The sequence below is a fragment of the Stigmatopora argus genome, chromosome 21, assembly GCF_051989625.1.
Source record: "Stigmatopora argus isolate UIUO_Sarg chromosome 21, RoL_Sarg_1.0, whole genome shotgun sequence".
In the NCBI taxonomy this organism is placed as follows: domain Eukaryota; kingdom Metazoa; phylum Chordata; class Actinopteri; order Syngnathiformes; family Syngnathidae; genus Stigmatopora; species Stigmatopora argus.
The window spans coordinates 10993729-11053602 of record NC_135407.1 but is presented as its reverse complement, the minus strand read 5'-3'; the positions used below and the strand labels follow the sequence as shown (position 1 = coordinate 11053602).

The window sequence follows — 59874 nt, the reverse complement described above, 5'->3', positions numbered from 1 at the left end:
TTTTGAAACGTATAGATCTATTTCCAGTCATAAACATTGCTTCAATGGCGTCTGACATCAACAGGGGGGGCATCCAATCCAGCGACCCTTGTCAGACTGCGAATTTACCGAACTTCTACTCATTGGTTAAGTCAGCGTCACGTGATTTGCGGAGGCCATGTTTTTTTCTGTTCCTTTCATTGCGTCACGTTAACAACTGACAGTTTTTCGGGCCTCTTTGTGAATAAATGGCTATTTTAGGCAAAATTGTTAGCTTTGTGGGTTATGGATGGTTAATTTATTGTGGACAAGCAATATTCCTTCACGTATTTTTTCTTCAATCCAATTTCCATTAATTTGTCTAACAAATATTTATTACAAATATATATAAAAATATATATTTGTAATAAATATTTGAAATAAATAATAATAAACAATAATTTAAAAATAATAATAAATGAATAATAATAATAAATCATAATTTAAATAAATAAAAAAATGAATAATAATAATAAATAAATATTTAATCTATGCCAGAGACATTAGCCAGAACAAGATCATCATTTCATTATTCATATTTTTCGATACATTTTTGTGTAGTCATGTGCCATGAGATGGCATGTGGCTGCCTTGTTGTTTGGCAAACAATGTTCAAGTTTCCTCAGAAACAAATTGTGTCATCATTACCACAAATGTTGACATTCACGTGAGACTTGCACCTGTTTGAAGTTCCAACAATTTTAAGACACATTCATTTGATATTTCAAATACGTATCAGTGTTCGTGGATTCCCAAGCTGTGTGACATGAAAAAAAAGATTAAATTTCAACTTTTTTTTCAACACAAATTGCCTGCAAATGGCACACATTAGTACCGTATTTTCTCTCATATAAGCCGCCCCCGCGTATAAGCCACACCCTTAAAATTGACAGTAAATTGTTGAATTTTACAATTTCTCACGTATAAGCCGCCCCTGATTCACAATTTTCACCTCCATATTCATAGTTTTAAGAGGGAGTACAAATGTGTTACTTTGAAGGGAAAATCTTTTTAAAAAATCATCGCACGTGGTATTTCTGAGATACTGTATGAATCAAACCAAACATAACCAACAAATAGTAAATGTTATTTTGCCAACATCTACTGGTGAAAAAGAGTATAGCAACGCTGTAAGTCTTGTGCGCATACAAGCCATACCCTTTGATTCAGTCATCATTTTTTGAGTTACAAATTATATGCGAGAAAACAGTGCATTTTCAACTACCTCTGCCACATTTAATGACATAACGGACAGTGAAAAACTGTTCCACGAGATGGCAGAATATAGGTAATTAACTCGTGACCCCACGTAAGTGTATGTATGTTTACCAATAAAGAATCAACACTGACACATTTGTGTTGAGTTGAGTCTGACAACTATAACTATCTTTGGGCTGTAGAGAAATTTTAAAAACTGTGTTCGTTTTTTTTCTTTTGCGCCAACTTATTGAATTGTTTGATCCCTGTTATCTTAGTGACATTACTTAACAAATGTGGATGTAATGTTAAAAACAAGATTGACATATTAAAAAATAAAAAGTAAAAGGCATGGCTGCAAGGTTTGTTTCAAATTGTTGTTGTTTTTCCCCCACAATGTATATAGTTACTGTAATTGTAATTTTGAGCAAATGTAGTAACAAGTAGTAAAACCGAGGGGTCAGGGGTAGTGATATCAAAATATTCCAGTGGCGGGCCGTCAGGGCCTTCAAGGCCTTCTCTGCTGGCCTAAGAAATATCTGAATCATATATGATATTTTGCCCATCAATACTTATTAAATAATTCCAAATTGTCTGTTAGCTTCCTTTCCCCCTGGTTACACTGCTTCCAGATGTGTGTTTTCATATTGAAGCATTTAACCAATCACATTTCAGCCATTATTTGTTGCCAGGGTCAGAAATCTGCCTCAAAGCCTTCACAATCAGTTCTGCGGGCTCTGCCGCTTTAAACAAGCGTCGATAAGACTGTTGCTCTGACCAATCAGATTTCGAGTCGGCAACACCACAATGTATTGTCGCGGGCGTAGGGATACGTCATTGCCTTGTCGCTGGCGGAGGGATACGTCATTGCTTTCACCAACTATGAGGCTAGTCATTAGCCAGAGCTACCAAACTGTATTTGGAGCGGGCTGCACAAGCAAATATATTGTTGTGTTGATTTAAAGCCATTTTCAAGACAGACTATGCCAGAAATACAACAAAAATGATTTTTGGTGAGTAAAATATGGCTATATTCCTAAATATTTCAATTGTGGGCCAAGTTCTGATATCTGAAAAGCTCTAGTGTTTGTATTTAATGACTAAATGCTGCTAGGAAGTGGATTTTACCCCATTTTAGTGAAATTTTTGCCCTTTCGCCATTGACGTCCATCGCTGTCTTTTCCCGAGGAAATCACCTCCCTGGCCCGGTTGTAATGTCTGAAAAGCTCCAGTATTTGTATTTAATCAATAAATGCTGCTAAGAAGTGGATTTTACCCCATTTTAGTGCAATTTTTGCCGTTTTGCGTATGGACGTATCGACCTTCATCGCTGTCGTTTTCCCGGGGAAATGTTACTCCGGGCCTGGTTCTGATGTCTAAAAAGCTCCAGTATTTGTATTTAATCAATAAATGCTGTTTTCGGCTGGATTTTACCCAATTTTCGGGCAAAAAGTGGGAACTAAGATAACAGGGATCAAACAATTCAATAAGTTGCCGCAAAAGAAAAAAAAACGAACACAGTTTTTAAAATTTCTCTATAGCCAAAAGATAGTTATAGTTGTCAGACCCAACTCAACACAAATGTGTCCGGTTAAATCACCCCCCTGGCCCGGTTGTAATGTCTGAAAAGCTCCAGTATTTGTATTTAATCATTAAATCCTGCTAGGAAGTGGATTTTACCCCATTTTTGTGCATTGATTTATTGATTATTTTTATGTGTCGCAGCTGTAGCTGCAGTTGAGGTTTTATAGCCATAAAATAGTTTTTGAGGGTTGGATTGATTCGTTGAAGGCGCTACGAGAAAATGCACGGACCGCCACTGAAATATTCTGATGCTTTCTCTACATTAAATATACAAGTGGCTATAGTATATATCATTTCACATGATGACAAATAGCACAGTTAAAAAAAAACGAATACATATTCCACAGTCATAATGACTAATGTAAGTGGACAGTTAAACAAGGTCCCTAAACAAACAGCAATGGAAAATATATAAAGCATTATAAAGACAGACTCATGTGTAATTATAACCTAAATAAAATTTGTACCGAACGTTTTCTATTCATCAGTAAATGATTTATTGTAATTTGTCCGAGACGAAATAAGGATAGAAAATAGGCACAACTTTGCTAGAAAACATGTCTAAATGGAAGAGACCACTTTTCAAATTCAGCACATGCACATGAGCTTTGTGTGTCTTGCTTTCATGTTTAATGTATCGTCATTCAGTATTTACTACATATGTATTTATACAGAGCAAATTACAAGATATGAGTTACCAATTAAAATGACAGCATATATGGCTATGCCTCCCTCTTTGTTTGCTAGTGGTATGATCCAAGAATGGCTCATCCTTCTCAAGTATTTGCCGCACTTCATCAGTCCTTTTGAGAACACTTCCAATTAGATTTTGTTCACATTGACTAAAGAGAGCACAAATAATATCTGACCAGAACAAAGAATGGCTGTGCCAATCAAGGGAGATCTTACAGCATCAGAAAGGAAACTTTTGGAATTAGTTGAGACAGGTGAGTTGAACTTGTACAAATTCTCTGATTGATTCCTTATTTTAGATTTAATCTCTGTTTTAATATTATTATCGTGATCTCAGACCTGGAGTGGCAACTTTACTATTGTTACTGTGCTTTATGGTACATTTTGTAAAGTACATATAGTGTATAATTGGGGTAAAAATCATCAATGTCATGATGATATAATGCCATATCAATTATATGAATAACAACACAATATTTGCCAATATTACAACTTCAGCCATGTTTTTGCAATTCAATTCGATTCGAGCGTCTTTGATCTATTATTTATAGATTTAACGCGTTCAATTCCATTTCACCCAAAGTAATCAAAAAGTACTAAACAATTATCATGCCTTTGACATTTTTGTTGCCGAAATATTTGGGGCATTTTAATTCTTTAAAAAATAGCATATCTAAAGGATGACAATATTTAACAATATTTTTTTTATTGTTTTTAGCTATTTAGATTCAATTGTGCTTTGCATATTGACATATTGATCCAATTTGATTTATTATTAAACTCCTAGTGCACAGTCATGTACTTAATATATTAATGGTTTACACATTGGATGAATTGAATAGTTTTTTTTCTTTAGGTGATGTGCAAGAGGCAACCCAGCTGCTTACAAGTGAAGATGTACGAGTCAACTGTTTGGACGAGGTATGAAATAGGTGGTAATAGATAAACTGCTTTTGCCACATAGTATTTATGTACATACATACAGTACATTAATCACTATACATACTGATTTTTTATAGTTATATCTCTCAGTCTCTCCCCCTAAACCCCTTGCCCCCACCCTACCTCCCTCTCACTCTCAACCCGGGAGGGTCTACCCCAGGGTTGGGCAAACTTTTCGGCCCGGGGGCCACATTGACTTTAAAAATTTGACAGGTGGGCCGGGTCAGCACAAGATACGATACATATAAAAACTGAATCCGTTAACAGTACATATGAAACATAAACAGAAAAAAAGGACTAAAGTATGAACATACTCATCACTCATCTGGGATTTATGGGGTGCTTTCTTGGTTTTCATCAGACTAAAAGCTCTGTTCACACATATGTAGAGCCAAATAACACAAGAATCCTCTGTGCCATCTTCTGGATGTTTGGAAATTTGGCTGCACTTAATGAAGCCTAAAACTCAAGAGACTTTCAGGGAGTTGAACTTGTCACATTGGAGATCAATCAGTTCCAACTGCAACTCCTGTGGAACCGTTTCCGGGTCTTGTGAGAAAGGAAATGACACCAGCTGTCAATTTTTCCAAAATCACAAAACCGACGGCAGAATTGCTCATGCAGGTCATCCAATGATTTCCTGTATTTTGACCGCATTAAAAAAAAAAAAAAAAATATTATTATTATTTGGACAACGTCGGCGGGCCGGATTAAAAGGCCTAACGGGCCGCATATGGCCCGTGGGCCGTAGTTTGCCCATGTCTGGTCTACCCCCTCGTGTGTGTGTTTGTGTATATGTATTAACTCTTGTGACCAAACCAAATAATTACTTTTAAAAAGTCACATGATAACTGTTTACAAAACTGAATCAAATCTAATTTCTGAGTTTGTGGTTTTAAAAAACTATAAATTAAACTCAGCACAGTTATGACAAGCAACTGCTTCAGATATGCGAGTTCAATAAAATTTCAAAAATTAAATTTGTTGGCGGGTGGCCCGGAGGCTTAGTGGTTATCGCGTCGGCCTCATGTTGGGGGACCTGGGTTTAAATCCAGGTCGGTCCACCTGTGTGGAGTTTGCATGTTCTCCCCGGGCCTGCGTGGGTTTTCTCCAGGTACTCCGGTTTACTCCCACATTCCAAAGACATGCATGGTAGGCTGATTGGACACTCAAAATTGGCCCTAGGTATGGGTGTCTCTCTCATCATTATGCACCTTTTTGTAAGTGGGTAAGGTGCTTGCTCACCTTTAAGTAGAACAACTGACATCAAAGTTAGAACACTGTCAAAATGACTCGTTTTAAAGTAAAACTAAAACAAACAAAACACTTACTTTTACAAAAACATCACATTCTTGTGATAAAATTGATAGCCATGGAGATATTAATAGGATGTATCTTGTATCTCTATGAATCTCATTCTAGTTTTATATTTATCCAATTTATGTAAATCAGTGGTCCTCAACCACCGATACCGGTCCGCGAGCTACCTAGTGCCGGTCCGTCAGAGTAAAAAATATTAACGCTTTCAATCTCGCCCTCCTACTTGAAATGAGAAAAGTTGTTATAATAATAATAATGATAATAAATAATTGCTGGCCCGGTGGAGCGAGTGGTTAGTGCGTCGGCCTCACAGCTCTGGAGTCCTGAGTTCAAATCCAGGTCATGTCAATCTGTCTGGAGTTTGCATGTTCGCCCCGGGCCTGCGTGGGTTTCCTCCAGGTACTCCGGTTTCCTCCCACATTCCAAAGACATGCATGGTAGGCTGATTGGACACTCTAAATTGCCCTTAGGTATGAGTGTGAGCATGAATGGTCGTTTGTTTCCTTGTGCCCTGCGATTGGCTGGCCACCAATTCAGGGTGTCCCCTGCCTCTGGCCCCAAGTCAGCTGGGATAGGCTCCAGCACCCCCGTGACCCTAGTGAGGATAAAGTGGTTCAGAAAATGAGACGAGAGATGAAAATTTAGTCAATATAAAATAACTTTTACTTGATGTTCTAATAGTGTGTGTGGTAACCTCAAACTGTTTTCAACACCTGCCAGATATTGCTCTTTTTGCGGAATATTGGGGGAACTGATTTTCTCAGGGGCACTACCACTCTGAGGAGCTGTTTTATATACCATGTTGCCAGTGGACCTACTTGGTAGTACAAATGATTTTTCAGCTGTTTTCTGTATATGCAATTGACTTCTCTAGCCTTTTATTGTTACCTGTCTCAACTTTTTGTAGATTTGTTGACGCCTTGAAATTTTAATTCATTATATTTTACATCAGGGGTGGCCAAGTCCGGTCCTCGAGAGCCCCTATCCGCGCTGGGTCAGGGTCAGGTCTAGGGTTAGATTTAGGGTTAGGTTTAGCTTCATATCGATCCCGATGATTTGATTGAGGTGTGTTGGTGGAGGGAAACATGGAAAACAGACTGGATTAGGAGCTGTCGAGGACCGGACTTGGCCACCCCTGTTTTACATTACCTTAGTTTTATATTTTACTCTTTCATCCATGTTCTATTCATTCATTCTTTTTCTGTACCGCTTATCCTCACAAGGGTTATGTTTCATGTTGCATATTGAATAAAATACGGGATAAAATAAATTCATCTAATATATCAGAAATCTATGATAATATGACAGTATATACTATATAGGCCTTATATATTTTGGCAGTGGCGGGCCGTCAGGGCCTTCAAGGCCTTCTCTGCTGGCCTAAGAAATATCTGAATCATATATTATATTTTGTCCATCAATACTTATTAAATAATTCCAAATTGTCTGTTAGCTTCCTTTCATTACTTTTCCCCCTGGTTGCACTGCTTCCAGATGTGTGTCTTCATATTGAAGCATTGAACCAATCACATTTCAGCCATTATTTGTTGCCAGGGTCAGAAATCTGCCTCAAGGCCTTCACAATCAGTTCTGCAGGCTCTGCTGCATTAAACAACCGTCGATAAGACTTTGCTTTACCAATCAGATTTCGAGTTGGCAACACCACAATGCCTTGTCGCAGGCGTAGGGATACGTCATCGCTTTCACCAACTATGATTGGCTAGTGATTAGCCAGAGCTACCAAACTGTATCTGTAGCGAGCTGCACAAGCAAATATATTGTTGTGTTGATTTAAAGCCATTTTCAAGATCATTAAATGCTGTTAGGAAGTGGATTTTACCCGTTGAAGGCGCTACGAGAAAATGTACGGACCGCCACTGCAGTATATACAATATAGGCCTTACATATTTTGGTAATCCAATTTTTTTAAAGAAGAAAAGCATTGGTGTAAAATAAATTGCAACCTAAAAATCTTACCAACCTCAAATAGGAAGCAATTGTTAAATCTTAATATTCTCACATAATACATTTGGCTGTCTATAAATAATAAATAATAATAATTTCTTTACAAAACAGTTACGGCAGTCTAACATTCATTCATTCATTTTATGTACCGCTTATCCTCACAAGGGTCTCAGGGGGTGCTGGAGCATATCCCAGCTAAGTACAGGCACTAGGCGGGGGACACTGAATTGGTGGCCCACCAATCGCAGGGCACGAAGAGACAGCCAACCATTTGTGCTCACACTCATAATTAGGGAGAATTCAGAGTGTTCAACCAAACTACCAAGCATGTTTTTGGGACTGTAGTAAACCCACGCAAGCCCAACATGCAAACTCCCTACAGGAAGGGCAGTCTAACATATGCTACCTATTGTGATAGAAACATATGGCGATGACTCATGAGAGGCAGCCCTCTGAGTTTGTTTATAATAGAAGGGCACCACTACACAAGCTTCTTCAAAGCGCTTGTCCGTCATAATCAGGTGACAGTGCTTCATAGCAACTTCCACAAAGACAAAAAAGTAATATTAGTTCAAGTAACCAAAAAGGAAATGGTTTGGATAGTGCCATGTTATTTGAGTCCGATTAAATAAACAATGTGTTCCACTATTTTTGTTTTGTGTCATTAAGTGTGGGATGACTCCACTGATGCATGCGGCCTACAAGGGCAAAGCCGATATGTGCCGCTTGTTGCTACAGCATGGGGCTGATGTCAACTGCAACCAACATGAGTATGGCTACACTGCTCTCATGTTCGCGGGCTTGTCAGGTAAAATATATAAACATCTCTTACTTGTTACTATGTTTTTAGAGTGTCAATTGCAGTGGCGGGCCGTCAGGGCCTTCAAGGCCTTCTCTGCTGGCCTAAGAAATATCTGAATCATATATTATATTTTGTCCATCAATACTTATTATTCCAAATGGTCTGTTAGCTTCCTTTCATTGCTTTTCCCCCTGGTTGCACTGCTTCCAGATGTGTGTTTTCATATTGAAGCATTTAACCAATCACATTTCAGTCATTATTTGTTGCCAGGATCAGAAATCTGCCTCAAAGCCTTCACAATCAGTTCTGCGGGCTCTGCTGCATTAAACAAGACTGTTTTGCTTTTAACCAATCAGATTTCGAGTTGGCAACCCCACAATGCTTTTTTGGAGGCATTGCCATTTTGCTGGCTGGGATACGTCATTGCTTTCACCAACTATGATTGGCTAGCTATAGAGAGTAGGTGGGCCAAAGCCATAGTGAGGCAGCCAGAGATTGCAAACTCCACCCACAATGGCCGACAGAGGCAAAAACAAATGGATTTGGTTGCAGATTTGCTCACAAAGCTATTTTTCAGACGGACTTTTCCAGAAAAAATTGACATCATTAAGAAAGGGCGGTCAACTCTGAAGCTCGCAAGCCTGTTACAGCCGGGAAAAGGGTGTGTGCGCCAGTTTCAGTGCGCTAACTACAAAGAGCTACCAAACTGTATTTGGAGCAAGCTGCACAAGCAAATATATTGTTGTGTTGATTTAAAGCCATTTTCAAGACGGACTATGTCCTGAAACACGACAGGACAGGCTCGACTTTCAGCATTAGCTTTGATACCGATAGAAAAGAAGGAGGAAAGAAAGGAGGATGGATATTGTGTACAGTTAAAAAGGATTTTTGGTGAGTAAAATATGGCTATATTCCTAAATAATATTTCAATTGTATGAGGTTATTATTGATGATTTTTTATGTGTAGCAGCTGTAGCTGCTGTAGAGGTTTTATAGCCATAAAATAGTTTTTGAAGGTTGGATTGATTCCGATAGCAGAAGGCGCTACCCCAAAATGCACGGACCGCCACTGGTCAATTGCAGGAAACCTCATGCCAAGTATCACTTGAAAAAAAAACACAATACTGCGATGTACTGACTACTATCTAACAACATAAAAAAAATTCTACTTTAAGTGAACCTAAATATTCCTGAAAAAAACACTGAGGTTTAATACATAAGGTTTTAATTGGTTAAAACTGAAAAAGAAAATGCTCCATTCATAGGTGAATAAAATCGAAATACTAATACCATGTATTTGGAGGGAGTGAGTTTATAGGGATGAAGTAAAATATTAAATATTACAAAACTTAGGTTGGAACATTACCAAGAATAATTAGAGTGAAAAACAATAAAGTCATGATCTTGCATGTCAAGCATTTCTAACTTGTGAGAATAATGTCAAAAGATTATCAGCAAAAGAAAAGATATTTTTCTATGAGAAGCCACTGTATTCACTGTACGTATCTTTGTACAGTTACAAATCTACCACAAAGTGGAAAGACACTCAAAGCAACAAACCAAATACTCTAAACGAAGTAGTTCCACAGTATTTCTCCAACTATAATTCGTTGTTTTATCTACCCGCTTTTAGCCCTTCCTCTTTTACTCCACTGTGATCTATAAAAATTACACAGAAACATTTTTTTCTAATGTACATAATCAATAGTTTTTTTAAAAGTGTTATTAAATGCAAACGTACTGACTAGTTAACTTGTCTTAACCCGGCAGGAAAGACAGGCATCACGTCAATGATGCTGGACGCTGGGGCCGAAACAGATCTAGTGAATTCTGTGGGTCGCACCGCTGCTCAAATGGCAGCTTTTGTTGGTAAGACAAGCACAATTCTGCAATGTCAAGTGTAAAACAGAAATCAACTGTCTCATTGTTTATATCTTTTGGCAGGCCAGCATGACTGTGTGACAGTAATCAACAACTTTTTTTCACGGGCAAGCTTGGAGTACTACACGAGACCTCAGGGGCTGGAGAGAGAGCCCAAGCTTCCTCCGTGCTTAGTAGGACCCCTACACAAGATTATCATGACAACCAACCTCAACCCAGTCAAGGTTAGGACCATAAATCCAATAACACAAATACAGTCGTACCTGTATTTATGTAATTAATTGGTAACAGACCTTGTTTCGTAACTTGGATTTTTTGTAAGTAGAGCAGTACTTTATATGCAAATTCTCTAATTCGTTGGACAGTCCTCAAAAAACTACCAACTACATACCGTATTTTCACGACTATAAGGCGCACATAAAAGTCTTAAATTTTCTCAAAAATAGACAGGGCGCCTTATAATCCAGTGCGCTTTATATATGGACCAATACTAAAATTGTTATCATGATAAAATAAAATAAGTCAGTCGATAGGGTACACCGTCCTCTACAGCTCTCACAACTACGGCAAGCAGCCCCCGACTCTACTATTTTCCCCGTAGAAAAAGTACTGTGCAGTGACTGCTGGGATATGTAGTTCTTTTGTCAATACACCCAATGGATTGTGGCCTGTATACATCAACATAAACAGCTTGACGAAGTATGGAAAGCAGCGTTGAAAAAGTTACGCTAGCTACTAGCTAGCTACTATTTGCGAATGGATTGTTGCCTGTATACATCGACATCAAGACAGCTTGACGAAGCATGGAAAGCAGCCTTGGAAAAGTTACGCTAGCTACTATTTGCGAATGGATTGTGGCCTGTATACATCGACATCAACACAGCTTGACGAAGCATGGAAAGCAGCCTTGGAAAAGTTACGCCTGCTACTAGCTAGCTACTATTTGTGAATGGATTGTGGCCTGTATACATTGACATCAACACACCTTGACGAAGCATGGAAAGCAGCCTTGGAAAAGTTACGCTTGCTACTAGCTAGCTACTATTTGCGAATGGATTGTGGCCGCCTGGACGAACGTATAAAACTCAGAAAATGAGGACTTTGATGTATTTGTGGGTGATGATGACGTGAGTACATTGTAAAATGGCAAAATAAAGTACAACCGAACTCACTTTTGCTTCCGTTGCCTTTTTAAAAATGTGTTTTTAGCGTGTGGGTGTAGCGTGTATGTTTAAGCTGGTGTATGTTTTGCCATGCCTGGCTGCGTCTATAAAAACGGTGCGTCCTTTGTGTGTGTAAAATACTGAAATAGCACTCGTTATTGACACTGCGGCTAAAAATATGATGCGCCGTATAGGCGTGAAAATACGGTACTTTAAAAATGATCAAAATGTCACAATTTTGTATGAAAGATGTGAGTGTTAGTCATGGGTGGAGGACCCAAAAGCAGGCAAATGAAGCAATCTGGATGTGGAACTTTCTATTTATTGAAAGCATTCCAAAGACGGGCGAATGCACAAAAGGAGCCATTGACTTCTGCCATTTTTTTTTTCTCCCTGTTTTCCGCTTGGGAGTTTCAGCGTGGATTTTGACATTTCTTATGAACTTTTTTATATACTTAAGATTAAAAAAACTGCAATGTACTGAAGCCGTGAATGTTGAAGCCGCGAAATGGTGAAAGATCACAGTACAGTCATACCTCTACTAACGAATGCCTCTAGGTGCGAAAGTTTCAGGTTACGAAATCTTTGTATGCAAATGAGTGACTCGAGATACGAAAAAGATCTAAGTTACGAAATCCCCCAAAAGTAAATGCATTTCCTTATCCATTATTTTTGTTTGAATTCCCCTTATTAAGCGATTAAAAACTACAAATGCAACGTGCCACATATTTTCACACACACATTTTCATATGCTTTATTTATTTGAAGACATTAATAAATAATTTCCTTAAAATTTTTTCTCATTTTGTGTGTTTCCTCACACCTCATACAAAATTGGGACACTGACCAATTTTAAAGGGTTTAGTTGGTAGTTGTGTGAGGACCGTGGAACGAATTAGAGAATTTACATATAAAGTACACTTCTACTTACGAAATTTTCAAGTTACGAAAAAAGTCTTGGAACCAATTAATTTCGTAATTAGAGGTACGACTGTATATATTACATATATTCAACATATATATTCATTTCATTCACACCAATAATTTTAAATAAAGAACTCTGTGACGACAAGCAGCGATCAAAAGAGAATTGCTGTTCTGAGGCTCCAATAGGAAGCCAGGGGAGTGTCAGGCAGGACAAATTAAAACAAAATAATGGATACAAGAAATGTATTTATGTCTTGGAGAATTTTCTAACTATCAAAGTGTTTTGTAACCTGAAAAATTCATATTTGGAGGCATTCATAAGTAGAGGTAGCACTGCATATCTCCCACACTGGTATGGCTAAAGTTATTGGGTTTGTGTTTGGTCCTTTCAAGTTTGTTCCATAGTGTCTCTTGTCTTTGTGACTGCCTATTGAGTCCACCTGTTGTAGCCTTATCCTTGTGTCTCTACCCATCGGCTTCCTCTTGTGTCACCAACCTCTTCCTAATTTTCTGGGAATCCTCAGTCTGTCTATGTAAACCCTTAGTTTTTCTTTGTCAGATCGTCATCCATGTTTCGTCGTGTCATTGTCAGATTTGTCTACCTGTCCGTTCAAGCCTTGTTGCTGGTAAAATGGCTACTATAAAGACAGTAAGTTTCTTATTTTACCCAGTCTTTTGTCTGCCTCCTGAGTTTTTAGCTGTATGTACAGTGTTACCTCTACTTACGGGCAATGTTCCCTCTAAGCTGCGCGCGTGCGCAATTGCGCACTACTCTCGTCTTCTCTGCGCACAGCAAATCATACGGAGCGCACAAAATAAAATACCTTTTTTTAGCTGTGAGGCCGACGCGCGAACAACTCATCCGCCGGGCCGCCCATTCATAGTTATTAATCCTTAAATTTTATTATTACTAAATCATTTATGTGTAGTAGACATGCACCTGCTTATGGCAGGTGTGATACTGGTGTGTCCCCATAGCGAGCAATGATGATGTTGCTCACACCTGTAGTCAGTGTGCTCAGGGAGGTTGTCATTCTGCCCAGACAAACAAAAAATTTGAGGGAACATTGCTTACGAGTGACTCTACTTACAAAATATTCAGGTTATGATAAGCCGCAATTGCTGAAGATACGTAAGAAATGTAAGTTACAAAACGCAAATTATGAAAAATAAAATCAAACATCCCTGAAACGTAAATACACTTCCTGTATTTTAGTTTTGAATTTGCATGACAGAGTTGCTATCCCAACTCCCATTAGCGGTCTCCAAACACCACGCTGGCCTCCTTCCTTGTATCATTGTTTAATTAGTTTTTGAAGTTACTTAAAGTACCGTTATTCTTTATTTTTCGTTTTGGCCACCATGAAAGGTGAGTTCACGGAATTGATAATTTTAAGTTGTGTGTTCACATGTTTGCGTTCATAAGTTTTGTCAGTTGCCAAACGTTTGCCTTTTCTTCTCTTACCTACATGCCCCTGTAAAAACAATTGAAAATGTTTTTGCACGTGTTTATTAATAATTTTAATGGATTCATAAATAATGTTTTTGTCTCTTTTTGTGGTCCTCACTTCTTTAATACAAAATTTTAACTCTGACTCATTTCTGAAGGGTTTAATTGATAAATTTGAAGACTGTGGAATGAAGTAGAACATTTATACATGTAAATTGTGTCTCTGCTTACGGAAAATCTAAATTACAAACAATGTTCCCTCTAAGATGCGCACGTGCACAATTGCGCACTACTCTCGTCTTCTCTGCGCACAGCAAATCATATGGAGCGCACAAAATAAAATCCCATTTAAAAAAAAAAAATTCTAGCTGTGAGGCCGACGCGCGAACCACTCATCCGCAGCGCCGCCCATTCATAGATATTAATCATTACATTTTATTATTACTAAATCATTTATGTGTAGTAGACATGCACCTGCTTATGGCAGGTGTGATACTGGTGTGTGCCCATAGCGAGCAATGATGATGTTGCTCACACCAGTAGTCAGTGTGCTCAGGGAGGTTGTCATTCTGCCCAGACAAACAAAAAATTAGAGCGAACATTGGTTACAAAACCACTTCCGTAAAGAATTAATTTCCTAAATAGATATATATCACTATACTTTTTTTAGGACTTTCAACATAAAAACATTCTTAGTCATTCAATACTTTGCCTGACTTCCCTGCTTTTTCTAGCAATTGGGTCCCCCGCTCATCCACAAATGTAACAAAGTTGTCCCATTACTGTTCTGCCAGATTGTTATGTTGGTGAGAGAGAACCCTGTTTTGGTGGATGCGGTAGCCCTGAAGAAGTGTTACCAGGTGATGGACCTGCTGTGTGAACAGTGCGTGAAGCAGCAAGACATGAATGAGGTTCTGGCCATGAAGATGCATTACATCAGCTGCATCCTGCAGAAATGTGTGATCTTCCTACAGAAACAAGATGACAAGTTGGATGCTTTAGTGAAGAGGTAAGGCAAAGTATCTACAAACACCTCTGATTAAATTTAGTTTTAGGCATTCCAAACTTGGAGAAATTTGGGCTTCACAGTTCTTGAAAAATAAGCTTTCACATCTGTTTTTTTCTGCTACATAATCATAAAACATAGATGACAAAATGATAGGTTTATTAATAGGTATACTTTAATATAATATAAACAATACAAGGTGGGCATCGGGTACATCTCTGGCGTTAAACTTGCAAGTGAGAATCGTCCTGGCTCGTCCTCGCCACCGTGACATTCTGAAGAAACGGCATCCTCCTCTGTCCATTTAGTCGCGCATTATCAAAACACTTAAGGTAATCTGATTCAAACAATTGCATAAGCTAACCGAATAACACCATTAAGGTAAAAAAAACAACTGCCACAACAATTGCATATCAGGTCGGAAACCAAAAACACCTGCGTAAGAATTTGCACAAGTAAGCATAATAATTCCATATAAGGTAAAACCGAGCAACAGTGTTTTTATACAATATGCGAGTATTTTCGGAAGTTGATTCGATTATCGCCATCTGCCGGAATCCAAGTCAAAGCAATTTAAGAGTCCTTCACAGATCTTCATTGCGAACTCTGATCAACAGTCCTCGGACTGGAACATGGTGACCTGTCCGGTCAATAGTCCTGAAAACAATTAAATGTACTGGAAGCCAGCTGTGGGGGGGAAGTGTCCTTGTTATATCGAGCTTTCGTCGGCTTCGTAAGAATGATTTAATAATATGCACATATTCCATATGTGCCCCAATATGCACTTATATAATAACATCCCAGAATAACCCCAACACAATCTTTGAAAGCCTTCATTCATTTGGCATACAAAGCAATGGTAACATTTTTATTAGACCATCCAAAGGGAGGACTCAACTTCTCACCTTTGTTTTTTTCTTCTTGGTGAGGATACTATAATTAAAATTCCTATTACTCTGACATCTCATCTAATCTCATTTTCTGAACCGTTTTATCCTCATTATGGTCGCGGGGGGTGGCCACCAATTCAGGATGTCCCCTGCCTCTGGCCCGGAGACAGCTAGGATTGGCTCCAGCACCCCCCGCGACCGTAATGATGATAAAGCGGTTCAGAAAATGAATGAATGTACAAATTGGCTTTCAACCTGTGATTGGCATACAAGCTCATCAGACAACGTGTACTACAGAAATATTTTTACAATAAATGTGATGTTTGTGCTTTTTCTTAATTATCATATTGGTGGCCCCCAGTCTTCTAAGGGGGAGAGACAGTGATGGCTTCCCACAGTACCAAGAGAAATTCATTCGAGAGTGCATCAGAAAGTTCCCGTATTGCGAGACTACACTGCTTCAGCAGCTGGTGAGGAGCATTGCGCCGGTAGAGATAGTAAGTGAAGAATTTAACAGAGAATTAAACTATAGCACACAAAACTGTACTTGTATTTTATTTCATTCACTCCCATTACTGGCAATGATCATTTTCTGCCAGCCCTTGTAATAAAAATGCATTGAGATTATGTTTTGTCATCTGTAGCACTAAATGAGTTAATAAACAAAACAAGATATTAGAGCTATTGTTAAATAGTAGAATTGTTTTTATGTAGTTAACTGTAGATTTTTCCTATTTTCAGGGCAACAACCCAACTGCCTACTCAGTCTTAACTCAGGCTCTCACAGGTCAGATGGCTTTTGTGGATGATAACTATTGTGCCACATGTGGAGAACGGGGAGCTGACAAACGGTGCTCCCTCTGCAAATCTGTAAGTATTCCATGAAAAGTACTAAGAAATATTACAGCAAGTGCCTTTTTTCAACGAAAGCAAACATTATACAGTAATACCTCGACATACGAGGGCCCCAACATACGAGCAATTTGAGATATGAGTAAAATTTCGAGCAAATATTTATTTTGAGATACGAGACAAATTTTGACACAGCCGACGCTAGAGGCTGCTCATAAGAACATCATGGGAACTGTCCTTCTGGTCGCAACTCCCTCGTGTAATGTCTTGATAGGTTTATTAATTAGTCTTTAATAAAACAGAGAGACATCATTTGGCATACTCTAGCTACCAACTTGCAAGGAAAATCACTCCCGACTCGTCCTCGTCCAAGATGATTCTGAAGAGCGGCATCCTCCTCTGTCCATTTAGTAGCGGATAATTCAAAACATCTAAGGTAATCTGATTCAAACAATTGCATAAGATAACTGAATAACACCATCGAGGTCAAAAACAACTGCAACAATAATCGCATATCAGGTATTCATTGATAACAATTAAGGTCCGAACTCAAAACCAACTCCATTGGAAATTAAACAAACGAGCCTCCATTCGGCAAAACAATTCCATATCAAGCGAACCGAGCGTCATAATTTGAGAAACATATGCGAGTAATCCCGGAGGTTGATTGATAGCCATCCGCTGAATCAACAACAATTTAAGCGTCCTTCACAGATCTTCATTGCGAACTTGTATCTGGGGAAAGGGTCGAGGCGTATCTTCCAGTAATCAGTCCTGGAGCGAGGACTCGGTGAAATGTTAAGTCTCTAGCTGGAGCCAGCTGTCTGGGAGGGTGACCTCGAGTTTGCCCCAGTCTCAAATTAAAGACACTCTTATACAATAATAATTAATATGCATAGATCTATAATAGTATCCCAGAATAACCCCAACATGTCTCTACGAGGATTGGGCGGAGCGTTGCATTTTTTCAGTGTTTTTTTCCCGTTAGTCAGTGCGAATGGGGGAGCGATCGCTAATACGAGAGGAGTATATATTACTTCTCGTTGGCAAGTGGTCGTGCGTTATCCTATTGTGAGGACTTTTGTGTGCATCATTTTCGGAATATTTTGAAGGGAAGACAAAAGCAAACAACCCTCGATGGGTTGCATCTGAAAGTCAGGGTGGAGGCGGGGAAAATAGAGCCAACCCCAGAGAAGAAAGGTATAAAAATTTAAAACAAAATTAGAATTAAGTTTAGTGCAAGGTTAGATTAAACTTATTTTTGAGTGTGTCTGCATCGTAATCCAAGTTCATTTAAATTTGTTTATGTTATGTTACTAGCACGTTGTCTTGCAATAATTCCCCATCTCTCTCTCTGGCCCTCTCTCTCCACTCCGCGAAATCTGTCATTTTAGTACTATTAAACACATTTTAGTACTATTAAACCACTAGTTATTTGTTACTTTATTAATAGATGGCAAATTACAACAAATAAAAAAGTTTTTCCAATCCAATATCCAGTTTTGGGTGTTTTTTCAGAGGGTTGGAACTAATTAATTTGTTTTTAGTTCATTTCTATGGGAAACATTCGTTTGAGTTACGAGAAAATTGACATACGAGGTCAGTCCCGGAACGCAGTAAGCTCGTATCTTTAGGTACCACTGTAAACGCAAGTCCATGCAAAAAAACTGACAGAAAACGCTTAAGAATAAGTTAGATCCTAATTCATCTTTCTTTCTTAGATGCCATGGCCCCGCCTACTGAAAAATCTCCAACAGTAGATAGTCACACCCTGAATGAGCTGCAGATTTGTGCAGTCAGCTAGCATGCTTTTCATAGGCTTTCTACTGTCATGTTGCATGTTCTGTAAACATGTACTGGCTAACGTAGAGCTAGAAAGCTAGACATGAGATGCATTGTGTTGTAATAATTAAACAATCGTAAAAACTAAGAGCGATTTGACTGCCAAATTCCTATTCTGCATGTAAAATTACTTGTAAAGTAATTACAGTGTAGTCAATTTCAGAATTTTATAGCACATTTAGTTATAAGAAAATGCTATAGAAGGAAAGCTCTCATGTTATGTCATTTACTGTTAATTCTGGGTCTGTTCGTTTTGATTAGTAGGCAATTATGAGTCACTTTTAAATTGATATTGGATATATGTGTACGTATTCATATATATGTATGTATGTATGTATATATATATACACATATACATATATATATACATATACATATATACATATATACATATATATATATTATATATATATATATATATATATATATATATATATATATATATATATATATATATATATATATATATATATATACACACATATATACATATATATATATATATATATATATATATACACATATATATATAAATATATATACACACATATATACATATATATACACATATATAAATATATATACAGACGCTCCCCTACTTACGAACAACGGTACATACGAACATGTCTGCAAATTGCGTTTAAGTCCAAAAATGTTCGCAAGTCCAATTTTGTATTTCGCGTCTTTTTCGGAGTAGTACCGTAATTACTCGAATATAACACGCATATTTTTGCTATATAATTAATTCCAATAGTTGGGGGTGCGTGTTATAATCAATAACTAAAATAAATTACAAATTTTCGATCGAAAAAAGCATTGTCAAACTCACTTTGACGCACGGACATTGTGCAATTTCCAACTTTGAATTCAAAATACACGCATATTAAAGATCGTCAAGCCTCACAAACATCACAATCCTGCATTAATAAGCTGGAAAGTAGAATACTACATTGTAGTGTAGTACGTACTTGTATTTAGAAATATGTCCAGCGGGGGGCAGTACATTCCCTTGTTACATGTGATAGTCTTTTCCATTGTGCATATCTTCAAATCATTTATTTATTCAATTTGTATGTTCCTTTTCTTGTTTGAGAATGACAATAGATATTTGAATTAAAACATGTTATTGTCAATTGAAATGTAGTCAATGTTCAAGGAAGTCTAAAAGGTATTGCAACATAACATGTCTACATGATATGTTTGTCCACTCTGTGTATCATCTATTGCCCTAAAATTCAAACGCATAACTCCACCAACTGCACGACACTAGACACGCTCGTACCTGAAGATTTCTCTATCCGGTTTTGAACAAAACAATCGTGAAACGAAGGAAAAAAAGGTAAGATTTCTGATTTTCGTCAGCGGGAAATTTTAGGTGCGCACTATATTCGAGTACTGCGTTTTTCCAGATTTTTTGGGCCCAAAATTACCTGCGTGTTATTTTCGAGTGCGCGTTATATTCGAGTAATTACGGTACTTCTTTCCGCCGCTAATACCGACGCCTGGCGCTGTGAGAGCTCAGCTCACCCAGCATCTACCTTCTTCTTCGTTGCAATGCGGAAGTGCGTGAATGTATCTCCAGTGTGCAAAGAACCTTTTTCATTTGTATCATTAAATATCTCATGCATCCAATATTGAATATGGTTGGTAAAAAGCTAAAGGCTTCTATTGAGGGAGTTGCAAGGAAGAGGCAAGCCATTTCATTTGAAACGAGTGGCAATAATAACGAAGCTTGATGCGCGTGAGAGTGGTGAGCGTTTCACGGGCATTGAATCGTTCGACCGTCAGTACCATTTATAAACAGAAAGATCGAGCAGCAGGACCCAAATATTGAACGTTGCACAAAGTTTGCAAATCAATTGAATGATGCCATACAGTGCTACCGCATCATTTATGATGAAAAAAAGAAGAAAACTGTGCAATTGTCATTATGTCGCTTCTTTTGGCCAGTTTCTAATACATAAATCTCTCTCTCTCTCTACAGTACTGTACATATTCTCTCCATTTTATTAAATGTTTTTTTTTTCAGTACAAACCAATGCGTGTTACTTATACAAGCCTTAAACATACAAATGCGCTTATATAAACCTTCAATATACTTATATCGGCCTTAAACATAAATTATAATACAAAATATAGCACTGAATCAACTTACAAACAAATTCAACTTATGAACAATCACTCGGAACCAATTGCGTTCGTAAGTAGGGGAGCGTCTGTATATATACACACACACATATATATTTATATATATATATATATATATATATATATATATATTGTGTCACATATTTTACTCTCACGAGCTGAAGGTCGGTCTCTACTATCCTTAGTTCTCGCTCATTTCCCCCATTTATTAATTCCTCAAAATAAATCTTTCATATGTCTAGCTTCTGTTAACACCTTAACATCTCTACGCTTCATCACTCTACACTCTGCCATACACAGAGCTGCCAACCTCCGTCGACCCCATTTCAGGAGTACCCTTCTCCCATTTCCGGAGTTTTTCCAGAGTGAATGCGATTCACGCAAAATCTATATAAAACGTTAAAAAAAACAATGTAGGACAATTTAAGTCAAACTGTTATTATCATGTTTTTACATTAATTTAAATATTGTGTTTTTGCAAACTATTGAAAAAGTACAGCATAATGAAAATAAGTTTATCTTTGTTTTTGGGTCATTCTACGTGCGTTTTACAGTCAGTAATTCCACCATGTGTCACGCTGAAGTCGCACTTGCATGTTGTGCAATGTGCAAATCTCTGTGCTTTTGGAGACGGCTTCAAAATGGGATATTTTGTCGAATACGAACCAATAAACTCCTTCGAGTGTCTGGGTTTCTTATTAGATGTTGCATCCAAATTGCCATGGATTTTGCACCAGCAAGCATATTGATAAGACCTACCAGTGCTGTGTACTCCTACTTCCTTTAGAACAATCCCGGAGATGGTGTGAATTTCGCGGCATTTAAATTGGAAATTTGGTACTTTTCTGAATTGGTTGCTTCAAAAATAATTTACGGGACAATTTTTTTAGGATTTCCGTAGTTTAGGGATGTTGTCAGGAGTCCCGGAGTTTGCTTAAACTCCGGAAATTCCGGAGAAGTTGGTAGCTCTGCATACAGATCATCATATGCTTCCTGTATGGTATTTGCCTGTCCTCTCAATATCCCACTCTTACCTAATCTCTTTTCCTGAATACTATTCTGCACTTTCTGGTTACACCACCAGGTCTTGCTATCTCCTTTCCCAATGAAGACACCCCCAGTACTATAAGGTGGACATGCTACCCAGTACCTCACTGCACTCCCTAATAGTGGAACAGCTAATGCTAAAAATGCAGTGGCGGGCTGTGAATTTCAAATCGACACCTTCAATGCTATGTATGAATCAATCCAAGCTGTGACACATATTTAAAAAAGCATCAATAATAATCTCATACGATTGAAATATTATTTAGGAATATAGCCATATTCTACTTACTAAAAATCATTTTTATTTGTACACAAAATCCACCCTCCTTTCTTTCCTCCTTATTTGGCTCTAGCTCGCTCACTCTGGTTTGGTGTCGCTAACTCGAAATCTGATTGGTTAAAGCAACAGTTTTATCGACGCTTGTTTTATGCAGCAGAGCCTGCAGAACAGATTGTGAAGGCCGCAAAGCAGATTTCTGACCCTGGCAACAAATAATGGCTGAAATGTGATTGGTTAGATGCTTAAATATGAAAACACATTTGGAAGCAGCGCAACCAGGGGAAAAGCAATGGAAGGAAGCTGACAGACAATTTGGAATTATTTAATAAGTATTCATGGTCAAAACATAATTAACATCAGTCTGTGATTCAGATATTTTTTAGGCCAGCAGAGAAGGCCTTGCAGCCCCCGACTGTCCACCACTGTAAAAATGTGTATTGTAATGAGCTTTTTTATATTTTTTATTGTATTGTAGGTCACTTATTGCAGTTTGACATGCCAAAAGATCCATTGGTTTACCCACAAAAAGATGTGCAGGGTCATGCAGGAGCAGAATGCCGACCTGGAAAGGGATGCCCCAAAGCTGAAAAAGCTGAAAGGTGCTCACTTCTTTTTGTTTTAGCTCAAGGAAATCAGTCATTGGTTATGTGGAAATTGTTTCTTATAAAGTCACACATAGAGTTGCTTCTCATAAAAATCGAATATTATGCAAAAAGGCAAGCTTTCGTCAATCATTTAAAAAGTGAATCTCATACCACATTATTTATTACATATAGCTTAAAATATCTCAAAGCTTTGTTTTTTTTCATAATCAAGAGAATTATAGTTTACAGATCAATAAAACCCAAAATTGCCTAAGAAGCAAATATTAGAACGTGCGCTGTCACATTCTTATCTTGTTTATATAATAATCCAATCAGGCCTTTAGGATTTTTTTTTCCAACCATGGTTCACTGTTTGGTAGTTGTCTGACAGCTTGTGTTCTGTCAATTCACCAAGGTTCAGTTTTAGGCTCTATAAGTTCAGAAAATGTCAAAAAAAAATAATATAAAGAGTAGTGGAACCAGCTGTTTAATGCCTCTGTATCTGCATGATCGCATTTGCTTAGCATTGCGTCAACCAGCAGGGTAATTCTCTAACATTTCATACTTCTCTATGCTGAATGACTATATTGAGACGATTTTATATTTAATGGCCATAGTGGTACTGACTATGGTAGTGTATTTTATTAGCTTGGAATCTCCCCTGACTTTAATTTCACAGAAAATCTATGAGTTATCGTACATAGAAAATTGAGAGAGACCAATCTCAACATTGTAGCTGACCTGAAGAAACACCATCAGAGCACCTTGAGCTCGTGACCGGATGATTCGCCGAAAGACGTTTCGCCGACGGACGTTTGACAGACGGACAGGTCGCCGAATGAACGTTTCGCCGAACGTTCATTCGGCCAAATGAATGTTTGGCCGAACGGAGGTTTTGCCGAAACGCGATTCACGCGCTCGCCCCGCCCCCGGATCGTGTGTGTACAAGATTTTCAACCTCAGCCCGCGGGCCATATACGGCCTGTTAGGATTTTTATCCCGCCCCCCCCCGGTGTTGTCCAAATTATAGTAAAAATCAATGATTCATTTCCCTTTGCCGCTCATCACTCTCAATTTATTAGTCTACCTTCAATGGCAGCCCGGGAATAAGCTCTCTTGGGCCGGCATTGCTGGGCATGTCATTTTACGGCTCAATTCTGCTACATCTGCCCGCCCAAGAGTGCTTATTCCCGGGTGAGATGCCCGCCCAAGAGTGCTTATCCCCAGGCTGCCATTGACGGTAGACTAATAAATTGAGAGTGATGAGCGGCAAAGGAAAATGAATCATTGATTTTTACTATAATTTGGACAGCGCCGGCGGCGGGCCGGATTAAAAATCCTAACGGGCCGTAAATGGCCCGCGGGCCGAGATTGAAAAACTTGTACACACACGATCCGGGGGCGGGACGAGCGCGCAAATCCCGTTTCGGCGAAACCTCCGTTCGGGCAAACGTTCATTCGGCCGAACAGCCGTTCGGCCGAAAGAACGTTCGGCGAAACGTCCATTCGGTGACCTGTCCGTCTGTCAAACGTCCGTCGGCGAAACGTCTTTCGGTGAATCATCCGAGTACCCCTTGAGCTTCCATTGCATGTTGTATTTTATGCAAAAGTAGGCACAACCGACTGTTGAGTGGTTAGATATATACATATTTATCCTGACATTTGTGCTTCAAATGTCTTTTGCAGATTGGTCTCATGTAAAATTTAAATTTTCTAAGGCAGCAAATTTTAGCTTTTGATGATTTTTAAGCGATAGTCACCAAAATTACAAGAAAAACAAGCTATACATGTTTGGAAAAATGCTCTTTCTCTCATTTTCTGAACCGCTTTGTTCTCATTAGGGTCGCGGGGGGTGCTGGAGCCAATCCCAGCTGTCTCCGGGCCAGTGGTGGGGGACACCCTAAATTGGTGGCCAGCCGATTGCAGGGCACAAGAAGATGGACAACCATGCACGCTCAAACCCAATTTAGAGTGTCCAATCAGCCTACCATGCATGTTTTTGGAATGTGGGAGGAAACCGGAGTACCCAGAGAAAACCCACGCAGGCCCAGGGAGAACATGCAAACTCCACACAGGTGGGACGCGACCTGGATTTGAACCCAGGACCCCAGAGCTGTGAGGCCAACACGCTAACCACTCGTGCCACTGGGCCACCGACTAAATGCTTTTAATCTATATCAAATAACATAGGGTTACCTGGTGGCTGAGTGGTTAGCGTGTCACCCTCAAATTCAGGTCGGTCCACCTGTGTGGAGTTTGCATGTTCTACCCGGGCGTACGTGGGTTTTCTTTGGGTACTCCGGTTTCCTGCCACATTCCAAAGACATACATGGTAGGCTGATTGGAGACTCTAAATTGCCCCTAGGTATGAGTGTGAGCGTGAATGGTTGTTTTTCTCCTTGTGCCCTGCGATTGGCTGGCCACCAATTTAGGGTGTCCACCGCATCTGGTCCGAAGTCAGCAGGGATAGGCTCCAGCACCCCCCGCGACCCTAGTGAGGATAAAGTAGTTCAGAAAATGAGTTGAGATGAGAAAATAACATTTTGATATTTTGAAATGGCTGAATTATTGCATTCAACAACAATTGAGTGTATGAGATATGAAGATGAAATTTAGTTTGAATAGTTGTTTTCCTTTTTGTACTTTTACGTACAAGTAATCAATTATGTTTACGCCCTGTTAGATGATGAGAGTGACTTGGAAATGGAGACGGCCAACTTCCTTCAGGAGTTGTGCCTGCGGGCTGAAGAGACGGTGGCTGCTGCTGGCGGGTGCCCTGCCGAGCTGCTTGGCTGCCCTTCTGCCTCATCACAGGAACCATCTACTATCCAAGAATGAAAAGGACCCATCAGAGATATTGAAAATACTCTTCATATGATTTTCTTAATAATAATATTTCCAGTGCTTTGACTGAAAGAAAATCTGACACATGAAGCTACTTTTTAAGACATGGACCAGATTGTGAAATATACAGTGGTACCTCGTCACACGACCGCTCGTCATACAATATTCTCGTCTTACGACGGATATTTCGATCGAATAATTCGCCCGTCATGCGATCAAAATTTCGTGATGCGACCAAGCCTTTTTTGCATATCTTTCATGTATAACAATATCTACGAGCACTGAACGATTAATTCAGACGAGTTTCTCCTACACATCAACCAGGAAACGCACAACGCGCATGCCCGGGCAAAAAGAGGGCTTTCTGGGTAATGAAGTATACTCGTGCACACAACGCTGATAGGCAATGGCACTCTTTCTCAGAATGAAACTTCATTACCCACAATCAATACGTGGGTAAGCTCAGCTGTTGCATTTCCTGTTATTTTTATTATCTAATACGAGGAGTATTATATTACTTCTCGTTCGCTGCTCCTAAGAACATCAGCGGCACTGGCTCGCAATTCCCTCTTTGTAATATTTCTGGTCGCAACTCTCTCTCATAGGCGCCGTTCAAAGCGGTTGCAACCAGAGCCATTACAACGAGGGAGTTGCGAGCTGGTCTTTATGAGCAGCGGAGCGATCGCTAAAATGTACTACAAGACTTCTCGTTGGCAAGTGGTGGTGGGTTATCCTATTGTGAGGAGATTTGTGTGAATCATTTTCAGAATATTTTGAAGGGAATACGTAGTACAACAGCAAACAGCCCATCGATAGCGAACGTGAGGGTGGAGGCGTGGCAAACCGCCAACCCGGAAAACGAAGGTAACAAAAGATTACAACAAAATTAGAATTCAGTTTTGTGTAAAGTTACATTAAACGTATGTTTGAGTGTCTGTATATATTAATCCAAGTTAATTTAAATTCGTTTGTTCCGTTTACAAGTGCGTTGTCGTGGAAAAAAAAACCCCACCCCCCCAAACGTCTCTGTCTCCCGTCGGCGAAATCTGCCCAATTTTAGTTAGATTAAACACATTTTATTACTATTAAACCACTGGTTATGTGGTACTTTGTTAATAGATGGCGAATTATAAGAAATAAAACATTTGTTCCAATCCAATATCCTGTTTTTGGTGTTTTTTCAGAGAGTTGGAACAAATTAATTTGTTTTCCATTCATTTCAATGGGAAACGTCCGCTCAAGTTACGAGAATCTCGTGATACGATCTCAGTCTCGGAACGGATTACGATCGTATGTCGAGGTACCACTGTAGAATGTATTTCTCATGTATTCATTTATATATATTATGTAGTCACTAGAATAGAATTTTACTGACACCTACAGGTCAAAGCCTGTCATCACTTTGTATATAACACACCTCCCCTTTTGTATTCCCGCCTAAAGTTTGTCTCCGCCTACCTCTATTAAAAGCTTTCCCGACCGATGGCACGGCGTATTTGGGCGGGAGATGTTTCCATTGAATGGGATTTCTGCCCCCCCTGCTAGGAAGGGTGGGGGCTAGAGAAGAGAACAAAGAAAGCGAGCAGGCAGCAGCCATTTTGAGAAGCGTTCAGAGGCGTCTATCCCCAGATAACCTCCATCGGCCGGGAGTCAAAAAATATTCCGTGCTTGATGCTCCCTCTGTATGAAGATTATTGTTGAGGATCCAGCCTTAACACAGATCATATACAGTGGTACCTTGAGATACAAGCTTAATGTGTTCCGGGACTGAGCTCGTATGTCGATTTTCTCGGAACTCAAACAAACGTTTCCAATAGAAATGAACTAAAAACAAATTAATTTGTTCCAACCCTCTGAAAAAAACACCAAAAACAGGATATTGGATTGGAAAACCTTTTTTATTTGTTCTAATTCGCCATCTATTAACAAAGTAACAAATAACTAGTGGTTTAATAGTACTAAAATGTGTTTAATAGTACTAAAATTAGACGGATTTCGCGGAAGTGAGAGAGAGAGAGTGACAGAGAAAGAGGGGGGGAGACGTTTTGCACGGCAACGCGCTCATAACATAACAAACAAATTTAAATGAACTTGGATTACGATGTAGACACACTCAAAAATAACTTTAATCTAACCTCACACTAAACTTTAAAGTTTTAAATTTTGATACCTTTCTTCTCCCGGGTTGGCTCTATTTGCCCCGCCTCTACCCTGACTTTCAGATTCAACCTATCGAGGGTTGTTTGCTTTTGTATTCCCTTCAAAATATTCCGAAAATGATGCACACAAATGTCCTCACAATAGGATAACGCATGACCACTTGCCAACGAGAAGTAGTATATACTCCTCTCGTATTAGCGATCGCTCCCCCATTCGCACTGACTAACGGGAAAAAAACACTGAAAAAATGCAACGCTCTGCCCAGTCCTCGTAGAGACATTACACGAGGGAGTTGCGACCAGAAGGATAGTGCCCATGATGTTCTTATGAGCAGCCTCTCGTGTTCGCTGTCTGCTCGTATATCAAAATTTGTCTCGTATCTCAAGATAAATATTTGCTCAAAATTTTACTCGTATCTCAAATTGCTCGTTTGTCGGGGCACTCGTATGTCGAGGTACCACTGTAGTTAGTTAGTCATATAGATTACGACCATTACCGAGCTAAATGATCCCCAAACTATAAATCCAAGGCAGCTGTTAAAGATATTTACCAAGAGTGTACTCAGGTTTCCAGTTGTAGAGATCAAAAACTCCCCAGACTTCACTCCTGAGGGTCCTAGTGAGCTAAAAGTCAGTCATTTGCATAAACCTATAGCATTAGGAACCAAAGAAAAAGGATTGTGATAGCCCACTGAACATTAGAATATACTACATTAACATTCTGACCTGGCTTGTTGTTTCTTAACAGCAGGTGTACAGTTCTACAGTACTTATGTTAGCCCTGCATTGCAAAGTTTTCATTCAATTGTGAGTTAGAATACAATCTGACTTCTCAGATCAATCTACAGACTGTGGGTTTTTAAATGATATTACTCAAAAAACATATAAACCTACTGTTGTAACATGCTTGGGTAATTTAATTCTTACTACCTCACGTTTTTCCCACAGTCATACTGTATTTGAACAAGTAGATAATTGAAACTAGTATCATTAAAGTCCTTGACCTAGTGAGTTTGTTTTTTACAGTGTGTTAGAAAACTCTCACAATGTCTTTTTATCAATGTTGACATTAATTAAGGTGGTGCGAGTGGTTAGTGCGTTGGCCTCACAGCTCTGGGGTCTGGGGTTCAAATCCAGGTCATGTCCATCTGTGTGGAGTTTGCATGTGTGGGTTTCCTCTGGGTACTCCGGTTCAATGTTCCCTCTAATTTTTTGTTTGTCTGGGTAGAAAGACAACCTCCCTGAGCACACTGAGTACCGGTGTGAGCAACATCATCATTGCTCGCTATGGGCACACACCAGTATCACACCTGCCATAAGCAGGTGTATGTCTACTACATATAAATTATTTAGTAATAATAAAATTTAATGATTAATATCTATGAATGGGCGGCCCGGCGGATGAGTGGTTCGCACGTCGGCCTCACAGCTAAAAAATAAATAAATAAATAAACATTTAAAAAAAAAAAAAAAAGATTTTATTTTGTGCGCTCCATATGATTTGCTGTGCGCAGAGAAGAGGAGAGTAGTGCGCAATGGCGCACGCTCGCAGCTTAGAGGGAACATTGCTCCGGTTACCTCCCACATTCCAAAAACATGCATGGTAGGCTGATTGGACACTCTAAATTACCCCTAGCTATGGGTGTGAGAATGCATGGTTGTTTGTCTCATTCTGCCCTGTGATTGGCTGGCCACTGATTTGTCCCCCGCCTCTGGCCCGGAGACAGCTGGGACAGCACCCCCTGCGACCCTATTGATGATTAGCGGTTCAGAAAATGAGATGAGATGAGATGAGACATTAATTAAAGAACTGGAATTTGTAAAGATTTTCCTTATCCTCAACTAACATTGTCTTTACTACATAACAAAAGCTGTTTAAAATTAGATGAACTGAACAGTTTTCCATCTGTGGATTTTTAAGATTCTATCAAATGAAAGTCAGCAACAATAAATAATTTGAAGCCCGAAAAAAGTGTTGTTAACGGGCCAGCCATTTAGAGATTTTGATTACAAAAATGTTAAACTATTCATTCATTCATTTTCCATACCGCTCATCCTCACAAGGGTGTTGGAGGCCAACCCATCCAACTATGGGCACCAGGCGGGAGACATACAACCTAATTCGTAGCCAGCTAATCGCAGGGCACAAGGAGACAACCATTCGCACTCATACCTAGGAGCAATTTAGAGCAGGGGTGCTCTACCTTTTTTCAAGGAGCCAACCTCCCGTGATCTATACTTTGTTCAAGGATGCTAACCTGGTGAGGGTGGGGCAGATTCGGAGGAGGCCCACTCAGATGCGTCTCATTACCCACAAAGAGCACCGAAATGAAGCTGTTCAACATCAGAGGAAAGACTTAACAAGCAGTCGTGATAGGTCGTTCATATTAGCTGAAACTGTCGGCACCATACTTTGATCCTGATGAGTCAGATATGCAAAAATAGTGTGAGTATGTATTGCGGTGGACACATTGCAATGTCGCGGTACAAATGAAACATTGTTGCCACCGGGCCGCTCTGAATTCATTTTTGGGGTTGTTTTTTGAACTATTTTTTTCTTCTTCTTCGTTTTTAAAATTAATTATTTTTTAGCATTGTTTTTTGAATAATTATTTTTCAAATTAATAAATTTTGGGGTTTGATTTTTGAATTATTTGTTGGAAAAAACGGCCAGGGCTTTTCTTTTAAAGGTGAATGCAATAAGTTTCCGTAATACTACTATAACATTCCAGAAATGATCACATATTGTCACGTTATTACCTTTTAATTTTCTGTACGCGTAACAACCAAAAGGTGACAGCAGCGCCAAAGAGTGTAGCCCTTTCCGACCTCCAGAAAAGCCATGAACATGAAAGCCGTCCGTCGTCCTCGTTGATCATTCATCAATTCTCTTGCGTTTTTTCTTCCATGGCAACCAGAAGGTGGCAGTAGCGCCACGAAATGTAGCCCTTTCCCACACCCAGAAAAGCCACGAACAAGAAATCGGCCCTCGTCCTCGCTGGTCATTCATCAATTCTCTTGCGTATTTCTTCCCTGGCAACCAGAGGGTGGCAGTAGCGCCACGGAATGTAGCCCTTCCCCACATCCGGGAAACCCACGAACAAGATAGCCACGAACAAGAAAGCCGACCGTCGTCCTGCTAATCATTCATCAATTCTCTTGCGTTTTTCTTCCATTTAATTGTCAAAACGTCTTATGCAATGAGGTAAGAAATGTGCATTGTATTGTAACATTATGTTTTGCTTGATTGTTTGTAATTTGAGTTGGAGATGTTGTTTTAATAGTCTACTGTTCTCTTTGCTATTAAGTAATGCAGTCGTTAGCCTTGTGCTAAAACTATCATATTTCCAGGACGGATCTTTATTGTAAGTAAAATGCATTAAATCTAGATAAAAATATTTAAAATTCGAACTGATTCAATTTAAAAGAGAGCCTCCTGATGTGTTAACATGTGTTTTTTGTACTCACTGGTCGCTATGCGAGTGAATGAATTGATAGCTCTTTGGTCCTTAAATCCACATTTTCAAACAACCCTGCCTTCGACGAACATTTCCAACATTTTCTTATGTTTTTGTTCAGAGGGGAACGCGGCAGGGGTCGAGGAGGCCGCTTTGGGTCCCGTGGAGGACTCGTTCAGGGGTGAGTTACACTTCTTGTTCACATTTTCCCAAGAAATTGGGTGATTATATTCTATTTTCTCTGCCATTTTATTGGATAGTACGCAAAGGTAGATTTTAGATTGGTTTTGTCCAATCAGTCTTCAGAATTAATTGAGCCAAGTCAGAGTAGACTAAACTACAGGAGGGTATGTTTTTTATTTTAATTTACCGTATTGCCCCGAATATAAGACGATACCGATTATGTCACGGACCCCTCTTTTTCAAGATTCAGGTTTGAAAGACTTTTTGAACACCAAATTCAATTTTTATACAGAAAATAATTACAGTACATCTGAAACAAATGATTATAACAAAATATTCGAGAGAAAAGGCATGTTATTTTGCCTCACTTCATTAACATGAATATAACAAAAGTTAGTTCAGCTAGTTATGCACAATTTTAAATGCACAACCATGATTAATGTGCAGATTGTTCGCCCTCGTTGAAAAATATGTCCATTGCAACTGCATTAACCATCAAAGCGTTCAGCATTTACTTTAAAGATATCTGGCGTTAATCTCGAAACAGTGCCCCATTCTCGGTGGTGATCGGGTTGCGTAACTACAGTTTAAAATTATCAATTTTTTATCGAAAGTTTTTATTTTTATAGTTGACAAATTATTTCACAATAATTATCGGTATCGTTTTATCGCCCAGCTCTATACGAGGGTAAGGACAAGTATCTGTACTTTTGTTCTAATTGCGTTTATATTGGCGATATGGCTTTGCTAACTATGTCAGCATCCAGAGGGCAAACAATCTGCACATTAATCATGGTTGGGCATATAAAATTGTGCATAACTAGCTGAACTAACTTTTGTCAGCAATCAACATATGGGCTTTGCTCCTTAACTGAAAACTTTTCTGAGGGTATCAAAAAGCTTGTGCAATGATGGACAAAGTGCATTGAGCAGATTGGCTTAAAATAAATGATGTGAATTTATCCAGTGTGTTGTTGTTTTAAATAATAATAATGGAGTGCATATATTTATTGACTGCCATATATTTACAATTGCTTAGATGAGATTTACCTTTACACTAATGACTAACTATTTTATGTTATTTTTTATTCCTGTAGGTATCGTCCGTTTGTTCCACACATTCCATTTGATTTTTATGTGGTGAGTATGTGGTGTTGCAGGGTTCTACATTAACTTTTTAAGCCACCTGCCCATTGGGCAGATAACCGATCTATCTTACTTGCGCGAAATGGCAATCCACCAACCCTAATTTATAACGTAATACCAAACACAGATATTGTAAAATATTTTATGAGTACTGGTAAAAAGACGATGAGCAGACGAAATCCCAAACAGAACATGATTGAAATGTACCGGCCTGTATAAAAAAACTAATATTCGTTGCAAAATGGCTGGTGTACTTTTTCGAAAATTTGCAAAACACAATATTTCTATTAATGCAAAAACGCCCCTATACAGATATACAAATACACTAGTACAATTATCAAAGTGTATATTTATTAAATATTAAAGCAATAAGCATGTCAAAAGACTGGAATGTATTAATATCTAAATATAATGTATATATTTAAGTATAGTTCCTTGATATACATTTAAATAAAAACAGGTAAATGGGAGTTTTAGTCCAAGTATTTTGTCTTCCTGTGGCCATGGGTCCATTGTCCGTGATATTCACAGGATTACTGTACTCGCCTGACTAAACATGTCTTGTAACAAAACGACTTAAAAAACACCATTGTCTGTTATAAACAACTCTGTCAGGACAGAAACTTTGTTCGTGTTTTTTAAACCATGAGGATGGTCGAACTTGTTGATTAAGGCTGGCTTTTCCATGAAGCCAGCCAGCAGCATCTCCACACATGCGATCCAAATGAAACCTGGCATTTTCAGTACGTTTTTGAAGTATAATGTCCAGCATCCTCTTTCAAAAAGCTTGTCACTCCCTGTTCTGGTGGAGACCTCGCTCGCCGCCGGATCACAGGACGCCGCCGCCGGAAGGGACCGCCGACGTCGCGGAAATGAGGCGTCAAACCGTTGGTCGGGAAATTAAACTTCCACCGTAACGTCGCCTGGAGCTCGCATTTCTCACAAAAATCCACCCTCACAGCAGCTCCCGGTCCCTCAAAAAGCTCTATTTTCGGATAAAAATGATAGCCACCGCCCGCTGCCCACAAAAAAATGCAATGTGGTGAATCCGCGAAAGTTGAAGCCCCGATTTTTGAGGGATTACTGTATATTTGTATCCCTTTTCATTATGCGTTTTTATTTTTGCTCGTGCGACTTAAAGTCAATAAAATACAGTAATTTATGACTTGGTGTGAAAACCTAATTCAGAAACTATTGTTCCGGTAACGGAATTGTTCTTCTCCTCAGTGTGAGATGGCCTTCCCCAGAGTGAAGCCTGCACCTGATGAGAGTGCATTTAGCGAGTGTCTGCTAAAGAGAAATCAAGACCTGAGCCCGACATCCACAGAGCAGGTCAGTAACATTCATGAGATTGTAATAAAGTGTTTTAATGGCCTGTTTGTATTTGCAGTCCTCCATCTTGTCTCTGGTCACAAAGATCAACAATGTCATCGATAACCTGATTGTTGCTCCTGGTAATTTTGAGGTGGTGAGTAATATTGGTTTCTGACCTTCCTCTATGAATTTTGAATGTTCTCCCTGTGGCTGCGTGGGTTATCTCCCGGTATTCCAGTTTCCTCCCACATTCCAAAAACGTGTTAAAAACTAAATTGTTAAGCGTAATCAAATCTGTTAAGGTAAATTTGTTAGTGACTTATAGTACCATTCATAAAAAAAATAACTGTTTTAGCTAAGGCAATCTTATTTACCTTGCTCTGTGTTTAAGCAGCTAAACAAGACAAGGTAAATAAAAATAAAGGTAAGGAAAAGTTTTGTGAAGTGGTTAATATGAGTAATATGTGCAATTTCTTATAGCAAATTGAGGAGGTGCGTCAGGTGGGCTCTTACAAGAAGGGTACCATGACAACTGGCCACAATGTTGCCGACCTTGTTGTGATGCTCAAGATTCTTCCAACTTGTGAGTTTTTGTGCTGGCCATGTTGTATGTGTATGAATTTTTGTAGTCACAATTTAAATGTATTATGTATTTGTGCCACATTCCACTGTCTTAACATATGGGAGACATTGGGAAGGGTTCTTTTTTTGGTCCATATAATGATCAGGCTTGATGTTTGTGTTTAAGTGGAGGCTGTTGCAGCTCTTGGCAACAAAGTAGTGGAGACTCTTCGTACCCAGGATCCCACAGAAGGTACGACCGAGTAGCTTCAGCACAATATTCAAAGCTCAATGAAATTCAATACAGTGTTGAAGTTGATGTAAGTGATGGCACAGTAAGCACTACATAATTTTTGGAGCATAGGGACCGACCCATGTCTCAAGTTAAACTTCAAACTATGATCCATGTTTATTTAGTGAGTTAAATTAATTGCTCAACCATTTAAGCATCTATATTTCTTGTATTTTCGGTTGCACTTATGTTCAGAAATTGGTTGGGCCTGCGACTTATACTAGCTCGAGGATTTGGTAAACAACTTATGCAGTTTAGGTTACCGTATTTACTCGCTTATAAGTTGCACCCTTAAAATTGCCTTAATGTTCAAATTTTAAAATTTCTCGCATATATACGTTTTATGCAAGATACATGCGTTTTTTTTCTTGAATTTCATTCATAGACGTCAAAATAAATGTTGTTTAGCGTTTTAACTGTTTATCTTTTCTCTATTTTCAAATAAATGACCGTATCGGCCGCATTCGCTTGCCTCATGACGTCACGGGGCTGTGGCGTCATGACGTCACGGGGCTGTGGCGTCATGACGTCACGGGGCTGTGGCGTCATGACGTCACGGCGCGGTGGCGTCATGACGTCACGGCGCGATTGTGTCGTGACGTCATCGTGTCATGCTGTCGTCAACTTGCGGTTTCGTGCATGTCGTGTTTTTATGCGCATATAATCGATTCAGTCATTTTTCTGCCCGACAAAAGTGGCTTATATGCGAGTAATTAGGGCAGTTGTCTGAATTATCGATAATGTTAACAGATGCCTGTTTAGCCCTTTGGTTTTAGGTCTCTGATAAAATAGTTTTTTTAAAAATCACAATGAAAACGAGTTCAGGGCGGTGGGGCGAGTGGTTAGCGCTTCGGCTTCACAGCTCTGGGGTCCTGGGTTCAAATCCAGGTCACGTCCACCTCTGGGGAGTTTGCATGTTCTCCCCGGACCTGCGTGGGTTTCCTCCGGGTACTCCGGTTTCCTCCCACATTCCAAAAACATGCATGGTAGGCTGATTGGACACTCTAAATTGCCCCTAGGTATGGGTGTGAGTCTGCATGGTTGTCCGTCTCCCTTGTGCTCTGCGATTGATTGGCCACCGATTCAGGGTGTCCCCCGCCTCTGGCCCGGAGTCAGCTGGGATAGGCTCCAGCACCCCACACGACCCTAATGAGGATAAAGCAGTTCAGAAAATGGGATGAGAGAAAACACATTCGATGGAAGATATTTGAAGTAAAAAGGAATTATTAATAAATGAAATTTAGTTAAAAAGTCCATAATTTAAACATTTTTTATTGCAATTTCTTATGTACTTGTTTTTAATTTTCAGATGTTCTATTTTTTGCTTTCTTTTTTTCAATTCTATATTTAGTTTTGAACATGCTATGTTGTCTAGTATAATCCTCTATAGTTTTGCTACTGGTGTGCATACGGATCACTTTATTCGATGCATGTTTTAGCGGTCGTTTTATTGTTCTAATCATGCGTGACGCTCGTTCCGAACATAGCTGAATAGTGGGAAAAATGTTAAAATAGGTGTTTTCAGTAAATCACGGTTCTTAACAAATATGAAGAGCCAATGACAAATGTGAGGGGTTTAGCTTAATAGTTGTGGATATAACTGGAATAAATGTTTGTGTTTATGTTAGTGCTGTCCATGCTGACCAATGAGACTGGCTTTGAGATCAGCTCAGCGGATGCGACTGTCAAGATCCTCATCACCACTGTGCCTCCCAACTTGCGCAAACTGGACCCTGAGCTACATTGTAATAGCCTAACATACGTACACACACGCACACATTTCTCACACAGTCACAATTATATGAATTTGTGGGTATGACAGCACATGCACTTTGACCGATTCTAGCATTCCAACTTCAAAACCTCCCAAAATTTCACCTACGTTGCACAATTCACATAGCCGAAAAAACACATTATTATTTTTTTAAAGCTCCATTCATTTCCAATGGCATAAACATCAGAATTTTCAAATTTAAAATGTATCTTGTCCTCCATTTTTTTTAAAAATCCAATTCACATGGTTTACAACTAAAAGGAAATCAAGGCGCACAAAAATTCTAAGCAATTTTTTACCAAAAATGTACTGTTCCAGCTAATCTGACCCAGATAATATCTCTTTATTTTTAATAGACTCATTTCCAATAGAAAAAAATATAAATAAAATGTTCACATTTGAAAATGTATGTAGTCTTTTTTTCATCCAATTCACGTAATGTACATTGAAGAAATACAGAAAATTACGGCACACACAAATTTTATAAAAAAAAATTGCCAATAACATAATTTCACCAAATTTGACAAAAAACAAAATCTCCATTTATTTCAATGGGCAAAAACCTTTAAAAATGTCCAATTTAAAAATGTATGTTGTGCTACATTCTTTTTTGTTTCAATCTGCACAGTAAAAACTTAAAGAAATCAAGGCGTACAAAGTTGTTTACAATATCTGATGTACGGTTCTGAAAAAAAATCCCTCTATGTACAATGGACCGATTCATTTCCAATAGTAATAGTATTGACATTATCCCATTTCCCCAAAAATTATTGTTACTTTTTTTAAATCACATTCACACAGGAAAAAATGGACACTAAAGGTTTATGCAGTTTATGCCAGAACTGCATGATTCTACCAAAATTTCCCTAAAACTACAGCATTTATGTCTAACGTGGGAAAAAGGTATCCAATATCGAAAAGAGACCCAAAAATAGCACTAAAATCTGCAGGTAGTGACCCAAAAATACAATAAAATCAATAGTAAATGATTGAAAATCTACTGCAAATGACCTGTAATTACCCTAAAATTGACAAGAAAGTCAACCAAAAACTCGTCACACCATTAACAAATACCTACATTAAACTCATTTAAACTGGGAGGACTACCCGTTAATGTTCATCTTTAATGCCATTGACTGCAGGAGAGTCCAATCCATGGCACTGATACACGATTTAACAATAAAGTGATCAAAAAATACCCCAATAGGAAGTGACAAAAATGTGCTACTTTTATCTACAGTGGACATCAAGGTACTACAGAGCGCCCTGGCTGCCATTCGCCACGCACGCTGGTTTGAGGAAAATGCTTCTCAATCCACGTGAGGAAAAAAAGTTGCTTTTGCATTATGCAATACTAACAATTTTTCCTAACGTTTGATTAAATGTGATGAGATTTCATGATTTTCAGGGTCAAAGTGTTGATCCGGCTTCTGAAGGACATCAGGCTGCGTTTTGCTGGCTTTGACCCTCTCACTCCTTGGATTTTGGATTTATTGGTAAGATCGCAAACCTCCATATTTGACGATTTTGTGACAGTGAATGCACCTTGAAATTTGGGAAGACCTTTGGTATTAGGATCATTATTCAATTGTGTGGCAGACGTGTCAAACTCAGTCATTTAGAGTGGTACCTCCTATGAATGCCTCTAAATATCAACTTTTCTGGTTACAAAACACTGATATGCCAATGACCGTTCCAATATATGAAAACAAGATCTTAGTTACGAAACCCTCCAAAATTAAAATCAATTTCCTGTATCTGTTCATTTATTCCGCTTTGATTCTTTTTTCCCCTTATTGTTCAAAAGTGACAACTATTGCACAAAAAGAGATTTTTCGACATTAGAAGTAATTTTGGCCACCACAAAATTGTAATTTCTGTCATTAAAAAGCATGAAGTTCTCATCAAGATAGACTTATTTCTTTTTTCAAATTGAATAATTTGATATTTTGCATTTACAAAGACAGGCATATTAACTTCCTTATGATATTGACCCTAATAATGTGCTTGTGATTCATACAGCATCTCAGAAAAACCACATGCGATGATTTTTCTTAAGATTTTCCCTCCAAAGTAACACATTTGTACTCTCTATTAAAACCATCAATATGGAGGTGAAAATTGTGAATCAGGGGGTGGCTTACATGCGAGTAAATACGGTCGGTAATGTTTTGCACCAATGCCATTTTTTTTACCAGCGCAATCAAAATTGGTAACAAAAATACCGTATTTTCACGACTATATGGCGCATGGTATTTTTAGCCGCAGTGTCAGTAACGAGTGCTATTTCTGTATTTTAAACACACAAAGGACGCACCGTTTTTTTAGACTCATATATATTATATATGAATATCGAACCGCAATAGCGCTGGCTACCGGAAGCAGCCCCAGACTCTATTTCCGGTTTCCTGTGCGCAGTGACTGCTGGGATATATAGTTCTTGCACGCTACACCCACACGCTAAAAACACGTTTTCAAAAAGGCAACGGAAGCAAAACTGAGTTCGGTTGTACTGTATTTAGCCATTTTACAACTTACTCACGTCGTCATCACCCACAAATCCATCAAAGTCCTAATTTTCTGTGTCCGAATTGAACAATTGTCCAAATTAGTCATCAAACGCTGAGTTTTATACGTTCGTCCAGGCGGCCACAATCCATTCGCAAATAGTAGCTAGCTAGTAGGTAGCGTAACTATTTCGGAGCTGTGTTCCATGCTTCGCAAGGCTGTATTGATGCCGATCGCCAGGCTACAATCCATTCGCAAATAGTAGCTAGCTAGTAGCTAGCGTAACTAGCCCGGCGCTGCCTGCCACCCTTCGTCAAGCTGTGCTGATGTCAATGTATACAGGCCACAATCCATTGGTATCGACTGATTTTATTTTATCGTGATAACAATTTTAGTATTGGTCCATATATAAAGCACACTGGATTATAAGGCGCCCTGGCTATTTTGGAGAAAATTTAAGACTTTAATGTGCGCCTTATAGTCGTGAAAATATGGTAGTTGCTGGTTAATGAATTCATCGTGACAGCTCGAGCTAGTAGAAATTGGCCCTCTGAAGGAATCCATAACTAAAATGACAAAGATGAGTTTGACATAGTGTGTAGCATAATCGCTTGCATGTGTTCCAGGGACACTCTGCTGTGATGAACAATCCATCCAGGCAGCCACTGTCCCTAAATGTGGCATACAGGTTTGTTCACCTTTTCAAAACAGTTGGCACATCGATTTGCGAACCTGCCTACGTTTCATTTTAAAGGCGCTGCCTTCAGATGTTGGCGGCCGGTCTCTTCCTTCCCGGCTCGGTGGGCATCACCGACCCGTGTGAGAGTGGAAATTTCCGAGTGCACACAGTCATGACTCTAGAACAGCAGGTAGGTTTTTTTTTAGTTTTAGTTGTCTACTGGGCCGGGCCGGTGGATGAGTGGTTAGTGCGTCGGACTCACAGTGGGGCACCTGGGTTCAAATCCAGGTCGGTCCAACTGTGTGGAGTTTGCATGTTCTCCGGGCCTGTGTGGGTTTTCTCTGGGTACTCCGGTTTCCTCCCACATTAAAAAAAAGCATGCATGGCAAGCTGATTGGACACTTTAAATTACCCCTAGGTATGAGTGTGAGTGTAAATGGTTGTCCATCTCCTTGTGCGCTGTGATTGGCTGGTCACCGATTCAGGTCAATTCAGAAAATGAATGAATGAATTTGCTCAATTAAAAATACAAGCATTATTGAAATCATGGAGAAAAATGAATGATGATCCTCTTTTTGTATTTGCTTTTGAGACCTCAGAAAGTATCTTGTATGGAAGGCAAAATATTTGACAGCACAAAAAAGGTATCAGCCTATTTCAGACATTCTTTCAATTCTTCAAATTATTATTTTATTCTATTATTACCAGTAAGGCATTACGCAAAACCTCTGTATAAATAAAATTATCATTCGATTTAAACACAAGCAATTGTGTCTCATAAAATCTAAATGTATCAATGCTGTGGGATATGCAATACTTTATATTACCATATTGATATGCCATGATATACATTTTTAATTACTATTCATTTATCATACATCCCGCTTATCCTCATAAGGGTCATGGGGGGTGCTGGAGCCTATCCCAACCAACTATGCTATATATAGGCAGGGGACACTGAATTTGTTGCCAGCCAACCGCAGGGCACACACAGGACATGCATGGTAGGCTTATTGGACACTCTAAATTGCCCCTAGGTGGTTGTTTGTCTCCATGTCCCCTGCGATTGGCTGGCCACCAATTCAGGGTGTCCCCCGCCTCTGGCCTGAAGTCAGCTGGGATAGGCTCCAGCACCCCCGCGACCCTAGTGAGGATAAAGCGGTTCAGAAAATGAGATGAGTTGGCTACTGGTACCTCGATTCACTATTTAACATTTCTGTTACACGCAGGACATGGTGTGCTTCACTGCTCAGACACTGGTGAGGGTCTTGTCACATGGAGGTTTCAGAAAAATCCTCGGACTGGATGGAGATGCTAGTTGTAAGATATCGTTTTGAGTTGGCGTCATCCCAAACTTTATGTAAGGGTTTTTAACCAATGACACACTTTTGTTTGAAGATCTGGCTACAGAGATGTCCACTTGGGACGGTGTGATCGTCACCCCTTCAGATAAGGCCTATGAGAAGCCCCCTGAAAAGAAGGAGGAAGAGGATGAGGCTCTGGAGGAGGGAGCTGATGGTGGAGAGGGAGAGGATGACAGCATGGAGACCCAGGAATGATCTTGATGTCAGGCTTGCTATTTTGGGGGGTATTTCCATCATTTTCAGAGAATACTGAGAAGCCTCATTGATTTATTTTTCTGCACAGATTAGTTACATATTGACGGGAGCTGTGAACTGCAGGTGGTCACCTAGGCAGAAACACCAGCAGGATTCCACTTTTTGATTGTTGTTTGGTTAAAAAGGATTGGCTCTGGTTGTGATTTTTTTTTTTTAAAGTTTTTATTTGAAGCTTTTTATTCGGAAATAAACCTTTTTTTACTGTCTTTGAGTGATGTCATAAGGAAGCAAACCCTTAAAATGGTCCAGTTAATTTTGAGAACAATTTTGCTGGTTAAACTATTATTCAAACATATCAAATGATAGAATAACTGAGTATCTTTTGTCAATTTCATGCAAATGCTTTGTGTCAAGTTGGAAAAACAATGAGAATTCTTTGTAGACCTATATTGGGGGACAATATCAGAACCAGTTAAAAGATTTTACAAAGACGTAATATGAACTACCAAAGGAGTGCAATAAAACATGGACTGGTATGACATAACATGACATAAACATTTTCCAATCAACGGTTCATGATCATAGTGCAAATCAAATGGCATTTCATTATCATATGCTCTGGTTCAACTATCACTTAGCCCAAAGAAAACCCAAGTTTTTACAATACCACAAAAAAGGGAAAATATGGTCCACAAATTGATCAAGTGAACTATATTTTGACAGGTGGGTAGAATAGCTATAAACTTGTTACTCAAGTCAAACTTCACAATACTCCTAAACCAAAAGTAGTCATTTTTTAGTATTTTATATATATATATGTATATATATATATATATATGTGTATATATATGTATATATATGTGTATATATATGCATATATATATGTATATATATATATATATGTATATATATATATGTAGATGTATATATATATATATACACACACACACATACACACACACATCACATGCGGGGGCAGTACATGCCCTTGTTATTCCTAAATGAATGTTATCTGTAACGGGCTCTATATGGCCCGCGGGCCAAGGTCAAAAAACATGTACACACACAATCCGGGGGCGGGGCGAGCGCGCGAATCCCATTTCGGCGAAACGTCCGTTCGGCAAACTGTCTATCGGCCAAACGTCCGTCGGCCAAACGTCTTTCGGCGAATCGTCTGAGTACCAAAACGCATGCAGAAATGCTCGCAATGTGAGTGCAAGCGTGCAGGTGAGCGTCTTGGATGGTTTTCTACGCACAAGAATGATTATGAAATTTCCTGCAAATTTTGGTTGGGCGACCAATAATTGATCATTTTTCAGCATGAAAATAATTATATTTATATCGTAAAATCTGAACTGAAAATATATTTATAGAAATGTACTGCAATCATTTTCTACTAGTTATTTATTGCCGACCTCTGGCGCTGACTATCGGTGCCATGCTGGAATCCGGCCTTTTTATTCATGCTAATTTATTTCAAATATAGTTTAATTTTTATTAGACTTTTCTGCAAAACTAATCAATTGACGTTACGAGTTATGCAATTAGGAAAATAAGTATATTATTTTTTTAAAGTATCAAATATTTGGCCAGCCACCAATTCAGTTTCTCAGATGCATTGATAGTTAAAGATAAAGTTTTCAATTGGATCGTAAAGTTATATGGGCAATGCTTGTATATAACTTGGGCTATTCGTTACAGCAAAAAAGTAGTTTCGTTATGTAACGGTGTTAGTTCCAACACTGATTATTACACACCTCTGTTAATTTTGAAATGTGCTGACAAAAGCAAAAACAAACAAAAAAACATCAAAATCTTAAACCTCCAAATGGTTCGTAGAAACCAACGTTGTCTCTAATTTTTTTCTGTCTGGGCATACAGACAACCTCCCTGATAACAATGAGGACCCCTGTGAGCAACACCACAAGTGCTCGCTATGGCCACACACCAGTATCACACCTGCCATCAGCAGGTGCATTTCTACTACCTATAAATGATCTAGTCATCATAAAATTCAATGATTAATATCCATAAAGAAAACATTTTAATAAACGTCACTAGACTACACACAATTTTGACTTATTTTTCCACATCTGTCCTCACTTCTCATTTTCATTCAAACGACTTTTCTGCTGAATGTGTCACTTGAGGTAGTCTAGCTTCCATTTAGTTCATATTTTTCCATCGGAATACTCACAACTTTAGCTGCGCTGCATGTTTTGCAAACAGACCTTCTCACTCGAAAAGAAAATTTCAAACCCAGTGTCATCACTTGTTTTTCTATTTGCATATACTCCAACCGTCATTTTAACTTAGAAAAACCACAGTTCTTTTTTTACTTTGGTTTGGGTAGTCGACACATCACGTTCACTTTATCAGTGTTAGCATTACTGTCGCTTAACTCCGTCGCTCTTCTACATGCACAAGTACTGTCAATGCCGTGATTGGCTGCGTTGCATAATTCAGAGCTGCCAACCTCCGTCGACCCCATTTCAGGAGTACCCTTGTCCAATTTCCGGAGCTTTTCCAGATTGAATGCGATTTGCACAAAATCGATACAAAACGTAAAAAAAAAAAATGTAGGACAATTTAAGTCAAACTGTTATTTTAGTTACGCTGTGCTTTTTCAATAGTTTGCAAAAACACTTTCAATTAGTGTAAAAACATGATAATAAGTTTATCTTTGTGTTTGGGTCCTTCCACCTGCGTTTTACAGTCAGTAATTCCACCATGTGTCATGGTGAAGTCGCACTTGCAGACTTCGGTCCTTTTGGAGACGGCTCCAACATGGGATATTTTGTCGAATACGAACCAATAAAATTCTGCAAGTGTCTGGGTTTCTTATTAGAAGTTTTATCCAAATTGCCATCCATTATCTGTGTATCCCGAGGAGGCATATTGATAAGAATTACAAGTGCTGTGTACGCCTACTTCCTTTAGAACAACCTCGGAAATGATAGGATTTGTTTCAAAACAAAACACTGGTGGTTTAGTTGGGCTTAGTAATACTTACTTCCCCTGTGAAAAAAACGAAAATGTTAGCTTCCTATGCAATCGATTCCGAATCGATTGCCACGCTGAAGTCGCACAAAACGAGTCATTTGTCAGAACTAGTAACTGGGATGATTCACAATGCACTCGTGTTACCGAATTCATCTGGTTTTCAGTGCAGTTGAATCAAATCCGGAAGTAAGATGCGGAAGCCGTAGCGATGGTGTGAATTTCGAGGCATTTAAATTGGAAATTTGGTACTTTTCCGAAATGTTTGCTTCAAAAAAGAATTTAAGTGACAATTTTTTGGGATTTCCAGAGTTTAGGTTGTCAGGGTTTGCGTTACTTGTCCGGGTGATCTCCGGAAATTCCAGAGAAGTTGGCAGCTCTGATAATTGCATCATATCTTCTGATTGGCTGGACACCTGTCACTCACTGAATTACACAGAAATAAGTTATATATCTAATTCCTTGGTAGTGCTCACTGCGTTGGATAGGTTTTCTTGCGCGCTGAGTGTGCAACCAATACGCAATTGCGCAGCTTAGAGGGAACGTTGGTATGAACTATTCTCTTGGCAACACTGACTTCACTATATGTAAATGCTAAGTTTTGGTTTTGTTTTGTCCAATCAGAGTCTTGTTATTATTGCATTGTCAATCTAATTTTCAAATTTTTGAAAAGTTGTCATGGCAATGTGACTGTTTTCACAGGGCAAACAAAAATTGTATTCGTCAAAAAAATGTAGAAAACTGCACTCATTTTTAAGGAAATATTATTGTCATGTTAAACTAAATTTAATTATACTGACCCCTGAGCTCACACAAGTCTTAAGTCCTCTCAGTCCTCCCTCCACAGTGTCTGCTGCTTCATGGCTTGAGCTTCAGCCAAGGGTGGACTATTGTAAGGATGGAGAGCAGAGAGGAAGCCAGTCCGCAGGCGCCGACAAAGCCTGTCCCAGTGTTGTAAATAGCCAGGCGGTCCAACGGGATGAAGATGTCGCACGTGTTCTTCAGCAGATCCAGCAGCAGCGGAGGGTTGTCGTGCAGCACCGTCAACAACAGGTGGAGCCGCCCTTGGAGCCACGCCGACAGATAGGGAAGGACCGCCGAAGCGGCCGGCGACGATGAGGACGACAAACCGGGGGCCATCAGGGTGGGGCCAGAGTCGCGAGAGGGTGGAGATTTGGCCGCTCTGTGGCGTGCTTCGCGTTCCATGAGTAGGAGCAGCTCGTATACATCTCGAGTCAGGTTGAGGATCAGAGCAAAGAGGTAGTACCTGCAACAAACAACCATGCACGCTAACTATAACGGCAAACAAGAATTCTAAAACTATTAGTAGTAGTAGTAGTATTTAGCCCAAAAACGATAAATGAAAGGGGAAAAACAACAACAACAAAAAAAATCGCACTGGAGTTGCATTTTGGGGGGAATTTTATTTGATAAACAAGGAACAGACATGCGCAAAGTAGGGTCACCCCTATTTAAAAAATAAATAAATATATATGCATTTTTTTTTTTTAACTTCAGTGCTGACTCCTAGTAGCAAGCGGAAGACAGGGGAGTGGCTTCTGCTTGCAAGTTTCAGCGTGGATTTTCACATTTTTATGAACTTAATTTTTTTTTTTTTAAATACCCTGGAAAAAAATAAATCATTTTCTTATAATTTGTGTTTCTCACATCTTTCATACAAAATTGGGAAACTTTGACCAATTTTAAAGGGTTTAACTGGTAGTTGTGTGAGGATCGTGGAACGAATGAGAGCATTTACATATAAAGTAATGCTCTACTTACAAAATGTTCAAGTTACGAAAAAAGCTCTGGAATCAGTTAATTTCGTAAGTCGAGGTATGACTGTATTTCCCTTTAAAATTTGAAGGGTGGGCATTTAATGATCCCCCAACGGAGCGGCTGTGAAGCTGACTCACTTAAAAGATCTCTGGCTCCATTTGTGCTGATCCAACTTGGATAGGAGACCAGTCTTCCCCGCCCAGAGGACGTTGTCGCAGGCGAAGTACATAGCTCTGTTGAGGTGGCTTATGGTGAGGCAGAGCCTTAGTATGCTATCAGAGAGATGGATAGCTCTTTTTGCTGCCTCCAAGGCCTCCACCGAGTTTCCTAGGCGTAGCACTAAGACACAAGCGCAACTTAATTAGACTAAGCATCCTGAATGACTTGAAGTCAAACAGAAAGACACCGATGTCAAATTGTTCATGTAAATTCAAAGGTTCTACTGTAGTATACTTACATTTTCTCGTCAGACTCATGTGTGCTTCTAGCTGACTGACAGTTTTGCGAAGTTCTGCTCCTGCTCCACCTCTGTGCAGAGTGTAGCCTAGCAGTGTGCAGGCGTACTGGGCAGCCCTGGAAATGAGGAAAAAAAAGGTTTTGGTGTGTAAGCCAGTTTTCCCATTGGATTTGCCGTGCACCAGGAGGGAATTCCAGAACTGGAAGATATTTTTCATCCCACCGTTTAAATTCTAAATAATCCACAACCAAAAAAATTATACATTCAGATTTTCAATATGTCTTGATAATAGATAATGTCCCAATAATGACTTTTTGACCTCTGACCCAATCGGATTTCTGTTTCGCCAATACTGATCCAATGCCGATATTTTAAGACCAGATAAAATAATGCCAACTATAAGGTCACTGGTAAATGATAAATCACTTTGTATTAAAGTCAAGAAAGGCCGTTTACGATATTACACAATGATCTGTGACTGAGTAGTTTCTAAAGGAAAGTAACCCCTCTCAGCGGACATGTTTGCCTTGCGGTTCGATTTACAGCAGCCAAAAAGCATGATAGTACTGAAAACATACGACTAGTGGATCGGATCCGATCAATATAAAAAAATAAAAAACACATAAAAAGAAAACCATTTAAAAATAGTATCAAATAAGCCTGAAGTACCCAGTAAAATTCTGTTTTTAACCTGTCACCTCACCCCACATGATCAAAATCAATCTCATTAAAACAGTTAATATTAAACTTGAATTTCATTTTGGGGGTATTTTCTGTTTGATTTCTGTTTCTTGTAGCTTTGTGAACATTTTTGTAACAAACATTTAAATATTATAAGAATAATATATTGATTTTAACTCGTGCAATTTGTGTCCCACAATATCCACACAACCCTGCTACAATAGCATTTTTATCATGGTAGAATCAGAAAGTAGTGAATTACATGAGACTGGACTTCATCTCTTCAGTTTTGCTAAATTATTCAAGTTTTCATGCTTGTAACATTATTAACTCTAGCTCATGCAACAATATTACACATATGATCAGAACAAGATTAGCCAGATAATTAGCTAGTTTTTGAGAAAAAAAGATACAATTAACAGGCTTTATGTTACTGTAATTATATTAACTATTGTAAACAGCAAACAAAGGGCTTAGAAATTTATAACTTTGATCATCAACTTGGCAGGCTGACGACTGAATGGTTAGTGCGTCGGCCTCACAATGTGGGCCCTTGGTTCAAATCCAGGTCGGTCCACCTGTGTGGAGTTTGCATGTTCTCCTCAGGCCTGCATGGGTTTTCTCCGGGAACTCTGGTTTCCTCCCACATTCCAAAGACATGCATGGTAGGCTGATTGGACACTCTAAATTATAAGAGTGTGAGCGTGAATGGTTGTCCGTCTCCTCGTGCCCGATTTGCTGGCGACCGATTCAGGGTGTTGTCCCCCCCGCCTCTGACCAAAGTCAGCTGGGATAGGCTCCAGCACCCCCCACGACCCTAGTGGTTCAGAAAATGAGATGATCATCAACGTAATCATCAGCCAGTCACGTTGCCATTTTCAAAACAAAACATAAACTTTCTGTGATATTCCCAAAACGTGCCACAAGAGGGCAAGCGAGTTTCATTCATCATCTACCCAGCCGCTTATCCTCATAAGTGTTGTGGAAGTGCTGTTATACGTACCAGCTAACACGAATAACAAATGAGACACATCCACAAAATAGTGTTTTCGCAAGCACTTACTATTATTGATGAAAATAGCTAATAAAATCATAAAAGTCAACGTTCTTTTTCAAGTATTTTCAAGACCAAACGTCTTCCAATACTGGAATGACTGTGTAATTTGTGATCAGACTTCGACGCATTCCGTAGTATATTATTGGATTACAGTGTCACAAGAATGGAATCGACTAATAAACCAATCTGAGTTGGAGTTTTGCGTCAACCACACAGATGGACTGTCAACGTGTTTAATAGCGTTACTCAAAGGTTTAGGTTTTACGAGAACGAAACAGCTTGAAAAGTTGCAAACTCTTTTTTCAATGTCAGTTCAAATGAAACCAATAATGTTTTGAACACGTACCGTATAATCCTCTCTTTGGCTTGGCTTTGCGAGTTGAACCGAACCCAATAATCCATCCTGCCGTATCGAAACAACTAATCGATGATCTGTTGCTAATAACTTTTTTAGCTGACAGTGCCTGACACGCGCCAGTCTATGACATTGGTCTTCCAAATGCAAATAGGTGATATTATGGGAATAAATAAATAAATGTAGGATTACAGTTGACAACTTAGAGAGTATGACAAATATATATTTTACAAGCTGTGTAATTTCTTTAAAATCCTGGTGTGCACATCTTTTCCGGGTCCGTTCGCCTACTACTTCTTCATGTGTTTGAGAGAGTTCAAATTACTCTACTGTCACCTTGTGGCGACAAGAAGAACCGCACAAAATATCTACTAGTACATATGTGTATAGTACTACTACAGTAGGGGTCGGGAACCTTTTTGACAGAGAGAGCCATAAACAATTCATATTTTCAAATGTTATTCCATGAGAGCCATACTCAGAATTTAAAAATAAATGACCATGTGTTATTTTTAGTTATTTTATCACTTTTAAAGAACAAAAGTCTGAATTATTTTGACAACATTGCTACACTGTTGCTAATCAATGAGTATCAGTGAGAGTATCCATACCGATAGGTCTAAATAAAAAAATAGTATATATATATATATATATATATATATATATATATATATATATATATATATAGCGCCTTCTGCTATCGGAATCAATCCAACCCTCAAAAACTATTTTATGGCTATAAAACTTCTACTGCAGGTACAGCTGCGACACATACAAAAACATCAATAATAACCTCATACAATTGAAATATTACTTAAGAATATAGCCATATTTTACTCACCAAAAATCCTTTTTAACTGTACTCAATATCCAACCTCCTTTCTCTCCTCCTTCTTTTCTATCGCCATCAAAGCTAATGCTGAAAGTCGACCCTGTCCTGTCGTATTTCTGGCATACGTTTTTATTCGATTTACTGCTGAAAATGTTCGTTCCCGGTTGCGACAGGCTTGCTTGCTTTGGAGGTGTTCGACCTTTCTTAATGATGTCCAGCTTTTTTTCTTGAAAAGTCCGTCTTGAAAATGGCTTTGACAGTAAATCTGCAAACAAATCCATTTCTTCTCCTTCAGCCATTGCGGGTTGACAAAACCGCTATTAAATCAACACAACAATATATTTGCTTGTGCAGCTCGCTCCAGATACAGTTTGGTAGCTCTGGCTAGTCCACTCTATCACTAGCCAATCATAGTTGGTGAAAGCGATGACGTATCCCTACGCCTGCAAGAAGAAAATGACGTATCTCTACGCCTGCGAGAAGGCCTTGGTGTCACCAAATCGAATTCTGATTGGTTGAAGCAACAGTATTATCGACGCTTGTTTAATGCAGCAGAGCCTGCAGAACTGATTGTGAAGGCCTTGAGGCAGATTTCTGATCCTGGCAACAAATAATGGCTTGAAATGCTTCAATATGAAAACACACATCTGGAAGCAGTGCAACCAGGGGGAAAGCAATGAAAGGAAGCTGACAGACAATTTGGAATTATTTAATAAGTATTCATGGACAAAATATAATTAACATCAGTCTGTGATTCAGATATTTCTTAGGCCAGCAGAGAAGGCCTTGGAGGCCCTGACGGCACACCACTGATATATAAATATATATATTTAAGGGGGGCTAGAGGTAGTGTCAACGCCACAGTGCCGACATGATGCTCCTATTGGTGCGTTCGGGATTCAGTACTTTCACCAGGGGTTTCCATATTTGACCTCAGAGAGCCATATACAACCATCAAAAGAGCCATACAAAAAACACAAAAAACGGATATTTCAATGGAAAATCATATTTTTATTGGTTCTAATTCACCATCTACTAACAGAGTAACAAATAACTAGTGGTTATGATGTTCAATACTAAAATGAGACATTATTCAGTACAATGCGGGGTGCACCCAGCGGGGAGAGAGAGAGAGAAAGAAAGAGACACTTGTTGGATGGCATCATGCTCATAACATAAAATAATTAAACATAAATTTAACTTAAATGAAGGGTTCTGGTGGTGTTGAAGGCTCCCCTTTTTCAGATGCTTGCTTTGTTTTTAAATTCATGTAAATTCCGCTGGCCTTTTTGCATATTATCGACCCGGTCACGCTATCTCCCGCCAACTGTTTATCTTTTATCCATATTAAAAGAAGGCTCTCCATCTCGTTATGAATGTCACTGCGCAGCTTTGAAATTATGGTTAGTCTTTGGAAGGCTTGATATCCTTAATAGCGTCCTTCTGCTTCAAGGTGGTGCATATTGTTGGAAAAACTTCTCTCGTATTGGCGAGTCAGCTCCATCACGCGTACATCACTCTCATGTTTTTCGATTATTTCGTGCTTAATATTGATTGTCACTGTTACACCCTGCATTCGATCTTGACACACAGGGGGAAATAATCAGAACAGCGAGATGTTGTTGTTAGTTCAATCCAAACTTTTACTGTAATGATTCAACACAAAAACCCATAACATACAATTAAACCCATATATATACATTATCAACACGTTAGAACCCAAAACATAATGTACAATTACACCTATATATATATAAATATATATTAGCAACACTTTAGAACCCAAAACCCAATGCACACACACACTCGTTCAACACACGGTCATAACTTGTCATATCTTTTCCCATTACAACTTCCAGTAGTCCTACTATTATTCAACAGGGCAAACAATGCAAAATCAACAATATAACATCCTTTCTATGACCGTTATAGACACTGTCAACGATAATGGTGGCCGAAGGTAGCGTGCTAAATGCTATTCCATGTGCGTGACCGAGACTCTCACATTCACGCCCGTAATTCAAACGTAAATAAACATTAATAACCATTATCTCTTTTCTCACACGCTAAACAGTGTATATTACAAACCCCAAACTCAAACAACCTTTACAACAAACAGCATACCTTGACACACAGGGGGAAATAATCAGAACAGCGAGATGTTGTTGTTAGTTCAATCCAAACTTTTACTGTAATGATTCAACACACCTCCCGTGCTTCAAGCTATTTGCTAAGACATCAATAATCGAATACCGATCTACTTTAACATGCCCCACACTTGCCATGTGGATCCAAGGATCACCAATCGAACACCGATACACACATTCAATCCAAACTCGTCATAGCTTCTTTACATGCAATCGTTAATAAATCAAACACTCTAGCATGTCACACTAATAAATCAAACACTCTAGTATGTCACACTAATAGATCAAACACTCTAGTATGTCACACTCTCCCCCACAAAAACAAATGTCGTCCCGACATCAGTATATTCCAAATATCTTCCCCTTGTTGGGTGTTATGCTGAACAGTCTAGCGAACTTGTCATTTCACATCCTCTTCTGTAAACTGATACTCATGAAAACTCCAGGCGGCAAGGGCCACAGTTCAAATATAATCCACACCTCGTACGGTCCACGTTCACTGGATGGAAACTGTAATCACAGTCGTAACAGTCCATGTTCGCATAATACATGCCACCCTTGTAGGCTCAAGCCTGTTGGAGTCCATACCTAAAGGGTGGTTGAATGTAATATGGCTGCAGGTGTCCTAACCAAGGAACCACTCCTGGTGCAGGGTAAGAAGGTAGCAGCTGATGTGGTGACTGAGTACTATAACAGGAGGGGACACCAAGCTGATCATAGGTCGTTCGTCGTGGTGGATGTCTCTCCCTTCTTGGCCGTTCATAAGTCAACGCCTCAGGTTCATTCACAGTGGTTGGCAGACAGGTCTCTGATAAATGATCATCACGAGGATCTTCAACAGCCAGATTTGTTCCCTCACCAGGCAGGTCCTCCCGCTGATAGTCATCTTCTCGTTGTACTGGTCCGGAAGCAGGGCCCTTCACTCCGAGTCTCTGATTCGCTGGCATTGGCCTGTGCGCAGACTCCATCCCTTGTCTCCCTTTCTCCACTTTGGCCTTGTATAACTCCAGCTTGTCAGCTTTGATTGCGCGTTCTCTCAGCGCATCCAGTTCATCACGATAGGCGCGGGCTGCACGGGCGTCTACGAGCAGCTTCAAATTCTCCTGCTGGAGCCTCTTTATTTCTTCCTCCATGTTTTCCTGCTGGTGTCTGTTGTCGAGCAGTTGTTCATTCCTCTCTTCTAGCTCTTGTCTAAGTCGTCTGATCTTTGCCTTTGAATCGGCAGGTTCCACCATCAGGTGTTGCTGAGTTCCCACCTGCTGCTGTTGCATGCTGGGAGGATTGACGATGGCCAGTGGACTGGGTGTGCCACAAAGCACACGAACCACACCTTCCCTTTCCTGAGTTAGCTCTGCTATAGTCTCTTCTTTTAGTGGTCTGCCTCCTCGGATTTTACATCCAGCTTGGAAATGTTCTCCACTCCCACACCGATAACAATGTGTGCACTTCACATCTCGCCCTCCCTGCTGACAAGCAAAACACCTTCTTGGGACATAAGCAGGGCGGCTAGTGTTCCAGGGGGGTGCTGGGGGCTTGCTGTAGTAATTTTGTTTTGCAAAAGGTGGCTGGGGCTCCCTAACTGGTCTTCTAACTGAAGGTGGGAGGTAGGACTGAGGCTGAAACATAGCCTGCTGTAGTGTCTTTCTGATCTGAGCTATCTCTGCACTGAGATCTTTAAGAGAAGCAACACTTGCCTTAAGTTCAGTCAACTCCGCTCGTACCTCACGGGACACTTTTGGTTTTTCTTCTCCAGGGCAATTGGTAGGTCGTAGTTCTTCTGAGTGCACCTTGCTAACATGTGTCGCTGCCTGTGGGGTACTAAACTTCTTTTTATTTCTCCTTTCTGTTTCATTAGCACAGGCTACATTTAACCTCTCTAGCAAAAGCTCATCTGAAGTCTTACAGTTCAGCAAGAGAGGCTGCATATCTACTCTAACACTGTCACTCTGGAGACCAGTGAGTATCGTGTGCAAGCACATACGCTGGACTAAACTTGGGTTGTACTGGATTCCTGATTCTGATTCTCGAGATGCAAACAGTACCTTCTGCCTAAGAACTAAGACTCGCATTAAGAAACTTTGAGGAGTCTCTTTGATATGCTGCACTTCTGAAGCTAACTGCACATAGAGGTCGGTAGCACTCCTTTCCTGAAAATGAGCGCGTAGGATGCGTTTGAGTGTGGGAAGAGTGAGGTTAGGTTTCTCTTCCAAATAATTACGTAGCTGCAAACTGGGGGAGATAGCTCTGATAACTGCATCAATAATTTCCACATCTAAGTAACCCCTATTCAGTCCATTTTCAATTTGATGAACAAGGCTGGAGAATGTCAGCTTGTCCCTCTGGCCTGGTTCACCTATCTGGCCAGCAATTTTGAAGTCCTTGCGCCAGTATGAGCTTGGCTGGGGCTGGGGAGACACACCCCCTTGAGGGTCCGCAGCATCTGGTAGCTGGGGCAAAGTTATTGGAGTCTCTTCCAATCTTGATCCTTGCTTTTCGTTTTCATCTCTTTTGACTTCATGCTTCATATCTGATATTTTATCTTTCAGTTTCAACAATTCAGACATGCCTTCATCCTGCAGTTCCTCTAGTTCTTCTCTTTCTAGGTACTTTACAATGTGAGCCACTAATGATAGACGCGATTTCCGTTTAACACTTCTTAATATGTTAAGAAAATCACATATTTCCAGTAGGTTATTTTCCGTCAGGTTGTTCAATGTTCCTACCACCTCTTCGAGTAACTGTTCCATTTTGTTGACGATCTAGGAGCTCTGTTGACTGTACAGGAGTGAACTCTGAACTGGCACGTCTTTACTGTCCCTCTGATGATCTCGTAGGCCTCAGATGACAAGTACTCAACCGCCAACTTCCAGTTCTTCTTAAACAGCAACACCTCCTCTCACTGCCATCTGCCTGGTTTGTGGGGGGATTTAGCTGGCTCAGAATTCAGTGAGCAGGTCATGGACACTGGACATCTGAACAGCAATCCCAGCGGTGCCTCCAAAATGTTACACCCTGCATTCGATCTTGACACACAGGGGGAAATAATCAGAACAGCGAGATGTTGTTGTTAGTTCAATCCAAACTTTTACTGTAATGATTCAACACAAAAACCCATAACATACAATTAAACCCATATATATACATTATCAACACGTTAGAACCCAAAACATAATGTACAATTACACCTATATATATATAAATATATATTAGCAACACTTTAGAACCCAAAACCCAATGCACACACACACTCGTTCAACACACGGTCATAACTTGTCATATCTTTTCCCATTACAACTTCCAGTAGTCCTACTATTATTCAACAGGGCAAACAATGCAAAATCAACAATATAACATCCTTTCTATGACCGTTATAGACACTGTCAACGATAATGGTGGCCGAAGGTAGCGTGCTAAATGCTATTCCATGTGCGTGACCGAGACTCTCACATTCACGCCCGTAATTCAAACGTAAATAAACATTAATAACCATTATCTCTTTTCTCACACGCTAAACAGTGTATATTACAAACCCCAAACTCAAACAACCTTTACAACAAACAGCATACCTTGACACACAGGGGGAAATAATCAGAACAGCGAGATGTTGTTGTTAGTTCAATCCAAACTTTTACTGTAATGATTCAACACACCTCCCGTGCTTCAAGCTATTTGCTAAGACATCAATAATCGAATACCGATCTACTTTAACATGCCCCACACTTGCCATGTGGATCCAAGGATCACCAATCGAACACCGATACACACATTCAATCCAAACTCGTCATAGCTTCTTTACATGCAATCGTTAATAAATCAAACACTCTAGCATGTCACACTAATAAATCAAACACTCTAGTATGTCACACTAATAGATCAAACACTCTAGTATGTCACATCACCATTCGCCTTTTCTTCGCACTACCCTTCATTGTACCTGCTTGCATTGGACCTATTGTTTTTCCCTTAATTCTGCACTGACTAACGCAAAAAAACACAGAAAAAAATGCAATGCTCCGCCCAGTGCTCGTAGAGATCTTTACACAAGGGAGATCCGGCGAGAAAAATAAGCAGCCTCTTGCATATCGGCCACCTGACTGTTTCATATGCTCATATCTCAAAATTTGTCTCGTATCTCAAGGCAAATATTTGCTTGGAATTTTACTCGAATCTCAAATTGCTTGTATGCTGGGGGCACTCGTATGTCAAAGTATTACTGTATACTGCTTTTGGTAATGTTTATTTAACCCCGCAAAGGCCTGGCGTCCTCGTACAATGACGTCACAGTTTGGAAACACAATCCTAACATTCAGCATTCAATTATGGCCTACATTTATAATAGTAATTGGATAATAATAATCGGACATAGGCTTTGTCATCATAATTGACTCGACAGAAAGCCTAATTGTCATCATACCCAGAAACTGCGTATGACGAAATTGATAGTGCTTCTCCATAAGGTGCGTTTTCCCGGCAAAAGACCCAAATAAGTGATAATTTTGGACTAGTAATTTGGCATTCTGCCGTGATGGATACATCACATCACCCCCCCCCCCCCCCCGAGTGTATCACTTACCTCTCACTGTCTTTCACTTACCTTCAGTCAGCCAGTAGGAGGCAGATCACCGCCCAACGTCTATTTATATTACCTCACCCCAAAGTTATTACGCAGAAAGGATTGTGTGTCGTGTTACCGCAAGTTTAGAGTCCTGATGGATGTGGGAAAAAAGCTGTCCTTAAGCCTATTTGTCCATACTTTGTGAGACCTGTAGCGTCTGCCAGAGGGCAGCAGCTGGAACAGATTGTGACCAGGGTGGTATGGGTCCCCGATGATGTTCCTGGCTCTGCTGAGGTATCGGGGACTGGCAATGTCTTCCAGTGAGGGCAGAGAGAGGCAGACGATCTTCTGGGCAGTGTTAATCACTTTCTGCATGGCCTTTTTTTCTGCTGCCGTGCTTCCAGCGTACCACACTGTGATGCAGTATGCCAGGATGCTCTCCACAGTGCCTCTATAGAAGGTTACCAGAAGCTTAGTGTTCAAGTTGTTCCTCCTGAGTACCCTGAGGAAATGGAGTTGTTTCTGGGCCTTCTTCACTACTGCCGTGGTGTTTGTAGACCAGGAGAGCTTATCCGTGACGTGGACCCCCAGGAATTTAAAGGACTGGACCCTGTCTACACATACTCCATTTATGAGGAGTGGGGCCAGATCTGTGCTGTGTTTGTGAAAGTCCAGGATTAAATTATGCCCTGTGAAGCTCTGGTGAAAAAGGTTAAGGCGTGATAGTGTTCTTATTTTGCTCTGAAGGATTTTGTGAGAGAATTGACAAAACATAGACAAGACATTATTGAAGCTTCAATGGTCAATTCTCTTTATTCGCAAGGGAAAGGACAACCTCTCATGCTCTGACTCACGCTTAAAAGCTCTCTCTTTTGCAGCCCAAAGTGGGCGCTAATTTGATTATGAGTGGGTGGGTTTCAGTTACAAAGGAATTTCCATATAGGGATTTTTCTAAGACTTGGTGGTCTTTTAATTAACTTGATTTAGTACTTAGACCTTGAGATCTTTCAGGCTTCTTGGACAGCTAGGCCTTAACAAAGAAGAAATTATGGGTCTTAAGATAAGTGTGGTTAGCGCGTCGGCCTCACAGTGGGGGTCCTGGGTTCAAATCCAGCTCGGTTTCCCTGTGTGGAGTTTGCATGTTCTCCCCTGGCCTGCGTGGGTTTTCTCCGGGTACTCTGGTTTCCTCCCGAATGCCAAATACATGCATGGTAGGCTGATTGGACACTCTAAATTGCCCTTAGGTATGAGTCTGATCGTGAATGGTTGTTTGTCTCCTTGTGCGCTGTGATTGGCTGGTCCCCCGTCTCTGGCCAGAAGTCAGCTGGGATAGGCTCCAGCACCCCCATGACCCTAGAGAGGATAAAGCGGTTTAAAAAAATGAATGAATGAAAGGATAATTATCATTATCGATTTATAGCACAGCTCTAATTTCAAGGTATGCAGAAAATTTTAAGCATGCTGCTTAACACGTACTCGAGTTTGTGTTGATTGTACAATAATAAAATAAAAACCATAAAGTGTTGACATAATGGTGTTTTATTACAACTTAATTCATACTGATACATAGAGTATTATAATAAGTGAATACAGATGCTAGTGTAGTCACACAAAACTATCAATCACATGATCCATCATTCAATCAAATTGACATGTTTGGGACCTGACAAAAACAGCTGAGGATGTAGGAACAAAACATCATAAAGATTTCCACAATTTGGGGGCTCGGTAGGAATTAATTTGAGGGAAAAAGAAAATTATGCACTGACAAGACACAGAAATGATCATCAGATATAAATAAAAACTTTAAACAAAAATCTCATTCACTTTAATGTTTGGAGACTAAATGTGAAAATCATTAAAGTATAAAATATACCATGATACTGTAATTTGGTCTGAGCTGTTACAAACTGAAAATTTACTTCAAGGTTTCCCCAAATTAAAAAAATAAAATAAAACCTGAAGAAAAACAAGAGAATGGTGACGTTTATGTGATCTGATGACAATGGAAAAAATAAAAAGGTACATTAATTTGCTCATTTGTTGAGGACACCTTCTGGTACTTCCCTGAATATGGACTGTATGTTAAGAATATAAAACTATGTTGGACTTCTTTCACACCCACAAAAAACTAAGTCAATAAATTATACTACTCTGATACAATAGATATTTTCTTAATAACTCTATTTTTATAAAGCAGTTTTACATTTGATGATACCAGAAACCTGAGGGAACCACAAGATGTCATCAAATTATGGCGAAAACCAAATCACGTTGTGCAACAACAGGAATGTTAACAGAAGAGAAGACAAACCAAACTGTGTTACAATCCAGTGTTTTTGGCACATCTACCGTTAACAACAAAAGGCACAAATCACAAATATGCATATTACAATAGTGGGCTCATTGTTGAAACGCAGCTGATTTCACAAGAGACAAAAAACTGACAACACTTTTGAGTACTCGATTGACTGCAAGAACACTAATTGGTGCAGTTACTTATAATTGGACTAAGTTCAAGTAACAATGTAAACCACGTGGCACTTTTAGATCTTGAATAGCCCGTACCTTTTATAATAAGCTAACACAAACCTTTAATTGTTAAAAATCACAGCAGAAACTTGCAGTTCTTACAGAGCAGTTTAGTAGAACTCTGGTTTGTTTCCTCACTCAAACTGGTTAATATGTCTTGCAATTTGGCACAGTAGTAAAATTATATCTAATATAAATGACCTTGATGCTGAAAGTCTGCAAATCACCAATTTCTTAGACGCCTAAGATGTTTAAACACAAAAAGACACTGAGGTCCATTAAACAATGGAAGTAAATGACATGACAAAGATCAATCTGCGAGACTAAAATAGTACCAGCATTCATAAAATATCTGCTCACATTTGTTTTGCTACCCTGTGACCTATCAGAAAAATAAAATTCTGTGCTTTTTCAATTGATTAAACAACATTACTTCCAACGGGATGCACAATAAAAAAAAATATTGTCCCTTTAAGTTCCGGTATTATTCTGTTTGCAAGTCAAATTAAAAAATATTCAGGTTCATTCTACTCTTTACATTGATTTTGTATTATAATACATACTATTATTATAATAATCACAGTATAATTCCCAGTGATATTATCTAGAAAGCTTCTACCAAATAGGACTTTTTTTCTTACTTTCACTGTTTATTTAATACAGATTTTGATGTTATAATGTATTATAAAACACATTTAGACATTTGAGGTTAGTTTTAACGCAAACAGCAGTAACAATGTAGTATTCCTCCTATGAGAAACTATATTGTATATGCATAAGTGCTGGACAATATAAATTGACAACAATATGAATATTTTAGACATATATAGAGAGTGGCCCGACGGCCATTCTGGGGTCGTGGGTTCAATCCCAGGTCGGTCCCCTTGTGTGGAGTTTGCATGTAACATCCAGAGTAGACTGGTTGAATACTCTATATTGCCCCTAGGTATGAGTGTGAGCGTGAATGGTTGTCCGTCTCCTTGTGCCCTGTGATTGGCTGGTCACCAATTCAGGGTGTCTCCCGCCTCTGTCCCGAAGTCAGCTGGGATAGGCTCCAGCACCCCCCGTGACCCTTGTGATAAGCGATTCAGAAAATGAATGAATGAATATAATATAGATACGGTCATGAACCTGTACCTGCAATGCACATTTTGGCAAACAGATGGCCCCTAATTTGGGGATTTTATATGCTATAGTAATACCACGAATCGGCAAATTTAATGTTCCTATTACGGCTAGCCTACTGCCATTGTGAGTAATGCATACCAAACAATCAAAAATAGCAACACAATCCAACCAGAATACAGACAACATATTTCATTTCAATCTCATTTTCCGAACCGCTTTATCCTCACTAGGGTCGTGGGGGGTGCTGGAGCCTATCCCAGCTGACTTCGGGCCAGAGGCGGGG

The 59874-nt window shown here is 39.4% G+C and overlaps 3 protein-coding genes across 5 annotated transcripts; 2 read left to right on the top strand and 1 right to left on the bottom strand.

Moving 5' to 3' along the window:
* The first annotated feature begins 3607 nt into the window (after positions 1-3607).
* LOC144067569 (ankyrin repeat and MYND domain-containing protein 2-like) lies at positions 3608-28509 on the top strand. Of its 2 annotated transcripts, none has more exons than XM_077591409.1 (10): positions 3608-3746; positions 4349-4413; positions 8389-8527; positions 10292-10390; positions 10466-10626; positions 14737-14951; positions 16200-16308; positions 16580-16708; positions 22483-22606; positions 25275-28509. In XM_077591409.1, the coding sequence occupies exons 1-10, from the start codon at positions 3680-3682 to the stop codon at positions 25427-25429; spliced, it is 1263 nt and encodes a 420-aa protein (XP_077447535.1). In that variant the 5' UTR covers positions 3608-3679; the 3' UTR covers positions 25430-28509. The 2 variants fall into 2 exon arrangements, with proteins under 2 accessions (XP_077447535.1, XP_077447534.1); XM_077591408.1 differs by having other exon boundaries at positions 16200-16335.
* Positions 28510-30547: 2038 nt separating this feature from the next.
* ilf2 (interleukin enhancer binding factor 2) lies at positions 30548-41334 on the top strand. Of its 2 annotated transcripts, XM_077590993.1 has the most exons (16): positions 30548-30799; positions 30903-30959; positions 31174-31233; positions 32333-32375; positions 33609-33713; positions 33772-33849; positions 34176-34278; positions 34444-34509; positions 36177-36293; positions 37563-37641; positions 37731-37818; positions 39457-39518; positions 39585-39699; positions 40739-40829; positions 40908-41075; positions 41157-41334. In XM_077590993.1, the coding sequence occupies exons 1-15, from the start codon at positions 30795-30797 to the stop codon at positions 41066-41068; spliced, it is 1230 nt and encodes a 409-aa protein (XP_077447119.1). In that variant the 5' UTR covers positions 30548-30794; the 3' UTR covers positions 41069-41075; positions 41157-41334. The 2 variants fall into 2 exon arrangements, with proteins under 2 accessions (XP_077447119.1, XP_077447120.1); XM_077590994.1 differs by lacking the exon at positions 30903-30959.
* A 1759-nt stretch (positions 41335-43093) lies between these two features.
* On the bottom strand, positions 43094-48611 carry pex11b (peroxisomal biogenesis factor 11 beta). Its single transcript, XM_077591248.1, has 4 exons — positions 48389-48611; positions 46305-46420; positions 45985-46186; positions 43094-45335 (listed from the first exon to the last, which is right to left on the bottom strand). The coding sequence occupies exons 1-4, from the start codon at positions 48442-48444 to the stop codon at positions 44927-44929; spliced, it is 783 nt and encodes a 260-aa protein (XP_077447374.1). The 5' UTR covers positions 48445-48611; the 3' UTR covers positions 43094-44926.
* Positions 48612-59874: the final 11263 nt, after the last annotated feature.

Coding starts and splice junctions, on each gene's coding strand:
- LOC144067569 (XM_077591408.1), top strand. CDS start 3,680: ATGGCTGTGCCAATCAAGGGAGATCTTACAGCATCAGAAAGGAAACTT. Junction 3,747..4,348: donor TTTGGAATTAGTTGAGACAG/GTGAGTTGAACT, acceptor TTTTTTCTTTAG/GTGATGTGCAAGAGGCAACC. Junction 22,607..25,274: donor AAAGCTGAAAAAGCTGAAAG/GTGCTCACTTCT, acceptor ACGCCCTGTTAG/ATGATGAGAGTGACTTGGAA.
- ilf2 (XM_077590993.1), top strand. Junction 30,960..31,173: donor TTCCAGGACGGATCTTTATT/GTAAGTAAAATG, acceptor GTTTTTGTTCAG/AGGGGAACGCGGCAGGGGTC. Junction 32,376..33,608: donor TTCCATTTGATTTTTATGTG/GTGAGTATGTGG, acceptor TCTTCTCCTCAG/TGTGAGATGGCCTTCCCCAG.
- pex11b (XM_077591248.1), bottom strand. CDS start 48,444: ATGGATTATTGGGTTCGGTTCAACTCGCAAAGCCAAGCCAAAGAGAGG. Junction 46,421..48,388: donor GCCAAAGAGAGGATTATACG/GTACGTGTTCAA, acceptor CCTCATTTCCAG/GGCTGCCCAGTACGCCTGCA. Junction 46,187..46,304: donor CATGAGTCTGACGAGAAAAT/GTAAGTATACTA, acceptor CTTGTGTCTTAG/TGCTACGCCTAGGAAACTCG.